Source organism: Ixodes scapularis, unplaced genomic scaffold (genome assembly GCF_016920785.2).
Source record: "Ixodes scapularis isolate PalLabHiFi unplaced genomic scaffold, ASM1692078v2 PGA_scaffold3__209_contigs__length_174095766, whole genome shotgun sequence".
Classification (NCBI taxonomy): Eukaryota; Metazoa; Arthropoda; class Arachnida; order Ixodida; family Ixodidae; genus Ixodes; species Ixodes scapularis.
Genome location: NW_024609868.1, coordinates 33,699,899 through 33,771,987, shown reverse-complemented (window position 1 = coordinate 33,771,987; position 72,089 = coordinate 33,699,899). Strand labels below are relative to the sequence as shown.

Here is a 72,089-nt window from a genome sequence, read left to right as displayed (position 1 = left end):
ACGTCGGGCCGCATATATATACGTGCGTCGTACCGATCCTGCCACGGAATTTACCTACAGGGGTACCACCCAAGCTGCGCTGTACCAGACCTCGAGATGGTGCAGTCTTCTTCACAGGAGACAACTCGCCTCCATCCGTCTGTTTTGTCTGCTTATGCAGCCCTCCTAATCCGATATCCCAGACCGCCGTCGTCTCAACCTGCGAACTGGTGCCGTTCAACCCGTCCTCGCTCGTACGCTCCGACACCGCGAGTCGTGCCTGCTATGTGCAGCCTCAGTGTGGCGAGGCCTACCCTCTTCAATGACTCACTCCCTGCCATCTAACCGTGAGGACATTAGAGCGCTCCAGAGTGAGGCAGCAAGATATGTGTAGCTGCATCAATGACTAACTGTATCAATAGTGTGTGTGTGTGTGATTTGTTATTATTTACTTATTTATTTATTTTGGGGTATGTAGGGTCAGTTCTGCGGGCACACATGTTGCATGGGCCCCCGCCTTTCCGCAGAACTCGCACGCCCTCCATACTCCTCTTCTTTTTAAGTGCAATGAAGTATAAAGTATGAAGTATGAAGTATCGAGATCTGCTAAAGATACAGCGAGAGAGGCATCTGTTTAAAACATGATATCAAAGCAGCTTCATGCCATTTTTATTTAGCAGGTTACGTGCATTGTAATGAAGGAGCAATAATTTTGACTCCAACATGATTAGCTCGAGACCCCAAATTTCGTCTGCGGGATCGTAATATAGGTGCGTGTTTCGTGCCTGCTCGCAACCGTCACACTGATCAAAACTCTTGCTGATTCTTCTGGTTTCAGTGAGACCCCAAATATCTAAGGAACCGAGTAAAAACATCAGGTAAATTTGCATCTGATGCGGGTAGTTCATTTGATAGCACAAATGTGCACTGAAGCAACTTCTGTGCGTTAGAACTCCTGGACACATATGCTGGCCTGCCCTTTGGCATTGACAAACTTACGTCGTCGTCGTACGTGATTAGGCTCCGCAGTTTTTCCAACCTTCTCATAAATGGCAGAAGCTTCCACTGGCCGGCGTTCGCGCGCTCGCGCGTCGATCAAAACGGTGCACGGCACTCTTCGCTTCCAAAATACCGCACGAAGTTCATCCCGAGAATAGAAGTTTGAAAGGTAGTGAAAGCGCACAATAAAGATGAATACGAAGACGAAGAGGCAAACAGGACAAACTCTGATTATCAACTGAATTTTTATTGGAAAGTAAAAACATCAAAATAATAACAACAAAAGCCACAAATATTGCAGAAATGTGACTAATCAGCAATGACTCGGCCACTACACGTGTCAATAAAATTCAAAATAGAAACAGCAAAAGCCACAAGTATTGCAGAAATGTGATTAGTTAGCAATGACTCGGCCACCCCAAACGTGTCAATAAAATACACTTATGAGGACATTCCTTCTTTATTATGTATGCTTCCAGTACCTCTCTCGCCACCTTTTCTTCACCCCTCCCAACGATTGTAGTGCCTTGAAAGTTGGGAATGCAACGGCGATCTCTGCAATGAATGTCTAAATGTGCTCCCGTTGTTGAACGCAGTGATAAATCACGTCCACGCAACTGTTCAGGTGGCGAGAGAGGTACTGGAAGCATGCATGATAGTATTCGTCTTTATGGTGCGCTTTCACTATTTTTCAACATGCATAACCAACTCGCCTGCACCGCAACGTTAGTTTAATAGAAGTTTCGTCGCTCGTCACTAACGTAATTCAACGCGGTCGCGTACTCCCTCAGTGAGGGACACCGAACCCGCGTAGTCAATCTGTCGTCTGCTAGCAAGACAAAACCGGTTGTAAAGCTTTATTACGGTTTTTTTATCGTCGCTTTATGGCACTGTGATGATAGAAAAAATCTTCATGGTTAGATATTGAGAAAATACAATGCTTGCGAAAAAAATATTCATTTTTTCTTAGACAAAATTTGCTCTCGCGCCGAGCTCCCATGCATTTGTTTATAACAACGGCCTTAGCAAAGGTTAGTTTGCAGCACAGCGCCATGCTGTGAGGTCATCGCTTAGGGGGTCAATTCTAGTGTCTGTCAGCCTCTGTTCATGCGCTCAAAATAAAATAAAATAAAATAAAATAAATAAACAAAAAATGTACACCCCCCGGCTTTAGCGTCATATCGAAACGCCTAAAATGCATTTGCAACTTTCACGGACTTAAGGAGGCGTACTAGTTCCAATAAAAATGGCTCTCATCTGGATAATCGGCGTAGAACATCGGTACGAGGTTGGAACTGCGACGCGTGAGTAATTCTCATTGTGTGAAATACGCGCGATATAAGAACCTTATTTGATACTTCCACGCCACGAGGGTGTCAGGAAGCACGTTTATTCTGAAGCCAATCATCTATGGAGCCAGGGAGCGCGATTCTCATACTGCGGTACCACCATCGCTGAAAGTTGCGAATTGTTTTTATCTGTCTTGTTCGTGTTTTTTTGTAACAATTTTAACAACGTGAGAAAGCGTAAAGCAGGAGTCACACTGATTATACATCCTACAAAGGACAGTCTGCACACAGATTTGAACCCGAGTCACCGCGAGATTCGTGCTTCGAATGCCGCATGGCAATTAGTTCGAGGAGAAACTTCAAACGCGGCATTTGAACCACGGATATTGCGGTGACTCGTGTTTGCAGACTGTCTTTTGTATGATGTATGGAGTAGTGTGACGCCGGCTTAAGAACGCGCAATGAAATCCCGACCTAGAGATAACTCCTTTTTGCTCGCGAGAGTCGCTGCTCAAAACGTGAGAGCTACAAGCTTACTGATACGGTACAGGAAACCTTTGAAGCCTGGTTGAAAGCCAAGAGGACGAGCTGTTTTTCGAAAGTCGATGAATATTCCTGCGTGCGCGCGTGTCACACGCGTGGTCTTGACCGGTCCTTGTGATAATATCACTTTCGTCGCGCGTCAGGCTCGGTGAGGCAAACTAATTTGCAAGGAGACCGCGTGATTTCTTCAGTTATTTTTAACACACCAGACGGAAAGTTTCTGTGTCTCGATGTCCGTTAGCATGGCTGGGATTGAGGAAGTTCATCCTATACATGCCTGCACGACAGAATATGGAACCTTTGGAACGCTACTACCTCTTCACTAATGAACACAATGTCCGTGAGGTTGATAGCTGGCTGAATCAATCCTTCCTGGTATATAAATCCCAGAGACGAAGTGTAACAAACAAATAAAAAAAAACATATGTACCTTCGGCCGTCTTTTACGTATGCACAAATGAATATGACATGGGGCGTGCCGATGTTTTTTTTAAATACGACAAAAGAATACTGCAATCACACCTTGGAATGAATGTCAGACAAACGCTTCGCTTCGTGTGGCAGTCAATCTATTAATTGCCCACTAAATGAAATGAAGAAGCATTTTAATATTTTTTGTTTGTTGATAAGCGTGTATTAATGCATCCACCAAATACGTTTCGGTGTGCAACTTTCCTTCTTATGTATATGAATATACGTGCATGAAGCGCACGTTTAAGGGCATGAAGATTAATTATGCCATCTTGACAGAAATACAAAACTGCATGCACTCAGATTTCCAAACTTATTTTGCATACCCTTCATAAAATTGTGTTCTAGCCACATTTACGTCTTTTATTGCTATAAATTCTCGCAAATATGTGCTGTATTCCATACAGTTTGGTGCGTCATCATCTGTATTCAAGTTTTGTGAAATCAGAGGGCACATGTTCATATTTCCAAATACCAGGAACCTAGAGAACCTTTATTATAGGTTTCTGGTATATCCCATTTTCAGAAAGGCCATTAAGCTATTTTGGGGCCTTTCTTGGCCTTCTGATCTTTATTAAGATACCGTGTGACGCCTCATCATGCTTACAATATACATTGACCATGACATATTTCGCATAGGTCATGCTAAATAGCTTTTGAATTGCAAAATACGCAAAGGGATAAAAAATAACCGTTATTACTTCACTTTGTCTGCTTCTGCCTCCAGATAATATCATGCATCCTGACAAAGTTACTAAAACACTATTTTTACCGAAGAAACTCTTATACACAAAACCAAGGAACACCGAATAGACCCTTTCCGGAATTCAGACTGGCAACTTTGATGACTATCATCATCAGGAAAATGGCAAAGGTGCTATACTAATGGCGGCCTTCTGTTTAATGATGAAAGAAGGAGTTGAAGATGCTCCTAAGCAGATGATTCGATGCATATACATTCCAGATGTTAGCGCGACGTGGAGCAGGAATCGGATGCAAGAGCTGCGTAAACGTTCATTTCTAACTCGGGTCCAGTCAATCCGTTAGTAGCCCACACTCGGCTTCAAAGCCCCTTGATGTATAGAATTTTATCAAGGCGTCTATGTGGGCTGGCGCTTCGTTCTGACTGGTTGCATCTTTTTCGCCATCGACACTGAAAGAGATATAAAAAGAACTGGTCAGTGACGCCCGCATTCTCATGTACTGTTGACTTGCTAAAGTGACAGTGCCCCATACATTACTGCAGACCATAGGTTCATCGCCGCCGCTAGTACGGTAAAAGTTAAACTGCCATTTGTGTCACCATATGGCACTGAATTCTGGAAAGGGTCTATTGGGCGCCAATGGCGGGCATTGTGTTAAATGAATGGCATCCGCATTGTACGGGGTACACTATGAACATATGAAATTGTCAACTCCTCAACAATTTATATGACTTAGTAAAATATTTTAGATTTCCCGATATTTCCAAAGGCACAAAAAGAAAGGGAGAGGGAGAGAGAATAAATTGTGATTTTGAAGAGATTCATAACAAAAGCAATAATGAAATGGCACGTAACTTCAATATTGTTATTTTTGTCGCCATTGAATGCTTCGAGCTGTATTCTTTTATTAAGTTATACTTCGCCGCCTGTTAATGAATTGCTGTTTCGAACCCCTATCGCGTGCAGATTTCATTCAATAAGTGATCGCCAATTTATCGGTAATTTGGCTTTATCTACTCAGTTCAGAGGCTTCGAATGTTGTGTAGAAGATTTCAAAAGCATTCGAATAATGTGCAAAGCGCCACTTTAGGTGATGATGTTGCTTATCAAATTGCTCAACAAGATGTATTGTCTCCTGAATTGTTTCGAGTTCTGGACGCTTCTGTAGATTTAATGTGATCTACCTAAATACTCTTTATTCAATTAAAAAAATTTAAATGGTATTTTGTTTTCGACACTTTTTGGTGTCCTCCAGTTGCGAAGAGGCAACGACAACAACCACAACAAACACGAAGATCCACAGGAATGGTTATTTCCTATCAAAAACAATGGAAAAAAATAAAAAAACGAATGCTTATAGAGTTTAATATTTCTACCCTAGGAATTTCTAACCCAAGCGCACCCTATTGTTTGACAGGTACGGATATCTGGAGAGTCTACTACGTATATCATCAAGCAGACCCTCCAGATTTTCGTGGACATGCGTCAACGCTAAACCCTACTAGCCCACTTGAACGCCACCCGCGCAGATGTCGACCACAGCAACTCAAATAGTGCCTTCGCTGACGTTCTCGACTCCTCTTATGTCTGGACGCACACACGCTTTGTCGTCGGAAGAGAGACGGGCCGTCGATCGTAAGACACCACGAAGGAAAAAAACCTTCCTCATTCTTCGCCAGTGCCCTTCAAGATTAACGTCGGAATGAGACCTTGGCCCACCTCAAGTTGAATTCGTAACCTTGAGGAAACTCGAGAGGTCTTCTCGATTGACCCTTTCAGGCTGCTTCTTGTTAAGGACACACAATTTGCATTCGTTTGGAACAGCCAGCGTGCGAGAAACTTCGCCGTTTTCGCATTGTTCATACTTTGTGTCTCAAAACTGCTCATAAGTCAAGAGCTTGCTGCACTGCTGTCTATGTATTACGCTCTATCGTATTGGCCAGCCTTGACGAATTTAATATAGTTAAGCTCCTTCTTTATAAAACTTCATTTTTGTACTAAAATTGAATATGCAGCTACAATCTGGGACCCCGGTATTGAACCTCTATATTATCCCCGCAGACCTAGCATTACCTCAACGAAAGCATCCTTATCCTTGCCGAATCTTTCCCTCCGTCGGAAAACATATCGCTTACGTTTGTTTTACAACATTAATTACTCTAAGTCAACGCGTTGCCGAATGCTATTTCCGGAACCGTTTTACGATTCATCGTACACTAATCATCAACCAAAATGTTAGCGTCCTCCGTTGCAGCGCATCTACTTCTAATGCCTCCTTCTTGCCATTCATTGATTGGAATCGCCTTCCCGCAGCCGTGGTTATAATTACTAATACCGCTGATTTTAGAATGGCGATTACTAATTTGTTAAAATGCGTTTCGCAGTAAATTTGTATTTTGGTCTCGTCCTTCTTTTTACTTGTATGTGTGGCCCATTTCTCTTTACGACGCATTCGGGTCATGAGAGAAAAATTAATAAAACGGAATGAAATGAATGCGAATTTTGTACACGAGTTTGTTCCTAAAATCATCACCGAAGGGAACTGATTAATTAAACAAGAGGAAGATATATAGAAAGGGCCGGGGGACAGACAACATAGAAAGGGCCGTCTCCCGGCCCTTTTTATGGATATTCCTCATGTTTAATTACTGTTACCAACACGCTTGTTTTTTTACTTAAGGGAACTGAGTTGGCGTCTTTTTCGAATACACTAGAACCTATAGAACTATTTGCCTGCTGCACCGTTATTTATGCTTCTCTTTGATATATTGTATTATATTGCCTTCACAAATTTGTGGGGCTCATTCATTCCTGGAATTATTACCCGAAGGAACTGAGTTCTTCCTTTCATTTCTTTCATTGTTACCCTGGAAGCTATACGACTTAACCTTAAAACTTGTACACATCAAAAAGTTTTTCGATGCTAAAATATTCATTAAACAAGTATTGCAAGAAACTGAGTCGCCGTTTTTTGATGGTTGCACTCGAAGATATTAAATCGATTTGTTCTTGCTTAGAAACATCTTTTAAAAGTCTTTGTTTTGTCTCTTCATGCGATTTCGCGTTGTTAATCAAAATGAAATTACCCTAATTTCTCTTTTATAGACTAAGTTGAAGAAACAAGCCTTATATGTCAGTATGTACTTCGCGTCTGTGCTTGTTTGACCTGCATACACCGAAAAATAAATAAAGAAACTTTACTATAGAGGTTTCTTTTTCGTTATCGTCGATTGTTTTTGACTTATTAAAACCAAAAGAAAAACAATGGAAAACTGGTGTTTACAAACTTCGAGCACTTTTTATTCTGCTAAGATGTATCTTGTCATCCACAGTGTATAGATATTACAGAAGCACCCGTATTCACCAGGCGCGGCTAACTAGCGGTGTTTTAAGGTTAGTAGCACGACTAAGTAGTTGCGAGCTAAACAAGAAATCCGCGACTAACGAGCGATTATGTTCTGCGGTATTCACGAGCGCGAAGCGAGCGGGTGACTATCTAGTCAGAACTAAGAAGCGGAAGTGACACAAAAAGATAGGTCACGGGCACGCGAACTTCAACGCCGCTGCGTAAATGGGTATTTTATCCTATAAAAACTAATATTTAAATGTTTATCAGGAAAAAAAAGTTACAATGAGAGACATATTGTCTTAGACAGAGTTTTACAACGAAAAATTTCAAAACAACCCCAGGGAGAAACACGGAAGCCGCATTGCCAGCGACATAAACAAATATGGAAGCGCCCGTAAATGCGTTTCTTCGCGCCGTCCACCGCCCTGCCGAGATCGCTTTAGCAATTGTGTCTCTGGCCGTTGAATATGGCTATTTAGTCAATATTTACTCCTCCGATTCTTTCTAGATATGTCCCCCAGCGTTCCGAGACAGTGAGTGCTTTGTTATAGCGCTGGCGGTCAGCGGTGATACGAGTCGGCCATGGCGCTAAGCCGCTAGTCGCCCGCTAAACACCGGCCAAACTAGCCCTACCCCATGACTAAGATTTGTTAGTCGACTCCTTAGTCGCACGGGGCGACTAGGCCCTAAACACGACCGGTGAATACCAAGCGCTCACTTAGCGGCGACTATCGCTTGCCACGTGATCATTTTAGTCGATGACGCCGCTAGTCAGTGGTTAAACAGGCACTACTCGCGCCTGGTGAATACGGGTGAATATGTTTACTGAAACTTTGAGAACCCTCACAAGTACACAAAGATTAACGTTCAGAACTTTCATCGTATTACAACAAGCAGTGCTCAAAACACAAAATATTTAGTAAAGAGAAAGCAGCACAGGTTAATGGGCGGTGGAGAAAAGCTCACCGGAGAAAAGCTCACCAGAGAAAAGCTCACCGGAGATAAGCTCACCGGAGAAAAGCTCACCTCAAAACCGGCAGGTGCGGAGAAAAGCTCACCGGCCTTTGAGCGGATCCGGAGAAAAGCTCACCGATTTCTTTTAACTTAGCGGATTCTGCGTCAAACGTGGTAATTTAACACAATTCGCATTCGTCACTTCATTAAAAATGTGTCCTCTTTTTTGTGATATTCTTGAACTTCATTGGGCATATTTACTAAATCATCAAAAATTAGTAATCACCCATTTTGTATATTATGAAGCCGCAAGTATAAAATCAGAACATCGTACACCCATAAAAAGCACAAGAATTTATTGACAACTGACAGTGCGCCGTCGGTAGCTCGGTCAAACAAAGAAGTTTGTTCTTTGCGAGCTAATATGAATAACGGTCTATAAACCGCTTCAGCTACAAATATTGTGTTGTGCCTAATAGATAAGTAGGTGTTGATGTAATCAGTGTCAGCTAAGCTATTTTCTTTCTGTTAATTTCATTAACGAAACTTCAGTTGCGAGAACAGCTTCGTCCTGTCGCGTTTGTTGTCCTCACGCCGTCGTCGTCGTGTGAGCGGTTTTCATAATGTATAACGTTTACCTACTCGCCCTATTCGCTACCTTACAGAAGACTAATTCTTATATAGGTCACGAGTAACAACGGTGACAGTGTGCAGCGTGAAGGTCGTGGGTGACTCGCCGCAGAGAGGCACTATCACACAAAAGCAACATGTGGAAACACCAACACGAACGGCTAGAAAACGTGCATGTTCGTGTAAGAAAGAAGCCTCGATATCCTACTGACTGTTTTATCCTGTTTTCAAAGGTTAACAAAAGCTTCAAAGAGAATTTCAGGCACCGCGTTGTTGCGCATGCACTTTCGGATTTTCGGCATTTACAGTTTTGATTTTTAGGTCTTAGGCAGACATTATTAAGTTTTCGAACTTTTTCCTGTTCTTCAAGTTCAAAAAGTTTTCAGTTAGGCTTTCGTTGCCTGGAGAGTAAGCCACAGAAAACACTCGCCCGCATTTATTAATTTGGTAGCAATATACCCAATAAGCTTGACAAATAACACAAAAAATGAGTTTCTTTTTTACAAAGCTGAGGATTTTTAATGATAATATATTGATATATGTTACGCATAATCCAACAGCCTTCAATAAAAAGAAAAAAAAATCGGTGAGCTTTTCTCCGCATACGCTTAATGGACGGTGAGCTTTTCTCCGCAAATGCCGGTTTTGCGGTGAATTTTTCTCCAGTGAGCTTTTCTCCGGTGAGCTTTTCTCGAGTGAGCTTTTCTCCGGGATTCCAGGTTTATAGTTCTTGCATGCTAACTGCTTAGGAATCTTTCCAACTTAGATGAAAACGCTCCCACCTGGAAGACTGAGAAATATTATTAAACATCATGTACTCGCGATTATTTATTATAAGACATTGCCTATTTGATTCAATGCCGTTCGCTCATTTTATACTTATGCCATCGAAAACTATCAAGACAGCATAAAGCAAGAGTGTGGAGCCTTATACAGGCTTCGTGGCGCTGTCTTTTTTCCCCCCGTTACCTGATAGATTTAATTGACGGCACGTGCATGACATCATCCGATGGCTTGACGCATACCAAAAATAACCAATATTGAAACGCGTCATTTAGTCCCGACTACAGTGCAACAGGAAAACTTTCGTAGTAAGAATATGCAGGAACGGAGGAGGTTGTCGTAAAGCTGCATTGCAAAACAGAATGCAGCTTGGTCGGTCTACATCAACACAGCCGTTGCATCATAATTTATTGGTGCACGCCTTTCAAGGACGCTCCATGGTTAAGGAAACAACGAACGAACCAGATGACCACAGCCCTCCATTAGGAGGCGACAAGGAAATCCTTGGGAGCAAAGCACAATCAATGCCTTTCTTACGTGGTCCCCCATTTTTGCAAGTAAAATGAACACCACGCGACAGCATCCTGTCTCCGCGCATCGCCTCATTCTAGAACGAGAACTCCTCTTCTTGTCCTCCTGCTGGACCGTTGCGAAGTGTTGCGAGTAGTATAGCCAATCATGCGTCATGAAAGGCTTTACGTCACTTCGCTTGTCTTGGAGACTAACCAATCAGCTGTTCGAGAATGTGCTGCGTCGATGCAACCTTCAGTCAGTTGGCCCTAACGGCAGGCGATCAAGCGGCACGACATCACATTCTGAGAGTGTGGGTTTTGCGCCTATCTTTGTTTCGGTTCCACTTCTAAGAAAAAAAATTCCGCATGGGGCAAAAAAAAAAAAAAAAAAGAGACAAGACGACGACGACAAGCACATGGCTATAGAAAGACGTCAGCGACGGCTGGACCCCGTCGTCATGGCATGACTTGTCGACACGGTCTGTCTATATAATGTCATTCTCTTGTAATTAGGGGGAGGGAGAGGGGGGGGGGGCTTCGATTATCGTTTATAATTTCCTGACCAGCTGGCGCATAAGGTTTAATTGCTAATGGCAGCCGGCGCTGACGTCATTTGGTCACCGTGATCTTTCGATCACGGTGGTGATCGAAAGTTTTTTATGAAGCACGTGGATGCAGAATGACCCTGAAGTTCATACGGGACGTAGGAAAAATGGAGGCGCATCGGGTTGGATCATTACCGTGCTGCGGGGTGGCTTGGGGATAAAGACGCGCCGCACTGAACCAGAACATTCGACGGAACTATGGACAACTTTCCGTGGTTATGTATCTTATGACGCAATCAAAGGTACGGTAGAGAGCGCGCGCGCTCGCGCTCCTTGAAGGGTGATTAAAGCTGCGCACGCGCTCCTCCTCTCCACGGAGAGGCCGTAGAAACTTGAAAACAACATTAACTGTTCCTCTCTGACGTCGTCACGTGCTATTTATGACGTAATCGCGATACCAAAACAGATTGGTGAAAACGAAGGAGAATCAAAATCAGCTTTTTGCTTTTTTTCAGTTGAGAATATGCTGTTTGAAGAGAACCGAAAAGTAGCACGCATTTGTATGCCGCATAAGCGTTCGTCTCCGTTCCCTGCAAAGCGCGTGGAGATCCAATCAGCAGGATTACCCTTACGAACGACGAGGTTAGGAGAACCCCTTGACCCAGAAATGCCACCTCCGTTTGGCACCGAGCACACTATCTTTGCATGGAGTAATCTTTGACGTCGTCGATTTTGTATTTTGCTATAAGTCTTTTTTTTTTTTTTTTTAAGAAGAAAGCTTTGCAGGTTATTTACTAGGTTATTTACAAATATAGTCGCGTGCAAATCTGCAAGGATTGGATTGCGATACACAGAAATTTGTGAAAAGCAGTAACAAAATATACGCAAATGCAACTGCACAAACAATTACAAAAATCATGAATGCTAACAGATGGAAAAGTAGGTTGTACAAAAATAAACCAATGTTCCCGTGAGAGCTCACTAAAGTTCGGGTCCAATTCCAGGGCACACTATCACTTGACTGAAAATGCAACTGCAGCGAACAATTGTAGAAATACTCTTTTAGAAGGCTGACAGGAGTCAAAATTCCAAACTGCCAGCGATAAAAAAAATTAAAAAAGACGCGGCGTTGATACGAGGCACAAAAATACAAACATTACATTTCATGAAGTGCGTTTGTCATGTGGCGAGGACAAGTCAGTTGAACGTATCGCAGATATCTTGGGCCACATAAATTGAGTATTACTATATACCAACTCATGTTTACAAACAAACCGGAGCGCCCCTGGCGGACGCCACCGGCGCCGCGCTTGCGCGGCGCCGACGACGGTGGGCAAGAAGCCCGCCGTCGCCCATAAACAAACCATTGCATTGCGTTGTTTTCGGCGTCGGTGGGAGTCCCCGTGCTCTTTTTCGCCTTTTAATTTTTGATTTTACGTCTTCCTAACAATGTATGACTACTTGAGCGGCTTCAGCAAAATTAACGAGGCAAAACTTTGCGTGAATAATGTGACTTGCGGCGATTCATTTCACGTGGACGCCGCAGAATGGGCGCTAAAGCCTGACTCCCACGAAGAGATTCTGCTCGCTATTTTCAGTCGCGACGTCGCTCGGGCTGCAAAAGCGTGGACCGTAGCTGAGATTGTGGACGTCGATACTTAAAACCGCAAGTAGAATCGGGCATTACAAATCGGTGATGGCCACTGGTAACAATGATCAACATCTTGTATCCACTGTTTACACTTAGCTATACTTAACTCAACCAACCTTCAAAAATGTTTTGGGGCCTGCACTTAGTTCGTATCACAATTCCCGGGTCAACGTTTGGTTTACGGGCCGCTATTGTTTGAACGCGCTGACGACAAAAAACAGACAAGTTTGAAAGAGCAGACGACAGTTCGAACGCGTGCGAAATGGGGTGCGGGCAAGAAGCACCACGTCCCGCGTCCACAAACCTTTGGGATGTCACGCTGTCTGCGTCTGTGTGAGTCTGCATACTCTTTTTCGCGTTGGAATTGTCGAAACTACGTCCCCATAGCAATGTCTTACCACTTAAATCGCCTGAGCGAAACTATCAAGGCTCGTTACACCGCTAAACTTTGCGTAAAACATTTTGACATGCTACGATTCATTCGCGTGAACGCCACAGAATTTACCAAAACCACGATGAGAATCTTCTAGATATTTTCGGTCGCGACGTCACTCGTGCTGCAAAAGTGTAGAAGGTAGCGGCGATAATCGACGTCGATACTGAAATTCGGTAGCGGAAACATACCAAGCGTAACAAGTCGGTGATGGCCACTGGTACTAATGATCAACATCTTGTATGTACTGTTTACACCGAGCCTACTTAAATCGTTTGAGGCTTGCAATTAGTTCTTATTGCAATCACCGGGTCAATGTTTGGTCTACGAGCCGTTTTTGTTTGAACGAGCAGACGACAAAAAGCAGACAAGTTCGAAAGAGCAGACGAAAGTTCGAACGATCAGGCGGCCGTGTGAATTTGAAGACCCACTGAACCCGCGGGGGGCCCGGACAACTTGGCGGTTTTCTCTCGTTCATGTTGGAACAAAACAAATACATCTGGCGACCACAAAGTGTTGCCCGCACAAGCAATCGTAGTTTGACAGCGTCCGGTTTACCCTTTTCACGGCTATTATCCACGTACTCGGACGAACGGAGCGGGCAGAAACACATGAAAACTGATCTCAAACCTTTCCAGACTTTTTTGACACAACCCCTGTCGCAGCATTTTGACGAGAACGGAGGTTTTTTTGTCTGGTTTCTCCGAAAAGAACACAAGAATGCATGTCTTGCACGGCGACTTCTGCCCACCGCCCCAGACCGAAATGTGCGTCCAACGCGCCACCACCGCGGCGTGACGTAGAAGAGTTGAGTTGGTGTATAGCTTGTGAAGTAACATGTCGTGCGATAACCCAAATTAAAAGAAAATCTATAGATTTTACTCTTCAACAGGAGTTTATTCCTGACAGCATGACCGAAAAAAAAATTGTTGGATCTTTAGATGGTTGAGCGTGTTGGTTTCTAATTTACGATAAGGAAAGAGGGACATTGAAGACAAACAGACGATACTGACTTTCGAAACCTGTCTTGTCTGCTTGTCTTCAATGTCCTTCTTTCCTTATCGTAAATTGTTGAATTTGTTTTGAAGATAACGTAATAAGGCAGGCGAGCTGGTTAAAGTTAAGCATTTCAAAGACCCAAGGCGGAGGTTACAAAGAGAGGACAAAAACAAGACGTCTCAAACACAGCTGCTAAAATTTTATTCAGGACAGTTCTTTTATACCCGGCATCTCCACACCGCCCTCCAATCGCACACGGCCAGAAGGTTTGCTACTGTTCACACCGGACTACAAAAGAGAGTCATAGGGTTCAGAGGACACACAAAGACCACGTCCTCATTACATATACACAATGGCCAAGGTCACATCCAACCACTGACAAAACCTCCCAACACGCTTAAAAAAAATTGCAGATTGCAATTGCGAAAACTTCTTTTTTACACAATATATTTCCAAAGAAGCCTGGCTTATACAGTTTCTAACAGAAGCTATCCTAATTGTCTCCTTGAGGACTCTTTTCATGCAATTGTTTTCTTTGAATAACATGGCTGTACCATCCCACTGAACCACACAATTTCCACTCTCTTCAAGATGTTTAGCTCTTTCGGAGTTGAACGAATTATTTTTTACTGCTTTCTTGTGCTCGCTCAACCAATCATTCACACCCCTATCTACGAAAAACCGCATGTCATCTGAATACCATAAACAACGCCTTCGTGGCAGTCGACTGAAGCATCTCTGTGCTTTTCTGACAACCTAATTCTCCTCCAAAAGAGACGTCTTGTGTTTGTACCCTCTTTGCAGCCTCCGTCTTGGGTTTTAGAAATGTTTAAAGACGTTGAACACGGTTTTGACTATCACTGCAAAAAAACAAAACAAAAACAGAAAACAATGTGACTTGCAAAATCAGAAGGCGTCTCTTTTAGAACCGGTAATTTTGAAAAGAAACGCTCTTTCATCACATAAAACTATTTTTTTTTTAGGTTTACTTGCAATATGCTACCCTAATCTGGGATAGTCCTTAAAAAATTAACTACCCGCGCGCGCTATTTTTTTAGTCATCAACTTCTTCCGTCCAATTCATCAGAGCCGGATTAAAAACGACGCACCGAAATATTTTACACCCTTAAAAGTATAAGATGGGTGTCCCAGGGACTTACACTTCTTTCTATACCCTTTCAGCACCTTTTTTTACAGGTCTCAGTTCTTGTAGCAATAACTTTAATGTATTCTTGCATCGAACACCCTTCATTTTTCAAGGATGTAGAAACGATGTGGAGTGTCGCTTTGGTTCAGTGCGAAGATGCGACAATGTTTCTGTTGAAACAATGTCGCAAAGCTGTTTATTTTGAAACAGCTTTGGCGTAGGTAATTGCCTGCTTTAGGGCTTTTTACTCGTAGATAAACTTCTTGAACACAGATAAGTTGTTTCCTTGAGCGAAATATAAATTAAAGAAAGCAATATACCTGAAGGCCTGTTAATTACCGACGCGGTCACAAACAAAGAAGTATCTTCCAACTGTAGAGCAGTCAACAGGAACGCTTGGTGTAGTACTTGTTTTAATGCATTAAAGGGGCCCTGCAATCATATTTAAGCGTCTACCTTTTTTGCGGTTTTCACGCCTCTTGTTGTTCGGTCAAGCCAGCGGGCATGGAGAGAGCAACTAATTATCAGTGCTTCATATTTTAACCGGACGACGATGATACCTCCTCCAGCTATAGGGGCAACCCGCGGTGCCGAAAGCGCGTGATATGTGAAGTCTTTGGTCCTGGCCTTACTACTGGTCAGAGCCGCTAAAAGCTCCTTTTTAGTCGAAATACAAAATATGAATGGCGGGAACCGTTTTAATTTTTTATGAAAGTAGTTTTTGTTCTGTATTCGAGATCAGAAAGAAAACAAATGCAGCTTACAAAGTGCGGAAGCAAGAAATTACCCGTCGACATACCCGCCACCAATCGGTGAAAAAGGCGGCGCATAGTAAAAAGATGTAGTGGGATCTGGCCCCGACGAGCGGCGAGCGTAGAATGGTCCCGGATGTACGCGGCGACGCTGCAGTCGTATACGGGCTCGAGGATCCGACCGGTTCCGAGCGTTCAAACGGCCTTCGGCGAGCAGACTTGGCTTGCGGTTTGGCCGTTTGGCGCTATGGCAGCGCGAAGTGGCTCCCGTTCCGAACTGATCTCTACCCCGTGTTTGCTGCCGTTTGCGGCCAATGAAGTGTCATGCCGAATTAGTGTCTAATCGCGCAGCAAATGCAATGCGAGCCGCCCTGGCTTCCCGCTTCATACAGCCTAGCCAGAACATGCTTTAGTGGAGCCCTCTCGAGCCGTCGACACGGAGTGCGGCAGCCGTGAGCGCTCGCTGAGCTCACTACCTTCCCTCTAGTTCACGGCCACTCAAGCGACCAAGGACGTCATGGAGGAGGTTATTTTTTTGCTTGTTTTTGTAATTTTAATCTGCCTGTAACTTTTAAAATCAAGCGAAGTTTCAGAAAAGAAAATTTTCATTAAGTTACTACGATCTGTGCGCTCAGCTTCGGTGCAAATTAAAAACAAATAAAAAAGTCCTTGCAGGGCCCTTTTAACATAAAAGCGCTCGTTTTGACGAATAACCGGAATGCCTTTTGTTTGTCGGTGCCGGAAGAGAGGGAGAACGAGGGGGAGAGCGTGACGCGTGCGAAACTCCCGTTGGTCCGAAGCGCTGACGTCAGCACACGTCGACCTCTCCCTTTCTTCCCGGCGCTGACAAACCGACAGACACCGCCCGGTTTTCGTCAAAACGAGCCCTTTCGTTTTCGTCAAAGTTGCGCTCACAGCTGGCGCGGAGCCAGTAAGGAGGACGCGCCGCGTCTAAATCTTCCTAGATAAGAAAGCAGAAGTGCTGAGTTTTTCTGCGTCACTAAATACGGCCGCCATAGGCCACAGATTGTACATGACTACGGCGCTAGCGTCGGACCGGGACTTGGGTTCTCGCTGATTGGACACGTGTTCTGGCCGAACGCTGACGCAGCACCCGTGTCCAATAAGTGGCCTACGATGGCCTTGTTTATTGACGCAGTAAAATTCAGCACTTAGACTTTCTTAGCTAGGAGGTGTTGCCGCGGCGCGGTGGAATGCGGGCGTGCTCAGTTGTTTAGATGGAACAGCGCGGATATACAATCACACTCTCAGGCACTCAAGAAGGAAACAGACTCGCTGTGCTCAGTTGCCACTTTGTCGTCACCGGTTGTTCTTCGCTCGGGGTTTCCGTCTGGTATGATGTGTGTGTACAGTTAAAACGATGGATGCGGTTCACTCCACGAGTGTTATGGATTCGGTTCCTTCCAGGAGTGGTATGAATGTGGTCATTTACACGAGTAATATGGATGACTGTAACCAAGGGCGTACTCTGACAGGCAGAGTACAAAAAGGGGCGAAAAGAATTACAAAAAGATTCATTGGTGGATTCTTAGGGAGCGCGTTAGCATGACTCTTGGCAAACGCCACACACGTCCTCCTTTGGGACACGCTAACACTGACTCCATAACGAGGCCAAAAAGAGGCAGCGAAAAATAGAGGAAGCAAAATAGAAAGCTAGAACAGAAAAATGAAGGGATCAGCGTTAGCGATTCCCAAATGGGGACGTGTGTCGCGTTTCCCAGGGTCATGCTAACGCATCCCCTAGGAATCCACCAATGGATCTTCCTGTAATTGTTTTTTGTACACTTTACGTGGACGAATAATGTGCTGCCCCAGGGAGTCGCGAAATTACTCTAGGAAGCCACTAGGATCGCCTGGACACATTTTGAGGATTTTATTTAAACAAAATGGGCTAGTCCTGTGACAAAGTGATTTTGATTCATAAGGCTGTAAATGTTTGTTTAGTAAGCACCATATAGGCTGGAGTAAATTAATAGCTTGATATCTCCAAAGGCTTGTTTACACATACACCACAGCGCCACCTCAGCGCAGTTAGGCGGTGCTGATAAAAACGCTGATCTTTCTGATGCTACGCTGAATTTGCGCTTTATTAGTGATGCAGTGATGATACAGAGCTGCATCAGTGCTAGGTTACGTTCAAGTCGACGTTGCGTCAGCGTCGCTGTTCGTAGTGCCGATTAAGCGCTGCGAAGTATGTGTGAACCGGCCTTAACGGCGATACAAAGACACGTGCTTCGACCAACGTTGAAAACACGGCCTCGTCTTAATTTTTCTGTCCTTTCTTTTTTTTTTTTTTTTCAGAGTCATGGCGCCTTGCACGGAAACGGTGATGCAAAAGTCCGCTCTGGAGAACGTCGTGCTCAAGCAGTCGGAACCGTACGAGAGGATCTTCGTTTGGCGGAACGTCGTCAAGATCTCCCTGGTGCACCTCATGGCGCTGTACGGCTGCTACGAGTACTTCTACAGCATGTGGCAGACGCACATCTTCGGTATGGCACCGTCCACTGGATCATGGGTGTCAACCTGGACAACACGAAATATGCGAAAGGTTAAACGCGTCGCCCCATCTAATACTGCATAAGGAGAGCGCATCACGTTGCAAAAAAGCATCATAAAGAATTTCTGGAGTCGAGGCATTCTATACCTATCAGTGGAAGGGGTAAAGCAAAACTTGCAATTTATTAATACATCCATAGGCTGCCAAAAAAAAAAAGCGAGGAATATACTTGTTTTTTGGTGTGTTTTTTTTTTTTTTTGTGATAACGTCGTTTGTCAACCAGGACGTTATTTCCGAACTGGATGCACGATGCAATCTGGCGCCTATCGTGCCTTCAACTCTTGCTAAGATGGCCGCCCGTCGCAATCTAATGGCCAGCGCAACGTCACCTTGCGAGAGCGCCGTCTATACTCCAGCACTAACCAAAAACCTTCTTGAAAGTAGTAGGCCTAACACAAAATCACGTGCTACGACAGTGATGCTGCTTTGGCCCTTGAAATATCTGAACCTTCTTTTCTTACCTACTTGGGGGAAACGAGTAGATTTGCGACTCTAGTTTTTATTTGTAGTAGCCACAAAGAACACAGTTTCTTCTATATAGTCCCACACCATAGGGCTTTGGCAAAAAAAACGTGACAGATTTATAGGCTAAAAGACAACAAAATATTTCAATGTAGGCACAGTTTTGTTTTTAATGACTGTGTGAAGATGGTGATAGTGCCCTGATGCTAAAAACATGCATATGGGGCAGCAGGTGTAAATTAATAATATGCGAAGTGGACGCTTCTGCGCGCAATATAGTTATATAGACAAATAATATATACGACAAGGCCGAGATCTTACTAAGCAAACGTATAGTAAATAAAAATGAAGAAAAAAAGTAAGACGGAAACTGAAACTGGTATTAAAACGAGTCAAGATCTGCAGACTGTGTGATCGCTCAATTGTTGACTGCATTTTAAAACAACAGTGCACAAATGCCACAGCGTTGATACAACGCTGCACTAAAACAATAATGCGGAGGAAACTGGCAAACACCACTCTGCAGTGCAATGCTGCAAAAAGCTAGTCATTTTATTGTCATAGAAAAAAAAAAGACTTTTATGATAGTGACAAACCGTAGTGAAATAGGGTGGCTATGTCGGCTAGTTGGTTTATGATGGCACAAGGGCAAACAGCGCGCCAAAAACAGGGATGAAGTAAAAGAAGTGTGCAATTGACGAAGCGCTTGTCCTGTGTGCGCTCCTTTTACTTTGTTTCTGTGGTGTTTTTTTGTGTTTTTTTTTTGCGCGCTGTTTGCCCTTGTGTCATCTCAGTAAAAGTAGCAAAAATGTTCAATTAGAAAACGTGCCAGCTAGCTTGTGAATTAGCCGCGAATTAACATTAAGAGCGATTCAATCGAATTCTCGATTCCCCAGTTGACCTCAAGCTTAGAGAGGAGAAAGTACGGTAGCCGGAAACTTCAGAGATCTCGCACGTTCAATAGACAGAGCGGCTCTTCAATAAACACCTATAGTTAGCCAAATTGCTTTCTCCGGAGGGCTCAATACTATTTTTTGGTTACACAATTATGGCCGTACAGCATCGTCTATGTTCTCTATTGCCTACCATTAGCATTCAAAATAGCGGTTGGGGGCTCCGAAGGACGGAAGGCGAACATAAATGCTGTTGGTAACACGTGAAAGGGCCATGCAACCTGAGGCGCAGCCTCGACACAGCTTCGGCGAAGACGATTCCTCCTCACTAATCGAGGCCAATACGTCCTTCCAGACTGCGCAGCCTCGTCAAATACGCACAGAATACCGTAAGGGCTTCGACCAGCTCGAACAGGAACGCCGGCTCATGGTCAAGCTTGGAAGTATTACTCCGAAAGTAAGCGCGCACCGTCCGAACAGCAAACAGTATTGTCAGAAATACAAAAGGACCCAGGGACGTAAAACAGAAAATGAATGTTCAATTAGGCTAACTTGTGCCAATAGCAAACTAAATAGAAAGGTACCGCGCATCCTGCGTCGGCGACAGAAGCGGCGTGCTACCGCTGCCTTCGTACACGCGGTACTTTCAGGAATTTTCCAAATCTCGATCACTGCGGAGAATGGGTTGGAACATTACCGGATAAGCTAGCGCGAAATAGTTTGAAAAGCATATCCGGGCAAAGAAGGGTTCAGACACCTTTCCTTATTTAGCCAGCCGTGTTTGCTTCCAACACCGCCACGCACGCGGCAATGTATGGACGTTTTTTGTTTGTTTTTTTATTCGAACAAAGTATAAAAAAGGATGAACGCTGTGCCTCAAGGTACGTCGGACGTAGTCGTACTTCGCGCGAAACCGGGAGATGCGTCGAACGTAGAGGAAGGGTCGTACCACAGCGGGTCGTAGCGTGCCTTACTGAGACCGCACTGGCAATTTTCATTCCATCTTTCTTTCTCGTTGCTATCGTAATTAGTCCCTTCTAGGCACTGGAAATTTCTTTTCACACCCGCGATGTTAAAAGTGGGGGTGCTTAGATACGGGAGATGTTCCGAAATTACAAAGCTTGTGCTAGAAATATCAATTTATTAAAGAATATTCAAAAGATAAATGCCACAAAAGAAGTAAAACCAACCCTGGAGAGAATTAGCCTGCTCGCCGTCAATTCTCACCGCGCACCAAGGTCAACCAGTTTCTCCCGTTACGACTCGACGAGTCCTCGGTGGCCCCGTCCAGCTAGCGGCATTCAAACTCACGGATCTTCTTCTCGAGGTCCGGATGTCAACTTTTGGGCGGTCTCGTACACTTTTTACGGGTCGCGGCGCCCTTGAATACCTACTCCCGCTGTCTTCTCCACCGTATCACACGGTATCGCAGATGCTCTGCAGTGCCGTGGTTCCCGTTTTCTTTCGCGTACGTGATCACCGTTCGCTTTAACTTCACTGCGTACAAAGTCATTTTCGCAGTTATATGGACAGCATAGTTTTGAACGCCTGAACAAATGAACCGAACCACGTAAACAAAAAAGAGGCACACTTGCAAGCCACACGACGGAGTCGAACGAACGGCGACGAAACAGGAACAGAAGACAATACTCCTTACTTTGTGCCTATATTCTAACGCGCCTGCGTGGTAGCGCAAGTGCCGTTGTATGCCGCCATCTACCAAATGTTGACAAAACTGAGTGCCAGGGACCAAAAGGTGGTGTGCTGCCGGCACGTAAAGGTGGGCACAAAACTAAAAGCGTGAATGAGACGTGCAAAAAGAAGCGGAAAGGAAACAGGCGAGGTTTTGGACGCTCAGCCTTGATGAAGAGCAGACATCGCATGTCTCCGATCTCTAATTTTTTTTGTACAGAATTGTGGTGCTTACATTATGTCCGACGTATCTTTAGACTCGACGTTCCGGGTACGCCCGACGTTACCTTTAGACTCCGCGTTCCAGATACGTCCGACATACCTTTAAACGCAGCGAAAATTTAATTACCCTTATGTAAATTCCGCTGTCTCGGTATTTTTATTAGGCTCGGCAGGCATTAGATTGAGAAGGTGAATGGGAGGGGGGAGATAACCGGCCATCCATGGGCCCCGTTGTAAATTTAATTGGGAAGGCAATCATCAATATAGGCTAAACCGACCAATAAATTATTTTTTTTTTCATTCAACGGGTTTGAACATATTCCGTGATTAATTTTCGTGTACGTTTCTTACGAATTTAGACGCGGGATGAAGGAGGGGCGCCAGAAACAATGCCCAAAATAAGGCGCACAGGAGTGACGGGCATCTTGTCGCTATCTCAACAGCGTGCGGTCGGCGTTCCCACCAACTGCATGCTGCCAATATAACGCTTAGTGACCATCGCGGATACGTCGCTCCTCTACCCATCACTGTCGGAGAGAGCATACGGGTCTCTTTCTGCGTTCCATTTTAAGATCAGACGACAAGCCCACGTAAACCACGAATATCACAAAGCTTATTGACTTTCCGCAATCCGTATAAACTGATTTGGTCACTTATAAGGACTACATTTAAAATGACTATAAAATGACCCTTAAACCAATGACTATAATGTTGAGCAACACATTTCTGTTGATAAGCCGACCGATCAAGTGGATTCTCGCGTCATGTCGTGTTCGTCAATCCCGATAAACACGCTGTGGAGACGGTATCGATGTAATGGTCAGCCCGCATTTAAATAAAATTATGTTCGTATTAAAACAAAAGCTTTTCTGTTCTATCACGTAATAGAACAAACTAGAAAGAAGAGTTCGTTGAAATATCACCCAAGCAAATTTCAACAATCGTTTCGAGCAAAGAACACAACCTTCTCCTTGGGATTAATATCTCCCATAGGCTGGCGCGAGCGTGGAGTTCTTTTAGTGGATATTCTTAACCGGGAAAGTGATGTCTTAGCAATTTATGTGTTCCCGATTGTTGTTGTTGTTTTTGTTTTCTGCATCCAGGCACCATCATTCTCATCTTCTCTGGCATCAGCGTCACGGCTGGAGCCCACAGACTCTGGTGCCACAGGGCGTACAAAGCGAAGATGCCTTTGAGGATCTTCCTAATGATCTTTAACTGCATGGCAGCTCAGGTAAGTCTTAAAACCACGCGGCAGTTACTTAACTGTCTAGACGTCGTCTTTGAAGGGCGTGAATAGGACTGTGTACGTAGGTATTCGAAAATACAAAAAAACATGCCGAGCTGCAATTGACCAAGGGGCACGCAAAAGCAAACCTGGAATGTCTACTTACCTGTCCAGGGAAGTGTAGTGACAGATAAAATATGTCACCTGGTTGAAGTTCAGTATCTATAAGACAACGAACCAGACTGTATATTAGGGAAGTATCTTTAGGCCGGCTTTACGAAACCGAAAAGCAACTGAGATGGGCGATACCTCTTGGAATAACATGCCACCTCTTATTCTTAGTAGGAGCGCTTAATAGCACAAAAAACAGCAGCGGACTTCGCCCATGTTTAGTGTTGCCCCGACAACTTGCAAGCTTGAAAATACGTGTTTTTTTTTCTTTACCTTACTATTTTTAGCCAAATGAAGTTCTTGCGAACGCTTTATTTGCTTAAGGGTCGTAAGTATCCTCCATCAACGAAGGACACCACAATACCTATACATAATTCCAGTAGCTAACTGGCAACAACTGTGATTCAGGACAAAAAACCCACCATAACTTGGACACTAGAATGCCGCGTTTACATATGCGGGTTCGCGGGCGGATTCGTGCGGGCGGAAAGTGGATTTTGAAGCCGGGTGGCGAAATCTACATGTCGCTGGCGGAAAATCTGGACCAGACTGGGACCTATGTCCAGATTTTCCGCCAGCGACGAGTCGATTTCGCCACCCGGCTCCGAAATCCACTTTTTGCCTGCTCGAATCCGTTCGCGAATTTCTAAGTGTAAACACGACATAAATGTACAACCAACGAGGGGAATTTTAAGTTAGTTTTATTGCGGGACATTTCCTGAAGCGACAGGATAATGCTCAAAGAACATTGCGCGTAGGTAAATTCGTGACTGCCATTATACTGGACGGCACTCAGTTCTGCACTTAATCGCAGATAATGCTTGTCCTGTCTCAACATATCGTGACAGATTGCAGCTAAAAACATGTTTCGGAAACACTGCCTGCAAATCACAGTAATTTGATTTTACTGAGGGATTGACATATTGCAAGATATATTACAGAAATGTTTAAGCAGCGCAGCGTAAGCCTTTTGTATTTTTATTTTTCTTATTTAGTATAGGTGACATGTATTGTTTTCTGTAAAGGATGAAGGGATAGTGGCAGGGGTGGATTTATAGGTCAGGCTTGGGGCAGTGTGTGTGTGTGTGTGGGGCGGGGGGTGGGGGGGGGGGGGGGTATGCATTGTGATTTGATGTTACGGGCGCAGATGCGTTGAGCATATCTATTTTGTTGACCGAATATTTGACATTTCATCAAAAACTAATAATTTCTTGCTAAACATGACCTATGTATGCAGTTTCATTCGCAAAACGAATTTCCCTCGAGGGCTTCAAAACGCGCTTCCTTCTTCCCCGCTCCTTTATATCCACATCTGGCATGATGGAGTCGAATTCATTTTTTTTGCTGCAGCGAAGCTCAGAGGCGCCATAACTAAGAACCGAATTCACCGCCTTGTTTCACACCATATACATCAAGCAATTTTACTTCCGGACAGAAATATGGCCATCACATTGAGCCCTGACGTAGTCCCCCGCCCCTACTCGCAAATAGATTTCAAGAAAGCGTCCGTACTTATCAACCCTAAACATTCATAAATGTTTCAAAAATAAGCAAGATGTTCGCCATAAACATTACTTGATTATGACATTATGGTTCGATGCAACGCTTCACTTATTTGTCTCCTTCTTGACACTATAAATATTTTTATGTGCCATTTATGAAACTGAGTGACGGGCCCTCACTCTTAAACACCGCAGAATTTAATAAAATGTACTTCAGCTTAAACATCAGATATATGCTCTGCTTTTATTTATTTTTTTTTTTTTACATTATCAGGGGACAATGAGATGCGCGTGCTTTGGGGCGTTTACTGTCTTACTGCCAATGGGGAAGAGACAGGAGTGTGCAACTTCAGTTCTATATCCGCTATATTTGTTGTGAACTTCACTATAGCGGTTCCGTCACAAAATAACACTCACTGCCATGCCAGAACTGGGATGGGAAAGTGGAGAAAAAAAGTTTTAGCAAACCACCATATTGAGGCCCGTCCCCCCAGAGTCCGCCTTTTCTCCGTGTTTTTCTGCACACGAAAAAACGCGGATGGATCAGAGCTTGTAAAGATACCCTTTTAGAAGGCGATGTCGGTATTTTAAAGGCAGACGTAAAACCTCGGTTTTCTGCAGATAAGATAATCCTCTCAGCGCTCCGCTCTCCTAAGCTGCGAGGGGAGCCGAGTTGGTGCAAGGTAAAAAGGGGAGAGGATATAGAAAAGGAGGAGGCGGGTAAAAGTGGAAAACGCGAAGTCTACGTTGGGTTTTTAACATCGCGCTGCAAGATGGTTAGCGCAAAGATCTCCTTCGCGGTGCAATTCCCGTCACAGTTTCACGGTAGCGATAACGGTGCGACGATGACGCTATGCTAATACTTTCTATTCCTGATTATACCATATCGCTAACGTCAACCTAGGGCTTTTAGCATAAGTCGGTCACTTCGTAACTCTATCAAATCGCGTTAGCATAACGCCTGTCCAACATAACGCCTGTCTTCGGGAAAACGCGTTCGTTCCCCTGCAGGTGCGCTTTTCCGCAGCTCGCCTCTATTCGGGGTGAAGGAAGCTTCGAGTAAAGAGGGTCCGAATTTGCACGTACTACATACACACACTCCGCTTCTCCGCTACGAACCCCCTTGGCGAATCCAACGCTGCGAACATATCACGTGACAGTGAAAGGTCACCTGAAGGTCGTTCGGAGATCACGTGGCACATGCATTGGATTGGCTTCGAATGACTCGTAGCGTCGTCTCTGGCCCATCGTAAGGTGAAACGGGGCTTAAATTGTTTTCATTTATGTGCTAGGGAAGTTGAAGCAACAAAGCACGAGCATGTTGCCCCGAACGATGCCACTGTACCAGCATGCCTGTTTGCCAGGAACGCTGAAAGCATGGAGCTCGCCCCCGTAGCTTCCGCTACACTCGCACTGATTGTTAAACGAGGTGTACTAGTAGAAACTATGCACAACTGACGTTTTAACGTAGCACCAAGGCGGTAGAGCTAAATGTGGAACGAAACAAAAACAAATGCAATTTCTTTCAAAAACAAACACGGGTTTTCGCACAAACGTTTGGGGGGAAGCGCGCTTCACGGTTAACGGTGCATTTATGCGATATGGGGAAACGAAAAATGCAATCTCATGCGTCACACGCGTTTTCAGTATTTACTAAAAAAAATCGAAACATATATTCTTGTTGTTGCTGTAATTCTTGTGTTTGTTTTACCGAGAAACACCGAAATGAAAAACTTCAAATGCCAAAGACCGTCACTTCCGAGGATATTTTCGTCACTCAGCAGGGTCCCCGTTTCCAATTGAAATCACGTCAAACTCGCCCCAAAGCCCCGAGAGACAAGACTTGAAATTTTTTTTTCTCAATGGCGTTCCGATAAAATTAAAACTATTAAGCAATCAAGTGAGCCTCACCCGCTTCCTGCGATACGTTTCATTTTCGGTAGCGACACTTACTCGTCCGAAAGCTTTTTGTTATTTTAGTTCAAATAAAATAGAAGCGCGCGACTACGAAAACCAAAAATTAAAAAAAAATCATGCTTTGTTAAACAGTTGAGCCACAACGGGACATTCCAGCTGCTTGTCACGTACAAACAGAAGTTGGTTAAAAAACGGCACTTCAGCTTAGATCCTGTAGCACCGGATTCCGTCAACAGTATTTTGAATTCTTTCTGTCTCACAGCACACATTCCGAAGCTGTCTTTAAATTCAAAGCTTCCGTAAGACTTTGACTCGTACATATTTTTTCTTCTGCGTTTTTTCTTCCTTGTGCAAGCGTGCGGCCTTGAAAAATTATCGCGCGAGTGAACGTGGCCTGATTTAGAGAAGATAATCAATGTAACAACTTTCAAGAACCGTTGCTTGCCCAACTTCAGTGGAAGTCGTTTGGAGCGGTACTAAACATATCAGCTTTTTCAGCTTGAAAGTGCCAAGAGCAAGTTTTGTCAGTGAGGGACGAAAATCAGGGAACACACTTGTAAGTTTCACGTTTTTTAACCAGGTGCCAGGGAAACAAGTATTTTTAATCTATCTTGGTTTTAACGATGACACAAAAGGTCATACTTACAAATCTAATTTAAATACCAACTACAGATCTATATTTTCAATTTTCTAATTTTCATTACATAGTGAAGTATCTTTGCCATAGATGAATGCCGAAAAAATCAAGAGTGAAAAAAACATCTCGTCAAAATATACACAACAAACAAGTCCTAATAAGTATATGATATTAAACGGCGCTAACCACTCTCCGAATCTAAAAGCAAAACAAAACATTAACGACGGAAGCCCGGTCATAAAATATACTCACACTTTTTTTTCTCGAAGAGATTGAGTGATTTTAATTGATGATTAGTATTTTATATCTAAAAGAGATTGCGCTCAAATTGCTTTACCACCTTCTGAAGAGAGAAAGAGAGACAGAAAGAGTAAGAAACAGGAAGAGACGCAGTGTTCAGAACCTAAAAAAATGGAGGCTTCTTCTTTTTTTAAGATAAAATTTTGAGATTGAGGAAATACGAAGGACAACAGAGCACACATTTTGAGATTAAAAAAACACGAAGAACAGCATAGCCCACAAGTTTTAGAAATATTTATTTATTCTCGAGCCATTGTGTGTTGCGTCGTTCTTCGTTTTACCCTTTGCGGGGTTTTGTCATAAATTATGTTAAATTATCACCAACTAGTTTACGCCCTAACTTATTGTTCGGAAACTTTTTTTTTTTTTTTGCCATGGTTGACAGAAGTTTGAGGCTACCGCTACCCACACTATGGGACGCGCTCCCGTTCTACTGAATAATGAGAAACTCTTTTTTATAAAGTACGCGAAGAAAACGATCGACTCAATTTACAAATTAAGGATACTTATTTTACGGAGTACACTCTAAAAAGAGTCTGTGCGTCTACTTCCACGTACAACACCCGGAGAATCAATCAGCGCAACTTACGGAGGCAGCTCAGCGAATGACGATGCAGAAACATATGTTTAGACCATAAAACGCAGTCTGAGTTGTGACGTTAAGCAATGCAAAACGTCACGCTTGCATTGCTTAATGTCACAACTCAGACTGCGTTTTTTGGTCTAAACATATGTTTCGGCATCGTCATTCGCTGAGCTGCCTCCACAAGTCGCGCTGATTGGCTCTCCGACTGTTGTGTGTGAAAGTAGACGCACAGACTTTTTTTAGAGTGTAGGCGTTACCGAAAAAAAAAAGTTAGAAATACACGTTACTCGTCGCTTACAAATATTAGGAACGCGTCAACAACCTATGTTAGCTCAAAATAAAAGCAACGCGCCACCATCACCGTTATCGATCTAAAGAAACAAGCGTTACTTTTTTGTTTCTATTTATTTATGAATTGAAACATTTGACTGTTATAACGCGACAGCGTTAAGGAGCTTGTGTGGCAGAAAAGCCGATGTCGGTGGCGTGATATCTCGGGCGGGAATTTCAAACAACCCACAACACTCACATGAAACGCGACGTCACGCCTCGAATGAAAGTGGATAAAACATGACATGTAATGCGAATTAAAGGTCGCCGAATGTCTCAAATGATTTCATTTTACAAAATATTCATTCGTTTAAAAAATTATTTTAGACAGGATTAGGACCCAGGACCCTTCGGTTCCGGGCCAGACACGCTACTGATTAGGCCAAGTCCGCAGAGCTTCCTGCTTGCTGGCAGGCAGGGCATGAAAAGCGAATGAAAACGCGATGCGAGCGAGGCCCGATAACGCTATCGCGGTTCACTCTTAAAGACGAAGCTTAAGCATCCTTGAAGTTTTGACACCAAATATACATAAGCGACATATAAAGGAAAACATGGGCCAAACAATATGTCTATGCAGGAACAGAACATAACCTATGTGGGGTGGGTCTAAGAATTCATGCAATTGGCACTTAAAAACACAATTTTGTGTATTTTTTTAAGTTTTGGGAAGATGTAACAAGTAAAGTAACTACGTTAGCAGTTACTCTAAATGAGCAATGGAAGTTCGTTATCATTTGCTGTCTTCAAAATGTGACGAGTATGTTACTACGTTACCGAAAAGAATAACGCGTTAATTACCGCCAACTCTGAGCATAAACCTATGTTCTCCCTTTTCCAAACACTCGTCCAAAACAAAGCGGGTGTTCGCCCTCGGACATAAAGAATGACGTTTTTCGGGCGCGATGTTTCAGCCTGAATGGCACTTTTACGTCATGAAATCCGATTGATCGGAGCCTTAAGTTCATTATTTTTGTTTCATTTTTATTTGTTTTGCACTTGTTTTTAAAATCAAACGTCTCCCACACAGCGCGTCGTATACGCCCCGTTCCTCTCGCTACTTTCCCCCTAGGAAAATTATGGTTTCCCCAGATATAGCCTTGACCTCACAGTGACTTGTCTTTTGCCGACAATGAAGGAGGATAAGTTCAGGTTCGCTATATTGGCTGAGGTAAAATACCGCAGGTGAGGGTAACCCTATCAAGTCGAGTTTTTAAGCTCGTACAAGACGCGCCAGAAGCAGCAGATTCGCTGTACCAAAGAATAAAATAATTATGAAATCAAGTCATCAAGGTATTAGGCGTCTTCTCTTATCATACTCAACCGAACCCGCGGCGTCAAGCTTTTGTGTGGTTAAAGTGCCTCAACAGTTTGCCATGGAGCCGATATTCAAAGTCCGCACAGCTAAAGCCCCTTTTAACAATAATGTGTTTTTTGTTTATACAGCCGGAAGCTAGTCAGCCTCAATGGGCGTATGGTGTCTCAACAGTGGATGGGCAAATAAGCCAGGGCGGTACAAGCGCTAGCCTGGGGTCTTTAACGTGCACCACGCAGTAGTGATACACGACCTCACGCCGGTACTATTCTCATGTGGATCAAAACGTGCAGGGGGGGGGGGGGGGGGGGGGGATTTAATCTGCAAGATCCCTGGGTTTGCCAGAGCGAGCTTTCGCTCCATGTGCTCCGAGCTGGTATATGCTATAGACGATTTTAGTCAGCTATGGATGGGCACCGCCATAACCGACCTTCAGTTTTTGTTTCCTCTTTTTCTGTTCGCTTCGCTTCATCATTGCCACAGCAGGACAGGTTATTGGCAATTTAGTTGCTACTGTGTCCTTCTTCCCAGCGTAGGCCTTTGAGGAGACTCATCAACACGTTGAAGGTGGAGCCTCCAGTATCACCTTAAGGTTGAACGGAGTATACAGCCCCTTGATAAATATCTTTTTTTCTACAAGTACCGCCTACAACTGTTGTGGAAACGCTCAAGACACGTACCACGAGAAGGTGCTCCGCCGCCATTTGCTTCCAAGGAGCACTCGAGACACGTGCCTCGTGCATTGGCGCTTTTGACCAGAGCCTCCTTTATGCTCACAAAGCCTGGCAGTTCGAAGGCGGAGCCATATAGTGTGCCTGGTCGCAGATTTGGAGCGCGAGGATCTGGTTGCACAGAGCATTTCTCGGGGAACCTGGACGTCAGCGCATAACTTTTTGCAGCGGCGATGACCCGAAACATTGTTTTCAAACCCGGGAAAAGCGGTAGCGCGAGGAACCCGAGGACCACGAGCGGACATTCCATCGCTCGGGAGTAGTGTCTTTCGGCGTCTCGCGGCAGCGGGGCGCCCGTCACGTGGCTCTCCTCTCATCCGCTGTCTGCCAGGCTTTGTCATTTTAGAGGAGGCTTTGGTTTGACGCTACTTGCAAGACAAACGCAAACACATCGAGAGACTTTACGCACAGCGAAGACTGCCGCGCTTGGAACACGTGCCACATTAGTTTTGTTTCCCCCTAAACTTAGAACTGCGCAGGACTCGAACCGACATTGAGCACGTGAGCTAACCGCGAACCTACCGTAAATATGGTTCTAGTCCTGGGCAGTTTGACTCCCAGTGGCCAACGCACTCAGCGGCCACGCGCATGCTTTATGTCACACTCCGAGCGAAATGCTTCACTTTGCACTCTGGCCTCCGCTCAGAAAAAAATCACTCACCTGCCTTTGTTTAAGTCGGGTGCCGACGAAATTGGCGATGGAGGCGAGGCGCTGCCCAATTCGACGTTACTGTAGACGTCCGAAGTCCGCATTGTCCAAATCAATGTCACAATCCAGCGGTGCAATGTCCACACACACGCAAAGAACAACCGTTGTAATCAAAGAATGGTGAGATTGAATCGGGAAATCTAAAGAGTGGTGTACTAGTTATATGCAAAGTGTTTCTAAATTTTACCAATTTAAGAAAAAAAAATCAGTGATCGTTGCATAAATACCACACTTTTCTGTATGTTTACTGGGCCCCGAAGACATTACAGACCAGTGTGCGAAATACTAGTCCCAGCGATAAAAATCGGGAATAATAATCTGAAACGCAGACTCTTGTGAAGAAGGAAGTTGAGTATAAAACGATATTTGTGCTTTTCACAGCTCTTAAGGCATTGGTGTTGTTCTTAGAGCTTCGTGACTATGCACTTCTGACGTTCTTGTACTAGGATATGTGCGACTTTTCTAAAAACCAGATTCTCGTGAAAAGCGCTGGCCCCTACCTCGCCTCCCTCTCCCATCCCCCATTTACTGTATGGCGCCAGCATAAACAAACATGGCGCTGCTCATGGAACAGAGCAGACACTGGTCTATACTTCGTTTCATCATATATTCGAGCGCAGTTCAAGGCACGAATACATACTAAAAGCGAAAATTGCAGGGTCTCTTTATGTACAGGATTGGTTTCGCCTTGACAGAGCACGCAGGGAAACACGATGAACACAATCACGTTGACGGTGATAGTCCCTGGAGAAGGGAAACAAGGGGGACAAAGGACAACCAAAAATCTTTAAACACTGCTAGGTGATTGGTGCGCGACCAAAACAATTCGCCTGGTCCTGGTATCGAACCAGGAACCTCTCCTATCGTCATTTTTGTCCAGCTCATTTGCACATTTGCATTCATTGCTTATTACAATAACGCTGCACTTTTACTGCTATTTGATTGGTTCAAATGTGAATCTGTCCGTATGCAATGTGAATCGAACTATACAGCAGCAAGAGTTCTAAAATCCGTCTTTGGCGCATCAAAACACGAACAATGGTACGCCAATTAAAGGGCGACACAAATAAGGTGCAGATGACGCGCGATTACGATGCAGTGAGGCTCGCGCTATCATTGGTTGAAGTCAGAGAAAAAAATGAAAGCCGTTTACAACTCCCTGTAACGCCGAATTAGAGCGCAGCTCTTGAGGAGGGGGGGAAGGCGCGGAGGGGGGTCACGTGACTTGGGGGTCACGTGACCTCTGAGGGAGGTCACGTGGCCACGTGACCTCGGGGGGGATCACGGGACCTGGAGGGCCACGTGACCTTGGGGGTCACGTGGCCTGGGGGTCACGTGACCTCGGGGGGGGGGGGGGGGGTCACGTGACCTCGGGGGGGGGGGGGCACGTGGCCTAGGGGTCACGTGAGCTTGGGGGTGTCACGTGACATTGCGGTTACGCCGACGCCGACGCCGCTCAAGCCGGAAACGGGCGCCTAAAGGCCGGTTCACACATGCAGCGAAGCGCTAAGTTAGCGCTATACGTGAGCGCTCCAAGGAGCGCTCATGTGGCGCTTCCTAGCGCGTGATGTAGCGCTCGGTTAGCGCTTCAGTGGCGCTCGGTTAGCGCTTCAGTAGCGCTCTGTTAGTGCTTCAGAAGCGCTTTGTTCGCGCTTTGTTAGCGCTACAGAAGCGCTTTGTTAGCGCTGTCATGGTCCTTGTGCTGCGCTTGCTGCTGCGGAACAGCGCGTGCACGGCGATTCCTTTGTTGTTGTTTTTCCTTTGGTATTGAAAGAAGAGGAAGTAAAACAGCCGCTCTCCAATCAAGGGGTAGGGCAGGCGATTCAGAGTCATGAACTCTGAGCGACTAATTGGTTGGGTACGACCTCATCGCTTTCTATTCAATATGCGTGACCCTGGTTTCAAAGACACGCAGTTAAAAATAATCGCCTTCGAAAGAGCTCTGTGTCTCGGTCCCTCAGCCTATGAACAAGGTTCGCCGGGTACCCGTCGGTATCTCGGTGGCGAAAGATTTGCGCACCCAAAAGGCTCTTCTGGGCGTTAAGCCGTCCAAACATATATGCACTAACTGCGTATCTAAGAGCACTTGTCGCATTTCTATTTCAGCATGCCACATGTCCGCCATGGTGCTGCTGATGCACACCCAACCACAAGAACTGGAACCGCAGTGCACGCGCTAATCCGCAGCACCGCGGTACAAGAAGCGCTACTGAAGCGCTAACAAGGCGCTTCATGAAGCGCTAACAAGGCGCTACTGGTGCGCTAACAAGGTGCTACAGAAGCGCTAATCGAGCGCTATGTTCGAACAAAGTCACGCGCTAGGAAGCGCCACATCAGCGCTCCTTGGAGCGCTCACGTAGCGCTAACTTAGCGCTCCGCTGCATATGTGAACAGGCCTTTAGAGCCGCGCTCCAAAAAAAATTGAAAGCCGTTTACAATTCCCTGTAACGCCATTTAGAGCGCAGCTCTTGAGGAGGAAGATGGAAGCGGACTGAAGGATAAGTGCTCCCCGAGGTCACGTGACCTCAGGAGGGGTCGTGTGACGTCATGGGGGTCATGTGACCTCAGGAGGGTCACGTGACTTCGGGGGGTCACGTGGCCTCAGGGGGGTCAGGGGGGTCACGTGACCTCGGGGGGTCACGTTACTTTGGGGGGTCACGTGACCTGAGGGGGGTCAAGTGACCTCGGGGGTGGGGGTCACGTGACCTCGCGGTTACGCCGACGCCGACGGCGACGCCGCTCAATCCGGAAACGGGCCCCTAAGAGCTGCGCTCTAAAAAACGCAAGTGGGTGCATCTAGAGGGTAAACAAACGCACGAGGTGCCTTAAGAAGCAGACGAACTTCCACGCCGTATAGATAGGAGAGAAACCTTTGTGGACAGCACCCTAATGAACTAAAATCCGTTAACTAACTTTTTAAGTATTAGATGAAAGCGTCACCTTGTAACTGCAGTGTTGATGGTAACTACTATTAGATCGCTGAGCTGCTCGTCGATCAGTTCTCGTGTTCTATATTGATTCCGAAGCTCGGTGCGCAAACAGTACCGCCAGTTCTGTTCACGAAAAAGCGCAGAAGAGTGACGCACTGGCTACGGGCGTCCTCGCCTAAAGTTCTTTGATAAGAGCTTCCTACAAGCAGCGACATCTTGTGAAGTGCCAACTGCGTGACGGTGCAGACTTTAGGAAGCGAATGGCTGCACATAGCAGAAGACTGAACTGAATGACCCCATTTCGTCCCAGCGGAATGTGCTTTGGCATTTGTATTGAATGCCGTTAATTGCAAAAATAAGTATTAAGGGAATTAAGCGCCACCACTATCTTCACAGCGGGACGTAGAAGGAATCACTAAGGAGACGCTGCCGAGAAAGGCCTGGAGGTGCATGAAACAAAATACTGCGTCACGCTTCTACGTGTCACTGTAAATCGGTCTTCCAGCAAATTTTCTGTCAATTTTTGAAGGATGGCAACAAAAACGGTAAACCCGGTAGAAGAATATTTGAAGACACGCCGTTTTTTGTGAAGGTATTAAATGTATTTATCCTCAAATAGTGACTGACTTTAAAACAACAATGACTACGTGACTCATTTGTCAAGGAATTCACAATAAAACTAAAGGATTTATTTAATTAGTCTGGTAATCGTGACTTTTGGAGCAAAGACTAGGAACGTTCCGTTCTTTCTGCGTTCAATATTTATTTCTATTTACTAATTTATTTAGAAACCCGTCAAATCGCTATTGGCATTTTAGCAGGTATTGGGACAACAAAAAAAAAATACACAATATAAGAAGTCGGCGAGGAATTCGGCGACCGGCGTCCAGGTCAAGTGGGGCGCCGGCCAATCAGGGCCGCCGAATTCCTCGGCGACTTTTTTTTACCAAATGTTGAGATGAGAGCCCACGAATACCGCCCCAGATTAGAGCACCACCCCACCCAAAGCGTCTCATGTTGGTGCCGTTCCATGAGCTCACTCTTAGACAAAGCCGACAACACTTTCTCTGCAGCATGTGACGACAGGGCGTGCAGGTTGGTCAGCCGAGCTATGATTGGACAAGGTATATATCTTAAGCAATCTGCGCCTCGCTTGCGCCAAGCTGACAGCAAACAAACAACGTTATAAAATAGATTTGCCTTGACTTTGGTCAACGTCACTTATGTTCATGAACTGAGGTTTCAGCGCTTCCTCGCGCCAGAGCTCCGCATCACGCTATCTGCATCACGCCATCTGCCTCACGCCAACTGCTCGCGCATTCTGATATTTTTTTAATTATAATTTATGTGGCGGGCCGTTGGTGACTCGCAGACGCAGATGGAGACTCGATGACTTCGAGTTCCTTGTCTGCTGCAGCTATGAATGACGCAATCGTTTTTCGATTCGAAACAGATTCCTGCGCAGATTCCTGCGCTTTGTTTTTCTTAACGTTTCGTTGTCCGCGAGGGAAAGCTGACTCGGGCTCTGAATGCAGGACTTAAAACTTGGATCACGTAAAACAAAAAACTGTTACAGGCAAAAACATAAAAAAGAAAGAAGATGCACAGTTTTAATTTGTACGCATATGCGTTACACGTAATGTTCGTCCTCTCAGTGTTTTGTAAATTAAATCACAGAATAAATTTTTGTTATAATGCAGCATAGTTTGAAGAAGCAGTACTAGTGTTTGCTGTAACGCGTTACAAACAAGTAACGGCTTTAACAGCAACGCGTTAGTTTTTTTTTCTGTAAAACCGTTACGTAAATGGTGACGTACTTACGTTACTTATTTTAAGTAACGGGTAACGTAGTTAATTACTCGTCACATCGTCTTTCCAAAACCAGAAATAAGTGCACTTAAATGATGTCCGTGTTTCTATACTTCATATCGGCTTAAGTCCAGACGCAGCCAACGCTACGAGAGGGTGGAACCAATCAGACAGTGTCAAAAGGGCACCATCAGGGTGCTCGCCTTGTTGGTGTTCTGAACCAATCATGGCCCCTGCTGCGACAAAATTACTCGCCTATAAAACAATAGTTCGACCCAAACTTGAATACGCAAGCGTTGTGTGGAATCTACATCAAAATTGTCTCATGTCAAATTTAGAATCAATTTAATTAAGACGAAGCCACCCGGTTCATCCTAAACAATTATTGTCCAGAAAATAGTGTATCCGCTTTAAAGGCGAGACTTGATCTCGCTTCATTAGCCACACGACGCGAAATTAACCGCATGTGTTTCTTCCATGAAGTTTACCATAGTAATTCACAGTTCAGAACTCCTTCAATACCGATCCCATAATAACTCATTCATGTTTCTTCCTTAATATTGTAAATTACAGAATGGAATATATACTTGCCAGATCTTGCTGTAACCAACTTAAATGTTGCAGCGTTTCAAGAAGTGTGTGGGCTTTGGTTCAATGAGTAGGGAATGTCTGATTATGTCTATTTTTTTTTTTTTTTTGATAGACGAGATGTGGCTGCGTTAGTGTTCTTACTTTCTTTCTTTCTTTTTTTATTGTACATCCATTTATTGCCACCCCCCTTTATGTAATGCGTCCTGAAAAGACGCCGTTGAGGTAAATAAAGAAATGAAATGGAATGAAATGAAATAAGCAAGGCCCAAGGAATTGTGCTTTTCACTTTGCTTGACTGGTCCATTAGCGCGTAGCGTCGGCTGGGTCGGCACAGAAGTTTGCCTGTTTTTTCCCTTCTTAAAAAGTCCTACTTTAGAAAAACCCCAACGCCCGCGCTCTTTGTCCCAGTGCCGAAAAACGCTGTCGCCAAAAAAACTCTGTTACCGTGAATTTATAAATAAAAAGTAACGCAAAAATAACGAGCGTTTTTTTTTTTTTTATCGGTAATGGTAACGCGTTTTTTTTGTTTTTTTTTGCTTTGAGGTAACGTATATCGGTAGTGCGTTCCTTTTATTTGCAAGTAACGAGTAACGTATTCTGTTACTCGTTTTCGGTAACGCCTATAACACTGAGCAGTATCACCTCTACTAAATAGTTTCTAAAAAAAAAAAGGATCACCCTGGATTGTTTCGTGGTTAGGCATGGGGGTTCTGTTCACACAGTATTTTTCGAACCGAAACAAAACCACGGTTAGCTTACTCTGTGCGGCAACAGGCCAAAAAGTTACGTAAATCTTGCCGGAACAAGTAGCTTGTTTTGGACAGATGCGGTAGAATCATTGCAATAGGGAGACTGGTCGTGGATAAGGTTTCTTAGTCGCGACAACTTGCCGATAATGATAATTTTCTACACTCTAAAAAAAGTCCGTGCGTCTGCTTTCACGCACAACACTCGGAGAGCCAATCAGCGCAACTTACGGAGGCAGCTCAGCAAATGACGATGCCGAAACATCTGCTTAGACCAAAATACGCAGACTGAGTTGTGACATTAAGCAATGCATGCGTGACATTTTGCATTGCTTAATGTCGCAACTCAGACTGCGTTTTTGGTCTAAACATATGTTTCGGCATCGTCATTCGCTGAGCTGCCTCTGTAGGTTGCGCTGATTGGCTCTCCGAGTTGTGTACGTGAAAGTAAACGCACAGACGTTTCTTAGAGTGTATAAGAGTATACCAAACCAACCAAACCAACACGCCCAAAAAGTAAAAAAGAAGGATGAATAAATAGATAGATGTATAAGACTAAAGTGCTTGAATCAGGCGACGGATTGCGCTACCTAGGTTAAGCAAATGGTAACACTAACCGCCCTCTGTCGGCTCGTCCCGAAACTAAAATCCAACACGTCACTGTTCCGAGCCGCGTTCACCGGGGTTTACATAGAAAAGTCGAGCATTTCCAAGCAGAGTAAATCATGAACACTGCTTACGCGCATAGGAACACATAGCGAATATAGGACGAAAGCGGACGAACGTCACCGACATGCATTCCGGCGGAGATTTCAAGCCGGGAGCAGCGTTGCATCATGGTCTCGTCCAAGCATCCCATGCATTCTGAACGAGTTACGGAAGCAGAACGAATGTAACTGGATTACGATCACCGCAGCTATGCATGCGACGGCGTGAACTTTGTGACGACACCCTCGGTCGTCATAGCGATGGAACTTGTGCTGATTCCGATAGCCGCGATGCGGACCTTGTTCGGCTGCTTAGTTTCGTACACGAAGCTGCGTCGTAGCTCGGCGCCCGCTTTCTACAGCCGCGTCATTTCATAAATCTTTGCGGAAAGGACCTCCATCCTTCCCTCGCGTCGGAAAACAAACCGGCAGGCAATAAATTAAGCCACGTGCGGACCTCGACGACGGCACGCAGCTTAAATATGTTTATTTCATTAATAATCTAGAACCGGCTTCATTTCTATTTTTTTTTCTGCAGTACTCTTTACCAAAAGAAAAACAAGAACGTATTCATCCCCACCCCAGTATCCATGTCCCATATTACAATACAAAAGATTCATACGAAGATAAATCTGAAAATTAAGTAGTTTTATATACAGATTTCGAAAAGTTTCAAGTGGTTTGAAAAAATCTTGCGTAATGTATACACCCAAACAACATTAAAATTTTCTCGGTCGTATATGCCCCACATATATTCAATTTATATATCTCTAATTACACAATTATCCAAAACTGATGGAAGAAAACAATGCCGGTCATATGCCATCTAACAACTTAGAGGGATACCACAACAAAATTTTGGTGATTATTTCTTGGTCTACATGTGTTCAATGCAGCAGTATCGCATCGAACACACCAATCTCTTGTTAAAAAAGTCGCGAGAATGAATTTTAAAACGAATTAAACGATTACCAAAGAGCACCTGGTGGATGTCGCTAACGCCTCGTTTGTAATAGGAACCTTGAGAGGTAGTGACGGTAACTGTCTCGCCTCCGGCCACGACGCGAGAAGAGCTGAAAAGGAAACTTTCCCCTCCCCGAGACTGTCTTTTGTGTTTCACAGAATTCACTATTGTCCCTCTACAAGATTATAGACGATTAACGCGTCACTTAAAATTTGCACAAAAGCAGCCGCTTCGGTGGCTGGAACGACTAGGTACCATCCTCTCGACGTCAGCCTCGCCATTGCTTTGCTCGTCCCGAGACGAACTACGTCACGATTGCGTTGGATGTCCCGTGGTCTCCACAGGCTGTTCTCCGAGCGCTTGCCAGAGTGGGCCGTTTATAACAAAAAATACAGCCACCAGGCTCAAAATACAAACGTGCGATGGACATTTATGGATATTGTGGCTCATATTTAACCTATTTTTGAACACGACTGGTATATTTCAAATTTTGTTAAAGTATCCCTTTAAAGTGTGGTAGCTATAGCCATGGCCAAACATCGCAGTGAACTTTGCGTTCTTCACGGAGAAATGTCCATATATAATATGTCATATGGATTGTTCATACGGTATTAGGGGAGATGGGTTGCATGGATGCATATGGAATCATTTTTTTTAATAGGGCTCTGACGCGCAATTTGACAACTAGTCAACGTGGTGTATTCCCTCTCGGTAGTAATCATACTTTCGCATGTATAAGTGTTTATCGTCGTTGACAATGTCACATAACGCGTGACGAGTCCCCAGCATCTCATTAGCGGTACGCAGCCAATACGATTGCAGGTTTACCGGAGAAAAACACAGAGGAACCAATCACGAAGCAAGAAGTGCGCACATGATAAGCCACGCTTTGAATTTGTTTGCTTGTCAGTGATGAAATAGTGCCTGCCTTTTGAAGGGAACTCCCCACAAGTACAGAAGTTTCTCCGTCCGTCCGTTCGTCCGTCCGTCCTTTCATTTCCCGCTAAATGCAGAGGGGAAATTGATATCTCGCGTTACCTAAACACTAATTCAGCTTCCGCGCTATGTTTAGCTGGAAAATTGAAATCAAAGGGTCTATTTGGCACTTCATTTTTCCTACTAAATTAGGCGTGGATATTGATTTCAAATGATCTGAATCTTACGCCGCGAGACCTAGAACCGAATCAGTTTTTCCTCTAAATTTAGCGGTAAAATCGACGTAACGTGACGTGCCGTCAGGTGCCCTATACGCCAGATTAGACCCCCGCTAAATTCAGCGGAAAAACTGATGTCACGTGACTTTCGTACCATGAGAGTTTCTTGGCTAGATTTAGCATTTAAATCGTAAATAAAAATTTTCTTCACTACCCGAAATTACTGTTCAATGTCTACTTAACAAATTTAAACGATCGCTCCTTAATTAAATATTTCATTTAATGGAATGTAGCACTTTGGAGGAAAATGTCGCTGTTAATTTTTTTTTCCTCTCTCAGGAGTAGATCGTTATGTAAATCAACTACTTTTCGAGGTAATTATATGAATATCAATCTAACTTTCGGAGGCAGCCTAGACGTCTACTTAGGAGCATTTAATGCTAAAATAGTACTTACCTGGATTAAATAATTCCTTTGTTTGTACCAACATAAAGGCGACGGAGCAAGGGGAACGTCTCTGGTAAACAATTACTCAAATCCTGCAACTAAACTCCTAAGATTTCTGCTATTGTTTTTAATAAAGTGTCCATAGATAATAACATGGAAGAGGGGGGAAGGGGTAGGGCTTTATTTGGTGGGCAGTCGGGAACGTAACGGTGTTTTTGACGTTACTGTTCAATTCATTTCGAGTTCAAATAAACGAGGATTATACTTTTCTCGAATGCACTGCCGTCCGAAGTAATCTTAAACGTATTAGCCTTTTTTCCGGATAGCGTATTTAAGTGTCTGAAATATTTCATTATACATTTCTTTGAATATTGATTTCTATTGGGGCCTTCGACGCTACAGGTGTATTTGGTGCTGAACTAAGGAAGCTCGATAACAGCCGTTTTCGGACCATTTGCTGATAACCCCGACGGCTTTGCCTCCGCCTTGAGTCCAGGATTAAAGGGAAACTGAAGCGCTTCTGTGTTTGAGGAAAAACGCCTATATTGTCTTCAATTGGCCTCCAGGAATATGAATATTGAGATTATGTTTCAAAAATCATTTTCAAAGTACCACTGAAGCCCATAAAAGCGTCATAAAAGGAGTTTTCGGAACCTCCGCTTTCGCGCATCTTCAGCGCCTATCAACGCGAATTGCACACGAACTCTTGCAATTTTCAAAAAGGTAAAAAAAAAAAAAAAAAAAAAAAGGTCACGACTGGTGTTAGTGTGGGGGGAAAAACCTGGCACACGAGCGACACACGCATGGAGCCCCAGAAGTCCTAGGATGACGTCACGACCGGTTGGAGGTTTTTCGAGTTTTCTCGCGTTTAGTTACTTCATCGGGGAAAACGAGCGTGATATTCAGATTCAAAGGAATAAAAATACGCCAAAATAGACCCCTAACTCGTTTTTCTTCTTTTTTTCTTTTTTTAAGAAATGTTTAGGTCTTTAAATGCCAAACAAACAAACAACAGAAAAAAAAAGGAAAGAAGGGACCACGTATTATCAAGCATGTCAGTGAATACCACCTGATCGAGTTCATTACACCTACCAGCTGCATTTTACCGAGGCGGTCGTGTTTTCGATCGGCTCCAGCTGGAAAATACGGCGCACGCAGGCTTCCAGGAAAGCAACTTTCCGCGCGTGCCCGCAAAAATTAAAAAAAATATATAAATAAAAATGAGACTGATACGAGGGCATGCTTGAACGGAACCGAAAGCACAGGTTATATACTGAAATATAATACGTCAGCACGGAAGGGTTATCATTTCAGAGATACCGCAATATAATGGCGTTGCCGTGTAAGAGTGAGTGACTAGCATTCCGACTACCATAGTCAGACGAATATAGCATACCTCCTTACCATTTACACATTGTTGTTCTTGTTCAGGATGGTGAATATTAACCATGTTGAATTAACCTGAGACTGGGAGAAGAAAATCAAAACGTAGAAGAGACAAAACATAGACAGGAAAAGTCGTCGTGTATACTTTCTGTCTCTTCTACGTTTTGACAGTTGTGGACTATATAGTATTAATTGTAATACACGTGTAAGTCGTATGATGCGTGAAGATGTAGAGATTTTTTTTTGTTTATTTAGTTCAGGCGGATCCAACGCAAGGCCCCGAATTCACTACGCATGAGCTTGGCATTCATATGAACGCTTTTTAAAGGAAATTTAAAGTATAAAGCTTTGGAACTGCGGATGAAGGTAAAACTCCTCATTCGAGGCCGCCGCAAAAACTATGCAAAAAGTTGCGCCCCGAACAAAACAACGCTAAAATAGCCGAAAATGTTTATTTATTTTCTCACCTGGCAATAGAGGGCTGCATAAAACTAAAGAAGACCACACATGAACCCAGTCTGGAAGCAGCTGACAGTCTAGTAAGGCTATTAAACGAGCTTGCTTCAGAAAGCTGTCCAAGCACGGGTACGGAATTAGATTTTTCGCGTCCGCGTTTCCTCGGCGAACCGAAGCGTTCCGAGAACTTGGTCCATACGTCACGCACCTGACAACTGTGCGCGACCGTCGCCCTGCGGCATTCGAAGACATCTTCCAGCTTAAAGTTTACCTTGTGCGTGTCGCTGAGTCACCTGCTCACACACAGGCACAAACAAACGTAAGAAGTTGGAGCGAGGGGTGAGGAAACGCGTGATTTGTGCTTGCGGAGAAGAAGGCAGTGTCTTCTCCTTAGGCAAATATTTGAGGACACTGCGGTATTTCAAGCCGGCTCCCTCAACGCACGTCTCCAGACCGGTCTTGCCGTCAGTCGGCGAGTCAAGGTGATCAGTGTCTTCACCGCACACATGCCTAAACACTCATTTGTGATTAATGAAGGTGAGAAGGAGCACTAAGTCTTCAGCGCGCGACAAAAAAAAAAAAAAAAAAGCCGAGAAATCACGTTTGCTTCGGTTGCCAACGAGGCGCGCAGTTATCGAAACGCAACGAACTTTCTCCGTGACGACAGCTCTTCGCACGAACTTCGGAATAAAAAAATGGCGCGAAAGAAATCTTCCGCGTTGTCCAATTCGTTTTACCAACTGCCATGCGTAGTTGTTTGTGGGTTTCTCGTTTGTTTTTCCTGATGCTTCCTTCTGTCAGGCTTTCCATATAAATATAAATATATATATATATATATATATATATATATATATATATATATATATCTAGCGGGGAAATTTTTCCGCTAGATTTAGCGCGGAATTCTTTCCGCTAGATTTAGCGGAAAAAATTCCCCGCTAAGTCTAGCGGAAACATTTTCCCGTTAGATATATATATATATATATATATATATATATATATATATATTCCGAAAGATATTTGCCCTTAAGGAGATGGTCTTCCGAATCGAGGAGAGAGTCGCCAAAAGGTTGTGTGCGGATACGTTTTGAGCCCGGTAGGTTTGGCGGCTCTCTCCTCGATTCGGAAGACCATCTCCTTAAGGGCAAACATCTTTCGGAATATATTTCTCTCGAGTTCCTTCTTTTTACCCCAGGTGCTGGTCCTATATATATATATATATATATATATATATTTATATATGGGTGATTTCATCTAAATCGTGCAGGCAAAAAGAGTCGAATTTTTAATTTCGCTGCAAAAAATATATGTTATGGCGTCGTCTCTAAAAACGCAGTAGCCACAAACCGCAATTTCCTCGGATTTATTGTTCTCGACTTACAAATTTTAAAAGATGCCGCGGGGGAAACCAGTGTTTTTCGCATCCGTCGTGGGTCCGATGTTTCGCTCGATCTCCCGCCGTGGATTTTGAGTCCACACTATATTAACTTTTTTCAATTGCTCTCAGCTTTCATGTTAGAACCTGCGCTGCAAAGCACACCCCAAACAATACAAGCACAGGAGCAAATTTATGCCCAGAGACAAAGTGACAACAGGATACTGACACCCGCATGTTTGTATCAATGTGAATGTTGTAAGTTGAAAAACCAAGCCCCTGCCGACATTGTGAATATGTTGCACGTTGAATGAGTGTTGCTAAGGGAAACTCTCTACGCAGAACGACATTCACGAGTGGGTCCGCGACCACCGCGTGCACCACAAGTACTCGGAGACGGACGCGGACCCGCACAACGTGAACCGTGGCTTCTTCTTCGCCCACGTGGGCTGGCTGTTCCTTAGGAAGCACCCGCTAGTCACCAAAAAGGGCAAGGCCATAGACTGCAGCGACGTCCTGGCGGACCCCGTGGTCAGGTTTCAGATGAGGTACGTCGGAACGTAATTACAGAGAACCACGGGACTGAGGCAAGAGACGACAGCACAAGCACGAAGTCTGAAAGACTTCGTATTTAATCTGTCTCTCTCTCGCAGCTGTCTCGGGGTTCTGTGTAATTATGTTCGATTTACATATCAGCTCGTTCCATTCTTGCTTGTTGTTCATTAAAGCACGTCGTTTTTTTGTGTGTGTGTTTTTTTTTTTAGTTTTGAGTTTTTATTTATCGGAATCCTGTAGCTCGTGTTTCCGTTTTACACCCGTCGTGATTTTGTTTTTTGGTGTTCGAAGTTTAACATGTTAATATATTTTTCTATTTGAGGAAGCAAAAATATCGTTTCTTCACGCGACATTTTTTGTGTTTTGATGTTGTTTTTGTTTTTGTTTTTTTCTTTTAAATATGCTCCTTCCGTCAGCAGATCTTGAGGGGAAATATGCAAGAATTGGGTCAAGAAGCTCTAAAAAGACAGGAGACGTAAACTTGCGAGGCGTACCAACTGGCCCATATAAGTACCTTGTTATAGTGGGTATCTCCGAAACCCATCCAGAGCATTTTTTTATTTTCATTTTTTCTTTACATAACCCATTGTCTCAGTCAAGCTCAACTTTGGCTGTAGCAATATTATAGTAGAAACAAATTGAACGAAAGATTGGTTTCAGGAAAGGTAGTGGGAAATGCGTTGGGGGACAGGAATTGGTTTTCTGGCTGTCACAAAGATCTGGCTCCACCTTTCGGTGCCGTCGAGCGAGATATGTTTCATGAGGTCGACAGCTAAATCAGGGTATGTAAACTCGGCCACGCCTTAGTGATTACACAAACTAATTTGTTTAGTTTACGTGCCAAGCCGACGAAGGGCATCTATACTTTCCCCAGGCGCCGAGCGAAGGACAGAACATTCGTTCTGGAATAGAAAATAATCCTTTTAACGCGAAACTGTATCTTAAATAAACTTTAGCGAGTGCAAAAAAATAAATAAAATAAAATAAAGAAATAGGGTTTTTTCGGGGTCTGTTGTGGAAGCTTTCGGTCGACCAATTTGTTGCTTAATTACGCAATCAGGACGTGTACCGCGGCTACCGTCCCTACCACTTCGACAGTTTGGCGTATAGTCGTTGACAGATTAAAAAGAGGCGGGGGGCGTGGTTTATTATCCTTACGCTTCGTGATTGGTACTTCGACGTTCTTATTGGCTATTGGACTCATTGGCCGAGGAGCGATAATGAGATGCTCGAGAGTCGCCACGCTCTTAGTCTCCAGAGCTTTCAGTAACTGTAATTTACCGGGAGCGTTTTCGTCATAGGTACTACATGCTCCTGGTGACGCTGTTCTCCTTCTACTTGCCGACGGTGATACCTCACTACCTCTGGGGAGAGTCGTACTGGAACGCCTTCTTCACGGTCACCATGCTCAGACTGGTGCTCTCGCTCAACTTCACCTGGTCGGTAAACAGCTTCGCGCACCTCTGGGGCACCAAGCCCTTCGACAAGGACATCTCGCCCGTCGAAACGCCCTGGGTGTCCTTCTTCGCCGTCGGCGAAGGATTTCACAACTACCACCACACTTTTCCCATGGACTACTCGACAAGCGAGCTGGGATGGAAGTTCAACATGAGTACCATGTTCATCGACATCATGGCCGCGTGTGGACAGGCGTACGACCTCAAGTCTACCCCTAAGGAAATCATCGAGAGCAGGAAGCTGAGGACGGGAGACGGGAGTCGACTGCCCAACAAGGAATATGTGAAGGTGGTCTCCAAGCAACAGGGTTGAAATCGCCTTCGGGTTAGTCGTCTTCGGTTGTGCAGGGAAGGGACACAGTGGACGTGGAAAGCGTCGAGGAGTGATGGCTGCCGCTTTCAGCTTTCTGTGAGCTAAGGAGACGACTTTGTGGTCTTCGTTTTCTTTTTGCGTGTGTGTGTCTGCATATGGAAGTTGACTTTGGACCATGGACTTAGTGGTGTGTAAATTTTGAGGAGTTCCGAAGCCTGTGTAAAAGTCGATGATCGAACTTGATTGTTATTTCTGCATGAACGTGTTGACGCTGAACTGTTATCGAGGTTAAGTGATATATTAAGCCAGAACTGGTCTATTTGCGATATTATACTGTGACCGGTGCTTTGGCAAAATATGTTTTGCATCGACTTCTATAGTGCAGTCCTTCAGTCTCTGTTGTTTTGGAATAAAAGTCATTAATGTGAAGAAACGATACAATATTTGATTTTTGTACATTTATGCCTTGGTTAATGTCGTTTCGAGACTGACTTTTCATGTGTACGACATTATTCAACACGCAAACCTGCAAGCAACTCCTGACGTTACTGCAAAAATTTGGTTAATTACTCGGGGGCCACTTGCGTCTCATAAAATCTTTCCTTTGCTTAATTTTCTAACGCGATAAAAACAAAGTTGGCTTATTACATTGCCATTAACAAGCAGACAATTTGAATATTATTCTTATTACAACCCTTCCACTGTTCGCGTCAAGACCAAATTTAGTTTGACAAACATAGTGCGACCCCTGTTAAAAGACATGACACTTTACTCCTCAGAACACGTTACACGTTGTACCGTTGATATTGTATGCTCGCCGTGTATGACAAGGCCACCACAGGAACCTTCAAAAATTGTTGTTCTCTAATACTTGAAAGATTACGCCAATGCTCCACGGAGTTTTTATTTATTTATTTTTTTTTACTTTTCTTTAATTGATGCTTGTAACAAAGAAACTGAAACAAATATCCGGTTGCAGGTAAGAACTTCGCTGCTCTAGAACTCGAAGGTTCAAAACTATGACCCATTTGTCTCGAACGCTCTATGTCAAACTCGACAGCAAAGCGAAAACAAACAAGAAAATGTTTAAGAACTACAGATGACGCACGTACTTTGCGTACACCTCAATGCAAAAGACACGCTTGCAAGCATTCGTAGTTTTGTATACGTAGAGGAGCCGCGGAGCTCGTCAAACCAAATCACAATTTGCGTAGCTTCCTTCCCGTCAAGAGACGAGACGTAGCGTGCCGATCCTCGCTTAGATCTCAGCTACCCAACACACAATACAATTAGAATACAAAGAAGCATGCATGACGCACGTCCACTGTCGTGGATGCAAACGAATGCAAAAAGGCGCGAGCTCAAGCGTGCATTCTGTTGACTCAAGGTTAGGTTATAGGTATCGAATGGATGTCAACATGCGACGTGCACTAGAGAAAGGCAACGAAAGAAAGCGGCTTCCTTGACCGACTGTCAGTTGCATGTGAGTCCCGCGGAGACGTAAACGACAACTTAATTGGCTCGGCTGGCTGTCACCATGGACAAGCCAAATTTTGCCTTTGTTTCATTTCCCGCAAAAAAGGAAGAAACAAAAAAAGGAAAACAAACAAAAAAAAACAAAGGATCTTTGTAGTCATTCACAACTTAAGGAATACAGAGCATCATCATCGCTCCAAAATTTCAGAAACAGTCAGGTTCACGCATTAGCCGATATGAGGGCCAAAAATGATTCACAAAATAAGAAGCTTGGGCATGGTTAGTCACGCCCTACATATCTTATGCAATCGCGAAAATTCCTGTGAGTTCACTTCCCCGTAAAACACGGACACAGCCATGACACGACGAACACTAGAAGGATACAAACAAATGACGAAACTCAGAATCTGATTAGATCAACCGCAACAACGAAAAAATGCGTCATGCGCTCAACGCGTAATTAACCTTTTCTAATCGCAAGTACCTCATGCGCTGCGCCATAACTTGATGTAATTCCCCCTACTTGAAGACTAAGAATCCGCCGTCATCAGTTAATTATCGAATCTAAAAATGTGCAACAAACTTACAATTTCTAAATTCCTCCTCATTTGAGCCTATATTTTCTTCGTCACTCTACGTGCGAAACATTATTTCGTACGTATAGAACAGTGTCCGAAATCCTAACCCCCAGAATTAAAGATTGGAAAAAATAATCTCAAACGCAGGCTCTTGTGAACAGAAGGGCTGCGTATAAAGCAAGGTTTTTGCCTTTTACGGCGCTCTTGGCATCGGTGTGGTTCTTGGAGCTTCGTGATTATGCATTTCTGACTTTCTCGCTCTACGATATGTGCGAAGGTTTCTAAGAAACGGAGTGCCGCAAAAAGTGAACCATCCACTCTGTTATGGCGTCCGCATAAACAAACATGGCGGCGCCCATGGAACTGAGCAGACACTGGTCAATTCACTCTAAACACACTTTGGCTCTGAAACACAAAGGGAACGGGGCCAATGAATGCTAGGTGTTCATTATTTGTCTCTGTGAAAATTGTGTTTTTGGGTTTTCTTCGCTCTATCGTTCGTAGTTATTTGTGCCATGTGTGCTGTAAACATTGTAAACACCTCGTATCAGTCGTACTATGATGCCCGGAACATGTCTCCGACAAGTGTGTTGACCACGTCCACAAAAGTGGTGCCTCCATTTCCGCCTGGTGACGGCATAGAAATGTAACGTTGTCGACGACCGCGATCGTGGCGGTGTCACTGCAGCGGTAATGAATCCGGCAGACGCCTGCTTCGCAGCAGGTCGCTCTCCGGCTAGACAGTCCACGGAAACATCGGCAGCCAGGAGTTGCACGTCCCGACAGCGACACATCGCGTTCTCTCGGATTTCTTTTTCTCGAGAACTTCTCCGCCCAAACGCCAGGGTCGCGCAATCCGATGGCGCAACATTCCGACTTTTGTGACGTCATTTGTTGTCACTCCGGGACCACTTTCCATGCATCGGTGGAGTAGGACGCTAAACAGACCAGTCGGAAAGGCGTTCCAGCCTACAGTGGTACCGGATTTTTATATGCATATATAATGTTACGAAGATGTACGGTCGACAGCAAAGGACAATGACGCGTCCACTCAATGAGATAAAAAGGATTTTATGAAAACCGGGCGTGCGCGCGGAGCTTGGCTCGTGATGGTCAGGCACGCCACTGCCCCAGCGTCATCGTCTCTTCGCCCCATTTTCCCCTTTAACGAGGACGACACGGCCGATGCGTGAAAGAAACACGAGATTAAGCTGAAAACACCTACATAGCAGTGTTGCCAGATGGTCCCACCAAAAAACCGCCAAACGACTGGGAGGTATAGCCCAAATATAGCCAAAGCCGCCAAAAAATATAGCCCAATATAGCCAAGACTAAAAACAATGATTTTTAAGCCTTTTATTGACGATTTCTCACTCATACAATACACGTTACAATCTCTGTTTCAACCCCAAGATGCGCCTCCTTTTTAGTACATTATGTTACTTGTGAATTTTTCAAGAAAAGCTTCGATAGAATGAAAATCCGTACAAAACTGGGCCTTCCTTCGTAGGTTTTTAGAAGTACAAAACACACAGACAGCTTTATTGTGAAGCCCGGGAGATATGATCACACAGTAAAGGAACAAAATACAGACACAGAACAGTCAGAGCACTATGTATTTCAAACCAGAACCCCAATATCTGAGGTCCTTACTGATATCCCACCCGACTCTTTTTCGTTGTAAAGTATTATAGTTTCACCCATTCATGTTCACGCTATTTTTGATTGTGTTGTCCTTTCTTGGGGTGGACAACGACTGGAAGGTAGTCAATTGTTTCGCGGTAAGACTGCGGACTTCTCATTTTTACAAACTTGGGTGCATATATCTATTCTCCCAATGGGCACCAAAGCAGCATTTGGACAGTTCAGTCTACGTCCGGGCAGAGCCATATGCGTCCCGGTAGAAGGCACGCTACCGGGCCTGAGGTTAGTGCAATCTGTTTGGTTTGCTCCACTGCACTGTAGGGAGACCGCATGAACTCTGCAAGCATTGCTTCACTGCGCATTGTGAAAACCCCCAAGTTTGTAGAAGTTTGAAACCTTTCTCGCTCCTCTCTTTCCTCTCGACTAGCCGAAAGAGAAACCTTTTTTTTTCGAAACTGATCAAAAGTTTGAAAATTAACTAGCCGAACCACAAAGTTCGACGTCGAACTTGAGGTTCAACAAAAGTTCGCCGCATTCTTAGAAATAGCCCAAAATAGCCACATAGCCAACTACAAAGTTTTGACGCACAATAGAGAAAAATGTAGCCCAATTTGGTTATATATAGCCCAATCTGGCAACACTGCTACAAGGACATAGAAGACAAATGCGAAGACACATGGCTGGACGAATAACTGCTGTCGGCCTCGTAGAGTAAAAATGTTGCTGAACCTTCAGTTTCTCTCGGCAGCAATGCCGACCTCTGTGCCAGCCACTGTCCCACAACGTCACGATCCGGGCTGGGGAATTCGTCTGACCGCCATCAACACAGACGGAGCTGGAGGCAGGGCAAAGAAGAATAAGCTCGCGTCTGTCTCTCAATTTCGTCCATAGTTCATCTTGTTCAGGGCGCTCTTCATAGAAATCCTCGTAGCTCACATTCTTTGAATTTCTGTCTCACATATATATTGTAAGTCAAAAGGGGAGACAGTGATTATTAAATATATTGCCGAAGAGTTAGGGAAGGGAGCGGAAAAGAGAGATGGCGAAAAATTGGGACAGAAGTGGGGATCAAACCCGCAACCTTCGCCAATGCGGGGCGAGGCCTTAACCGATTAGACCATCCCGGACACTGGTTTTGGCGGACTATATTTTTGTCCAGCACTTTGTGCACTGTTAGTTTCAAATTCGCTTAACGGGGTAAACGACAGCCGTTGCTGAGTAAAGAGCCATGCTAGTGCCGAGTTGCAGCAATGACGTAGCACGTCATTTCAAGTTGTAAATGTCAGAAAGGGTCCGTCTTTCAAGGTATTTATGGAGTATTTCCGTATATATGTATATATATATCAAGAAGGATGATATGTATCAGAAACATGCACTCTTCCCCATACGGCCGATTCACACGACGGAGTGATCCGCGGACGGATTGATCACGTGACGACATGCCCGCGGTTCGTCCGTCTCCCAAGCGCATCCACACGAGGGAAACGACGAGCAGACGGCAGCGAGGACGGACCAAACCTGTTCCCCACCCCAGAGTGCCGCGAAACTCCAAGATTGCACCGTGGCTCCAATGCCTAAGAGGGAAATCTACGCTTGCTATAACGCGATAAAAAAATCGGACTGTACGCCGCCGTAACGCACAGATCGAGACAGAATACCGCGATAGGGTTCGCGCAAAGCGACACTAGCTTTACTAACCCAAGGCATGACGGCGACATAGAGGCATGGTCCTGCTCGAGAAGGCTTCGGCGGAGAAGCTACGAAGTTCTGAGTTCGCGGAGGAGCATTTGGACATGCCTTCACGCACTCCGCGCTCGTGCGCAACACTCAAGCACACCTACTACTACTAAGTGTTCTTATGTTTGAAAAGAATAAAAGGGGGGGGGGGGGGGGGAGGAGAGGGCCAATTGTGGATGCGCACCAGGCGCGTTTGTCACTGGCTCTCGGGGGGAGGGGGGCGTGGGAGAAAAGTTGGGGGGGGGGGGGGGAGATAGAGATAGAGATAGTTTAATGAAGGGGAGGGAGTGGGCTAAGCCGGAGGAGCGCAAGGGTATTAATTTAGCTGTATCGGGTATCGAATCGACTGTCGGATGTCGGACACCACAGCCACAAGAAAGGTCTGGATTGGTGAAAGGCTGACGGAAGCTTCTTCACACGGACACGGAAGTATACCGGAACCAGCGTCGCGTCACCCGGACAAAGTTTCTGCAGTTTCTTTCACGCGTGAAACCAAGCATATCGCGACAATATGAACGAGCGAACGCACAAAACACAACGATGCGTCATTTTGGTTTTATTCGTTGGAAAACAGAAAACCAAGAAAACATTGAACCGTTGCCAGACTAAACACTTTTCGGGCAGATCTCTCGTCAAAAATCCGCGAGTGAAAAGGCGCTCGACTTCGTCAGTCCGCGCGCCCGCGGACGAGGTGCAGTTTGCAGGCATCGGGGACGTGCCGGTCACGTGGTACACGGTCCGCGGACGAAAATCGCGATTCGGTCCGTCGTGTGAATCGGCTAGTAGGGACGGGCTACACCGTATATAGACATAAAAACAACTCTACAAAATTCTCTCATATTTATTTGAAGCCCTTATCCGGTCTCAATGATAAGGGGCAAGAACATATGTTGTTGTTTTTTTTTCTTTTTAAGTTTTTTTATTAAGCAGGGGATTTCGTACAGTGAATTCTCAAATAGCGACGGTGGAGGAGCTGGAACGAAGCTCAGCACAGAATTTCATTAATGATACAAAACCTGTATTTTACGGGGAGAGAATTATTAGGGAGGAAAGCTTGTAGTGAACATCATGAACATTTGCCATGAACCACTGCATTTTAATTGTGACCACAGCCGATACGACAGAAATTTAAAGAACCAAGTAAATTTTCGCTGCCGCCGGCTCAGTGGGAAACGGTGCCAGGTGGGACTTTTGTGGAAAAACGCGCGGGGATTTAGCGATCGTAACCTACAGCGGTGACAAACTCCTAGCCACAGGTGCGTAATTTTGTCTCGGAAAAAAAGACAGAAAAAAAAACCCTAGTAGTTTGCAATAGAGAGTGTGATTGGAATTTCCATCGTACACAGCGAAGCGATGCACTGCGTTTGGCTGACAACGATCGCCGTGTTTGGGGATCACAATGTTGTCTTGTTTGTTTTTTTTTCTTCTTTTTTTTTTTTGGGGAGGGGGGGGGGGGGAGTACGTGCATACACCAGCTCAACTCTCTGACGTCACGGCACTGCGCATGCGCAGACTCGTCCCTGCACGCGAATCTGGTGTCTGCTTGCATGTGACGTCATTTCCGATGCCCTCCAGAGAAAAGGGGAAGAAGGAGCTCCCCTCTTATCAGGATCCTCCTTTGTGCCCCCTGAGTTGCACAGGCGTCGCTATTCTCCTCCCAGAAGATTATAGGAGATTAACCTGTCATTCAAAATTCTTACAAAAGCAGCTTCCCTCTCCTCCTTTTACATGGTGTTCAAAAATGTGCGATGTGACGTCAGTGCAAGGAGCCTATTCGTGCCGTGCCCACACCGGATGTGGGCCATCGCGGGTTAGTGTGTAAACAGCGTGCTGGTGTATAAGGGCACCTGTGTTGGAACACCGTGCGGGGTTTGTTCGTTCGTTTTATTTTGTCCGCAACTGTGCTTCCGCCCCCTGCCGATGCCGGGCGATGGGACCAATCAGAGCGCGTCAAAATGCGCACCATTATGGCGTTGGTCATGTTTCTGTACGTGTTCTATCATTGCTGAACCAATCATAAACAGAAAAAGGCCTAGCGACTTGTGCTTTGGACCCTGCTTAATTTGTCCCATTACCTCGTAGTGTCGGCTGTGTCTGGACCTAAGCTGAAGCGAAGTATAGTTGAATTTTCTCAAAATAGACCCATTTCAAAAGTTAGTCTGGCATAGTCACTATCATCATCTCAGTATATGGCACTCGTGCCAAACTAATGACCACCTTCTTGATGCTGATGATAGGAGAAATCGAAGCCTACTACTCAGCACAAAATAAATGAGGTCTGTATGCCTGAGACGTCGGTACAACACGATCGCACGAATTAAAAACGACTGCGTGGCCGTTTATTATGGAGTGTGCTCCAATCAACCTTTTAGCACGAGTTTGACTGGAAAGCCTTTTTATGACGGTAATTTAATCGAGAGCCTTACGGGTTATGGTACTGGTTATTTCTTACGCTCACTCTACCGACACTAAAACAAATCAAGAAAGAATTAAGAAGGGATCGAAGATCCAATTTTCATCAGCCGTTAACGTACGAACGTGACTGTGCTTGATGAAATAGAGCTTTATGTTCGCAATTCATTTAGAGCCACCATGTAGCACTGAATTTAGAAAAGTGTCTATTGTGCGCATAAAACTACTATTCAGGAAACACTAACCTTTGTTTCTTATAGCGCGTGGTGGAAAGAACAATAGTAACTATTCGAGCGAAAAAAAAAAAAAAATACGGCTCATTTATGCGCGTCACGGCAATTAAATCATCGATAATTCAAGAGGAAAGATCTTAGCGGTCACGTAAAACTAAAATAGCAACATGGACACATATTTCAACACGTGTATCACCCTCTCTCAATCCAACACCCACGCCACGCACGTATGCCGCACACACGCCACTCATGTACACACACAGATGCGAGCGCATATACAGACACGCATGCACAAACACATGCGCGCGAACACACAGATTAACACACACACACATATGCGTGCACGATCATACTTTTAGCCCATACTCGTTCATACCAAACAAAACAAATAAGCCAAATATATTTTTCTATTGTTTTAGTCGAACCCGCGGAAAGCAGGAACGCGAAATCCACAGCGCCGTGACGACACGACACAATGCTCCAACTTCTGTCCAGCACGTGGCGGATGTTGGAAGGTTACCAGCGCTCGCATACTTCGACTCCAGCTTAAACGATCAAAGCAATAAAAGTTCGTACCAAAAACAATCGTCAGTAAGGACGCGCGCGCACAAGCACGCATGTACGAAAAAGAGCGATGCAAAAAATACAAAAGCAAAAAAAAAAAAATAGTGAAGAGGGACAAGCGCTGATGAGCTTGGGATGTCCGCGAAGCAGTTGCCAATGATGTCACTGTGACTATACGCGTCTCGAAGTACGGCCCGCGAGTGCCGCCATCTTGCCTATGGCGTGTGTAGAACGTCCGACAGTCAAGCATAGCTCCGGTTGGTAAGGCTGGGCCACGATCCTAATGGTTGCACCCTTCATAACGGGTGGTATTTTGCGGCACCTGGCGTGGAAAAATATACTTCTTTTTTTTTATTTTATGGTGGCTAAAGTAGCCTTTTGATGCGTGGCTCCGTGCAAGCGTCTCTAAAACCGAGGAGAAAGTTGTAAAACCAGCAACCAGGTGTTGTAGAAGCATTTCATGTTGGGAGTTCCGTTTTTGCCCTGCGATCCGATATCGATGTGAGCGACAGCCTCAGAGTCGCAGATTCGTGTAATCTTGATACTGTGGCGCAACGTACTGTTAAAGCGGTTAGCGGGCGTATTGAACTGGCCAGCCAAGGTTCCTAGATAAATAGCTCATCTCGTGCTCATTTTTTCCGAAACGCCGACTGTAGGACGGTGCACGATGTGGGAAGTGAACGTCGGCGCACAGCAACAGAATAAAATAAAGATGCCAGTATAAAATGAAATATTGAGAAACATCATATTAAACTGGGGTATATTAGCAACGCCTCCCAAATAATCAAACCGTGGTGCTAATTTTTTTCGGAACGCCTTCATTAAAGAAACGGAAAAAAAAAAAGAAGAAAACATGGACGTCAAAAATTAAAAACAGTAAAATAAAACTAAAGTGGTATTGTTGTCGTTGAGTTCATATAACGCATGTGACAGTTTTCGAGAGCCGCGCGGTCTCAAATAATTATAACTGAATTCTCGTGCATGATGCTCGAGTAAGGCTCAGGCTGAATGTATTGCGGAAAAAATATCTTTTCCGCGTCACTGTCTTATAGCTTTGTGCTGGCTCTATGTTAGGGGTGGCCAGATGAACAGATTAAAAGAGCCATAAAAAGGAAGCTTTTTCAGTGAAAAGCCGCAATAAAAATAGGGGCGTGACACTATTTTTTAACAATGTTTACTTCTGAGTTCGTTATCTAGCAAATTCCTTTCATAAAGCGATTGCTCAAGGTATTTTCTGATTGGTCCGATGTGCGTATGACGGCACAAAGTAAGCTGACAAAACGCAAGCTGCCATTTGTCTACATGCCTCACATTTTCATTATATATATTATATTTATTTATTTATTTTCAGAGGGGGGAGGTGTGTTAATAAGGAGCATGCGAGTAGCACTTGGGATCCCAAAGAGCCACATGAAGATCGCGAGCCGAGGAGGCTGGCAAGAAAGCGTAGTAGGTGGCGACACTGTCGCTTTGTGAATAACACATCCACACCCAAGTGTTCATTTTTCGATAGACCAATATCAACTCTCTGACGTCACACCACTGCGGTGGCGCTGCTGTGGGTACTGGGCATGCGAAGATGCTTCGTCTCGCGCGAATCTGGTTTCTGCACCCGCGCAGTGCCCACACCCGGTATGGGCAAACGCGCTCTTGTTCGTAAACAATGTGTTGGTCGATACTAGTCTAGATAAATGGCAAACGTACAGCAAAGGCATAAACCGCAGTAGATGCTACGAGCCAGTCCTGCCAATCCAGCGCAGTGAACGTGTCACTCACTACGCTCTCCGCATGACACTGCGCCACTCCCGAAGATCATGTGATACGCGGCATTCGATCAGATTCGGCGACTCGTAAGGTCCCTCGCGGTCCGTCGTAAGTTGAGAGGAGTTATAATTTGTAGCGACCACGCGCGTGCTGGATTAATGTAAGGCTAGGTGGCGCAAGTTACCGCTCTTTATAAAGAGTACAGCCGTTAGCATGGATCCATCCATCGATGTAGGCGCCCGAAATGAGTCACCACAAGCTGAGTAGAACTGGCAGAGACGGCCCGCCGTTGGCGTCCCACCCAATGAAAGGCCTCGTGGCGGGTATCCCCTAGCGCCAATGAGGCTTACGTCACAAGGCCGTTAACGCGCGCCGAAGGCGATCCCTTTCCTCGTTCGAAGCGGCGGTGAGCCGCCCGAACGCAGGAACCTCTGCACGTGCTCGCCGCCGACGTCTTCGGCCGTTCGCACGCAGGCAGGCGGCCGTTGTTTTTTTCTCTTCTGGGCGGTTCAGCCTTCGGTAATCGTGGCGGCGAGACCTTCGACTCGCACGACGCTTTGCCCCGCACGCACGCACACTCGCGCAGCGCTGCTTCCTTCACGCGTGCGCGTGCCCGGCGGCTGCTCAGGCGGCCCAGGCCGCTCTTTCTCAACCTCTCTTCACCTGCCTTACACGTGTCGCTCCCGTTCTGGTACAACACATTCCTCTTTTTCTGTTTGTAAACATTTGCCGCGTTTTTGGTACGCGTGGGCATCGCAGAGTGAACATTGATATGCGTAGACCCTCTCGATGCCACGAGAAAGTGAGGGATATACGCCGAGCTCGGGTTGGTGTGATTAGGGGGTAGACCTAGAGCTAGCAGCCTTTCTCTGCACAGTACTCGCCGAACGCGTTAAAATGCAGACCGCAGGCATCCGGCGATTGGCTATCGCATTCGAACGCGTTCAACGAGTGCTCTGCAGACAAAGGCTGCTAGCTTTAGTTCTCCCCACTAATCATTCGAATCAGAACTCGGCGTTCTGACTTCCCGCGCCCTCTCATATTCTCCCCTCCCTCAGTTTATAGCCAGCCGGCAACGGCGAGGCGGCGCCATCAGAGTGAGAGCCCACGGTTATTCACCTTCTTTTGTTTGGCAACAAAATTAGTGGCGCCACCTACTAAATAGCGCTGGCACACTTCCTGTTCAGGTATATTTCCAAATCTTTTACTCATAATTCTGTTATCGCAAGAGCGAATTAAGTCTGGCTATGCTATAAGTGGCCATTTCCAGAAGATAGCGTGTATATTTGATTTCGCAAATGCTGCGAAACCTGCCGTCTAGTTTAGAACTGAGAATGGCTGGGGGCTATTCGCACACTGGCGCCACCACACTTTTAACTTGCGCGAGAAACAGCGAATAAATGCTTATCGGGCCACTTGCGGCCGCCATGACAGGGAGCAGGAAACACCTCCGGTTCGGGTATCATTTGAAAGCTTTTAAAGGTGAACATCACCGCTGTGTTTCGTGTGTTCCGCAAAAAAGACTCTTTTCTTTTTATACATGTCTTGTGCGTCCACTGGCTTATTGAAGTGCCGCAATGCTTTGCGATTGACTGGGCAACTTTGCTGTGACAGATCTACGCGAAATGAAGGATGTTGCGACATGCGGTCGTCGAGTGGGGACAGTCTATGTCACACGCGCGTTGATTTCACGCTCAGCGTTAGGTACGCATCATCGCTTAATTTTGAAATCAAAGATGGACACTATTAACTCTTCCGGACAGCGAAGAAGCTTGATCGAATGAATCGCACGTATTATGCAAATAAAGATTGATTGAAATATCAATTAATGTTCGCCACTTTCGGGTGTCGTCGAAAAATATAACTTTATATTTCAGCCTGAATTCAGGTCTTCATACCACAGACTAACTTGGTGCTGCATAAAATATTGAATAATTAAAATAATAGGTTCGATTGTTTTTTTTTTATTGGCTGGCGTTATTTTTGCGATTGTTGACGTTAATTGTTTTTCTGCATGTGAGCTTGTGAACAGACGGTTTATGTGAGCGCCTTGGACAAACTCCAGCAAAAACCCACAAACAATCTAAGAAGAAATAAAATCCCGTAAATTTAGGGAGTTAGTGGAGGACTTCTGACGGGACGAAATCTTTTCATGTGAAACCGAACCTGGGGTTCGTTTCCACGTCAACATCAGACACGTCCGTTTCAATGTTCGAGAGTCAGTTTTTCTTTTCAGCATCCAATAAAGCGTCTGTTCGTGACACGATTTAAGCAAGACGTGAAATATAGCATAAAATCACTACCATCCCCTCAATTTTATTACTCGCCCACGTCGTCAAACACACTCGGCGTTGTGTGTACCTAAAACAGAACATTACGAACTAATGGGATTTGTCCCCAGGAGTGTCACGTGATCACGACAAGTCCGGATGCGAAGCTAGTTTTTTTACCTTATCGCCTGGGTTCTAGAATATAAAAGAGCCTTTTGACATCAGCGTCTGCAACTACAGCCACGTGAATAGCATTTGCAGGATTGCCGCGGTAGGTCGACGTTGTCACAATCACGATGTCTCCACTCATCGTCAAAAACACGCCGCCTAGCTGTGTGTGTGTGTGTGTGTGTGTGTGTGTGTGTGTGTGTGTGTGTGCGTGTGTGCGTGCGCGTGTGCGTGTGCGTGTGCGTGTGCGTGTGCGTGTGCGTGTGCGTGTGCGTGTGTGTGTGTGTGTGTGTGCGTGTGTGTGCGTGCGTGTGCGTGTGTGTGCGTGCGTGCGTGCGTGCGTGCGTGCGTGTGCGTGTGTGTGTGTGTGTGTGTGTGTGTTTTCTTTTTTTTTTTTCGAGGAACGAGCGGCGAGGTCGTGCGCACTGCGACGGCTTTGTCTCGATCACGATATCTATACTCGTCGTCGAAAACCGCACAGCTCGCTTTTCCCCTGGCAAAATCGAGCACCAGGGGCACAAACACTACACGGCGACGACGCGCAGTTGACAAAGCGATGTTGTGTTCGCACACGCTCTCCCGTGTACAAAAAATGATTTCTGGACGTCGAACTTCGTTGAATGTCTCACGTGTATACACAAGTTTCCACTGGGTCGCCAGGTACGGCCACGTAACTTTCGTCACGGAGGTTCGAATAAAACGAGATGCGGTGCCTTTCAGACTCTCGGTTTTGTGGCTCCACCCGCCCCACTATGTCGGCTTTGGCAAAACACTACCCTCGTCCTTTTCACAATTTTCTCTTCTATCATCTGTCAATCCACTAAACCCCGCCCCTACCTAACGATGACCGTTCGGCCTCTGGCTGTAACTCCCACGTTAGTATTTTTAACTTTTGCAAGTCATCTCTCTCTGTCTCGGCACCTAAATGATGGCTCACACCTTGCGTGAGTCCGACCAAGTACGACTGCAACGGCTTGCGACGTACTGGTTGCTAGGGCAACAGCTGAGTCGCCTTCAACAAAACGGAGTACAGACCGGTTTTGCTGCAGCCGACGCAGCTGTTTCGGTACCAGCTCGTACGTCGCAAGCCGTTGCAGGTGCACTCGGCCAGACTCGACGGAAGTGTGTGAGCCGCCATTTAGGGTTTAGAAACACATATCGATTTATCTTAAGCCCGGTTTTCGACATACCTTTCCTGATTTTCCGCCGAGAAAAACTTAAAAGACGCGCTGCTCATTCTTGCATGATTAAAAGATACACACGTAGCTGATCAACCGGAAGTATTCCAGTACACCGGAGGCTCCGCCATCGTCTTTTTATGTTTACTGTAGAGTAACATGTACACCCTGTCTCCTTTAACTTGGCAAAGGGTGAACGCTACTCCCTACATTGCGTTCCGACGGCTTTGATATGCACTACGTATACGAGCGCAACACACATACACATATTGGGGTATGACGCAGCGAAAACCCTGACACTTCGCAGTAAAAGAATAATACTCCGGCAATACGTAGTCACGTGCCTCACTCCGTTGTTCCGAGTGGCCCATAAGGGCCGTGGCTTACGCCTTACTGGTATGTTATACGGCCACGGCTTCCTGGCCTACCCAGTATTTCTTGCTTCAGACAAAAGCGACGCCTCCAAACCAATAGTTCACGTTTGAACAACGCAGCCGCGCCACTTCCAGACATACCCGATGTTTCTTGCAAGTCCGGCTTCAGGACGCCACCATCCTAGTCGGTCGGAATGCGTTTGAACGCGTCATAATTTGACTACTAAGCCTTGAAAAGGCGTCATAATCGGATTATGGCCACATCCAAGCGCACCCCAAGTGAGCAAGACGGAGACGGCCGGAGGCCGTACTTGCATTCTGCGAGCTGCCATCTTTAGTCCACCATCTGCCAAATATCTGCTGACACCTAGACACGCGACTGGGTTTGAGACCAAGTGGCTAGAAAACAACGCGCGCGCAAGGCCTCTCACTTGTTCGACACCCCGAACGTCCACTCCATCCTGTTTGCCCGTTGAGCCGCTGTGAGCTACATACGGCTAAAGTCCCTCGATACGCCTTTTCGAAAATAACGAAAATCGATACAAATGACAAAGGACATTGCTCTGGAGCAAAATGGCGTCATTCAGTTCAGCCTTTTGCTGTGCGTCGCCATTCACTTCCAAAAACCTGCACCGTCACGGAGTCGGCACTTCAAAGAATGTTGCAACTTGCAGGAAGGTCTTACCTAGGAGCTTTAGATGCGGCTTCCCCCAAACTCACGGCTGTCCTGATCGTGGGTCATCTTCTGCCCCAAAATCAATACAAAAAAAAAAAAAAAAACATTTCTTTTTTTTTTTTTTTTTTGCTTAGCCGAAGTAAGAGAGAGAGAGGGAACCAGATCAATTTACTCTCGAACCGATATTTTTGCAAGAGGTCCATTGTCTATTGAGCAGTAGGCGCGTTCTGAGAACGTGCAACTGCTTTTCTGTGATATATCAGACGGCGCGCATGCGTCCGCGGCCCGGTGACTCGTCAGTTGTCGCTGGGTGATAAGGGTGATAAGCACTGGTAAGGTGCTTATCACCCTTCTCCCGTCACGGCGCTCGACAACGAGTGCCGTGGAGGTGCACTTCTTGCGCTGCTTGATCGACAACGGCGAATCATTGCGTCGGCTGAGCTCGAACTTATTTTCATCGCGTGTTTTTGAACCTGCTTTCACGGCTTCGTGTTTTGACCGCCAGGCGCTGCGGATATCTGATTCGCTTGAAGAGGCTGGAGGGCGAACCTTTCGCCCCAGATTTTTCTTCTAGCCGCTGAGTGCCGTCGAATTTGCCAGAATTGCCCGTATAGTCTGTCGTTTTGGATGAAGTGAAGAGTGCGGGTACGCAGCGTTTATCGGCGCTCAAGATAACGCGAGCGCATGGGGTCATGACCGCGACCGCCAGGATCGCGACATCCAACAGGATGACATTTAAGCTCCTGTGACGTCATTTGTTGCCACTTTGGGTCCCCTTTTTATGGTCGAGATAGGACGCTAAACACCAGACAAAGACGTATTCCACGCACTGTAGTCAAACGCAGCTCTGTGAACGGGCCTTTAGACAGACGGACTGCCATAAACCAGCCATTGTGATAACGGCCCAAAATTTCAATGGAAGTAACACAACGTGGGAAGCGCCCCCCGTTCTCTGGACAGGTGTTTTCACTTCAACTAAAATAAAATGCAATAGCAAAAAAAAAAAAAAAAAGAAAGAAAAAAAAATTAGCTGTTGCTTTTTTTTTTTTTTTCAGTTCGGATACACTTTTGTGTGTTGGCAGTGTACCAGTATTGACATGAATTCTAGGATTTTCACCTCACTGCCTCTATACTCTCCGAAGAGCAGAAACGATCTAGACCACCTGCATCCGTTCGGAAAAAGACATTGTAAATCATTTTTATTTAAATAACCCAGCTACAAAAAAAAAAGTGTTGAATCAGGTTGCTAGCGAGAACTTTAGAGTCGACATTATAGCTAACGAAGACTACGCTGTCAGCGCATTAAACCACTGCAATATAATACTTGGAGAAGCCACCCACCACGTTGCCAACAAAGGTACGAAAATTCATACGACCAATCAACTTGAAGGAGCCGGTCGCGTAGGACGAACATAGCGAGCAAAAAAGGCGGGTGTATAAAAACAATTTAGTTAAACTTGAGGAAGAAAACGAGAAAGGACGGACAAACATAAGCTTGGAAGTTTGTGTTTGTCCGTCCTTTCTCGTTTTCTTCCTCAAGTTTAACTATCCATACCCGACCCGCTCGTTCTGTCCCTATAAAAACAAATATCTAGGTGTTTGCGTGTTGGCTTGCCACCCCGTTCATCCAAACTTTCATCTTAACTTTTGTGTGTGCGTGTGTGTGTAAGCTGCGTGCTCCCATGGTTTCCCTTTATTCCTGTAGTTTAGAAATTTGATAGATATATACCTCAGAGATACATTGTTGCCATTTGTAATGTATAAGCCGCAACGCGAATCGGCAACTGGAAACCGTGCGTACGCGGCCGCTTGCATTCTCATAATTCCGGATATGTAGATAGATTGTCGCGAAGGGTAATTTGAACCGTCACCAGGGGCCCTAAACTCGTGAAGCACGAAGTTGGGGCCGAAGTTGAGGGAGCGCACCGATTGGACTATCACGACGATGACTCGGCGTTTTTGTCGCCAACATCCAATCGGCGCGCTCCGCCAACTTTCGGCTCCAACTTTGTGTTTCACGAGTTTAGGGCCCCTGTTAGATTTTCCGCTGGTGCTGAGTCAACGCTCGTCTGCAATTCGTGTCCTGGCCGATTGGATGCGACTAGAGTTCCTTGATACTTCTTTTACATGTAACGAAACCAAGACAAATGACAAAGCACATACCTATGGAACAAAATGGAGGCATACAGACCTCTGCTGTGCGCCGCCATTCGCTTCCTAAACTCTGCACCGTCATGCAGTCGGCGCTTCAAAAAATGTCGCTACTTGTATGAGGCTCTTATCTAGGGACTTTAGATACGACCCCTAACCGAATGCTGAAGCTGCACTCGGGTTCAATCTGCCCCTCCGCGCTGGCGTCCGTTAGGTGACTCGCAAAATTCATTACTATGACGAATTGTTATCTACCAGGCGTTGCTTGTACTCATGTCGGTCTGAGGATCGCGCCCCCTAGATCTTGTATGATCGGTTTAACAATGAAGGTGCTTGAGTACACCTTCCTAACGTGGAAGTATGGAGTACGGCTTTATATCGCTTGTATTCACCGCGGAGCAAGAATTACCCGTCCCTGACCAAACTTCGCAATATAGTGTTTTACCGCGATCATCCAGACGACAGCCATTTTCATAGGCAGCACTATGCCATTTATAGGTGGTGAAAGTTTTGAATAAGGAACATGGTAATTATCCTGTTAAACTATACAACATGGGATTGGCACTATTTTATTTTTTATTTTGTAACTTCTGTATATTACATATACCCTCTGATACAGAAGAAAGCCAGATATTTCAGCAATTTTATGCCGAACGCTGTGGCACTGCGAAGTACGACGTCATCGTTGTTTTGGCAGAGTCCGACAGCGGCAATTTTGCCAGAACATCGTGTTACGTTTGGTAGCGCGTCGCGAACGTGTCGATTAGGACATCCCAGATTAATACCGACAACTTCTAAAACGCGAAAACAACTTATTACGAAGGAAAAATACACGAAACAGCCTCGAGGCAGAGCAGCTAGATTAATACTTTTGTTACGAACAGATGGAAATCAAATGCGGTGTTGCCCTGTCTACGCACATCTACACCGAACGCAGAACGAAACACCCGGCCGCCCATTCGTGCAACTGGGTAGTGGGTGATTTTTTTTTTTTTTGTAGAGCAATGTTTTTTATATAAAATGTAACTAGAAAACAACAAAGCAGCAGTATGCAAATAAGCCTTTTTTGTGCCAATGTGAAAAAAAAAACGATGTTGTGACGGTTTATGACGTTTGATTTAATAGAAAAAACAAAGTGGGTGAAGAAACTACTTCAGACTTTGCTCTACTTTCCTGTTTTTCCCAATAAAACGCTCCAATAGCCCACAAAAACGTTTTTTCACTTTTATTCTAAAAAGGCTTAACTGCGCACGTGAGCCACACATTTTGTTTTGTTTCTTTGTTGTAACTATCGCTTAAACAAAAACTGCTTTGTTATAAAAAAAAATAAAAAACAAGCAGTTTTTATTTAACCAGAGTTTTGTACTATATTGCAGTGTCGGAGCACGCGACACTTTTCCTTTGCAATGGGAGCTAGTCTCTCGCCGGACCAATCAACCGCATCCCTTTCATCACCTGACCCAGCTGTGCGTAAGGATGTGAGAGAGAGCGTGATCACGTGACGAAGGATTGACGTATGACTGGCCCAACGCGCTCGTAGCTTCCACCGCAGTCGCAGCGTAGGGGTGAAGGGAGTGTAGGCTGTTTTCAAGCACCATATCTGGACGTAAAAAAAAAAAAGAAATCGTATAAAGAAGTTACGAAATTCAGCGCAATTAACTCTTCATAAAAATGTCCTTGGGTAGTGAATATTACTCAACTTTTGTAAGTGCAAATAAAAATTTTTTTTTTTTTTACGAAAACGGGAAAAAAAATTGTCCGGTTGTTGCTGCTACTCACATATATGGCCGCACATGGTACAAAAGCTTGTAAGCTTCTAGAGATGAACACACTAAAGCAGCTCCAGCAAATCCTAGCGTGTGTGGTATGGAGCAGTTCCAGCCAGACGGTTTTCTTTCGTTTTCCTTACGCGCGCATATGAAAAAAAAAAAAAAAAAGTCGTTTTTCTTTTCTTGCAGTTTTTTTAGAAAACCCTGCACTCAAAACATTTTGGTACCATAAATGCATCAAATAAAAACATCTTTAGTGAAAAGTTAAGTTGCAGTCAGTTCAGTGTTGTTGTTGTTGTTGTTGTTTTGTTTTGTTTTTACACGGTGTTCTGACGACCGAAAAGCGAGTCGGGAACACCCTGTAAAGTAGAATAATGCTCCCCAAACGGCCGGTTGCGACGCCAAGGGGGGTCCCGGCAGAAACAGCGGGGCGTCGCAAAAAGGCTCCGTAACTTTTATAAAATACAAAAAGAAATATACAAACTCGAGCTTTTTGCGGTGGCGTCAGTGGAAACAAAGTGTACAGGTTGCAGCTCCACATCCCGCCGGAAGGAGTCCAAGCTCCGCCCTCGTTTTCAGAAACTGCACCCTAACATACAAGCTCAATTTAGTGATTCACGACAGTCATTCCTGTTGGGAAGCGCTTTTTGTTCTCTTTTTGCGATGGCTTCCGGTTTGCTGATTCCCTCCGACTATATAAAATGTCAAATGAAACTTCACCAGAGTCAATATGGTCTAGTACTGTCACGTACTTGAATCAAAACGTTAGTAAAAAATCGAAAAGTTCGGTCTCAGTTTAGTAAAGTTTGAGAAGCACGTACTGCTGAAAAGTGTTTTAGATACGAACGTATCCGGCGTTTCTCGCATGTTACCGCTCTGCCGGGGTTACGTTAAAAGCAGTTTGTCGATATCGAGGCGTCGCTGCAGGGATAAACAAGTCTGGGACGCTGTGTCCCTCGAATAATCGCTTCTGGGTTTCTTCGACGGACATGTCTTTCATTATGGGTAAGCTATTTTCGTCCAACAAAAGGGACAGAAGCAGAGTTCTGCCGCTTTTTTAGGTAATAATTTAAAACTGTTAGACAGAAAAAAAAAAAGAGACGAAGACGGATATCCGAAAGAAATGATGGAAATAATTGCACGGTCAGGCGGATCAATCTGACGTGACTGAACCGCTAGGATGGTTGAGAACAAAGCTCTCGGAAATTACGTCGTCCTATCGTCTTGAGGCGACTGGAGGAAAAGCCGTGCTTATTTTTAGGCGACAATGCTTTAGCGGGGCACGCCTGGTGTGCACAACCTCTTATTTCGTTTATCCTAAAACGCACTTGACTAAAAATTAAAAAAAAAAAAAAAATAGCACACCCAATTTATTCGCGCGTTTCTCAATATTGGTACTGTCCGCGTCGCAAGTTCGCAACCGTTGCGGTTTGTTTTGGCGCAGTGGAAAAGGATGGCAGAGCTTAGATTTTATTCGATGTGTACCCGCTGATCTCTGTATCCTGATTCACAGGCGTAGCACGACAACGTAATACTAAAGTTGTTGTAGAAGATATGGGCTAGAATCCTAATCGTGATTCCAACCTTGCGCATTTAATTCTCTTACTTCTGCTTCGTGTTTCGACCGCCAGACCGCGCCAGTTCTTGTTGCACACCCTGGATAGGTGGTGGCAAGGTAGCAGCACCGGCTGCAGTCCTCTAAGTCTTTTCCGCTGGGCGGCGTCGCCTTCCTTGGAGGTGCAAATGGGCTTTGTAAGGCCCTATCTGAATTTTATTTATTGTGTTCAGTGATTAGACACCAACGTGCTTCTTACAAACAAACCCGCTTTTGTCCACACCAGGCGTTGGCACTGTGCGAGCTCAGAAATAAATAAATACTGGCTAGGTAGCGCCAGCCGCGCGCCCGATTAAAAAGGTTCAGCCTTATCCATCCATCCGTCCATCCAACCAGATTCAATTGAAATAAATCTTCTGCGCATGCGCGGTGCCGACAGTAGCGCCGCCGCAGTGGTGTGACGTCAGAAAACGGCGGCGCAACAATGGACAAGACAAAAAGTAAATAAATTACTAATGCACGTGTTCTTTTTTCTTTTCTTTTGCATCTTAAAATACAGTTTAGTTGTTCTCAAATCGGGGTCTGGGGACCTTTTGGGGTCCGCGAAGGAATTCAGGGGTCTGCGAAGGCCTGCCTCATCAGACAAGCCCAATAATAAAAGTTTTTTTTTTTTTTTTTTGCAGATTGTGAAGAAGTTTTTTTTTTTTTTTTAAATTTTGGGTGAGTTTTCTTGTGTGTATGCCAATGAGAGAAGTCTACTTCACACTATCCCTTAGTTATATTCATTTATTAAATCAGTAACGGGGTCCTCCATCATCTCCGCCGACCCAAAAGCGCGGTCCGCGAAACATCTATGGTTGAAAATCACTGATACAACCAATCTTTGACAACTAACGAAAAGGTCATAAATGTAAAAGAAGCATTAAATATGTACTTTCTTTTAAAAGTATTTTGAAGTTGCATAGCCTATACTGGTGGTTAAGGCACTCTTTATTCTTAGAAAAGAAAAAAGAAATGAAAAAAATGACTAGAATACATTTTTTTTCTGGAGATGTGACCTACAAGGGAAGTTCTAGCAAAGCCCACAGCACCCATATGCTTTCCATGCTGTTTTCAATTAATGTGATGCAAAGCTTTAATTCATAAATCACTCAACTATCATGTGTTCGCATCCATACAGTAAGTATCCCCCCCCCAAATCTAAGAAAAAAAATAAAAAAAAAAACAGCAGTTACTGTGGATTTGACGCGGTCTGGTAACCTGCCCTCTTGGAAACAGCGAAACGTACTCGCAATCACAACTCAACCCACACACACACACGCGCGGACACACACACACGCACACACACACACACAAAACCGTTTTATTTGACGCAAATTTTTTTCTTTTTCTTTTTTTTTTGGGGGGTAGGCGCATTGCTTACGACTGGTGTGGGAAAACGCAGGTGTGTTTTAAACAGCTTGTGTGTTTATACACGATGCAGGCGACCTGTTTGCAATCGGTCTCTTATGATGTCTCCATTGTAGACTCTCCGTACGCGTATAGACCTTTTCCACAAGGGTGCCGCCATCTTGAATTGTCGCCACTTCCAGTATGGGCGAAAACATTACTTTGCCGTCGCCACGCCAATAGAAGACATTTGGACTATAAGCCTAATTGTCACACATTCTCGTTTTGGCTCCACTCTATTTTTTTACTGGTTACAAGTTGAAACGTTTTACTATTTTGTCGTCGCCCATACTGGAAGTGACGACAATTCAAGATGGCGGCGCCCTTGTGGAAAATGTCTATACTATAGGAACACTAACCGGAGGTCCCTTAACTAGCAAACACAAAAGTGGCTGCACGACAGAACGCCGGTAGAAAGCACCGAATAATGTCAACAACTGGCAGAAGGGGATATTCGTCAATACGAAAGCAGTACAGGCATGGCCGATCTCTGGATTTGCTATCGCAACTAGAACACTCACCAAACCTTATTAGCACCGTAGCGATGCGCTCGTCTAAGGGAAAAACCGAGGCGTTGTGCTCGCGGCCATTTAGCCGACCTGCGTATATCTCAGACAGAACAAATATGCGGAGTATTTTGATGCGAACTAGAATTCCGCGCGGAAATACGTCAATTTATCGGAAAAGGTACGGAACGGGTAGCGTCGCCGTTGAAAGTATAAAAGGGTGAATCCCCCTGGAGTTCGTGGGTTGTCTAGGATTTCCCTTTCTAAAACGAGCAGCACGGAAGTAAGCAGAACGTGCATAGACTAATTAACCACGACGCTAGAAACTAAAAACAATTCGGAGCCGTCTCGATTCAATTCTCCCAACAGAGCATAGAACGACAAAAAGGCAAGAGGTCAACAATAAAAAAAGCAGACGGCGAGAAAAACAAAAAAACAAAAAAGTCGCGTACCGAAAAAAAAAAATTAAAAAACCCCTTTGGCGTATTTTCTTGCGCGTCGATGAATGGGTCAAACCGTTGAACCGGTTACAAACTTCAGCAAGGACGATGAATGCCTCATAAACAAGGGTCTGCCGCTGGACATCGCCCCCAGACTTCTGCTCCCCGGCGTTTTCGCATTTTTTACGCCAAATGAAACAAAACAAAAGGATGAAGAAGAACGGACATCTCAGTCTCTCACGTAGCGCACATTGTGTTAATAGGTCATCATTACGTGCGTTTTTATTTTCTCCGTCCCTTTCTCTCTCTTTGTTACCGCCTCTTTTGGCACGCACTCCAAAGCTTTGGTGGAGACAGCGTTCATCTTTCGCAATCCCCAAGGTCATGAACCTATCTGATATAAGAATTCCGTAGACCTCTTGGAAGAACGGAATCATCGCTGGAAAGTACCCGCCACCAGCGCGAACGGCACCCTCGCGCTCGCAGACAAATGGTCCCGATCGGCACTTCATAGGGAAGGGGGGAGCGGGATGAAAAGGTAGTGACACTGGCCGCAGGCTGTACACTAACATGTAAACCTTTACGGCTGACCGTTTCTTTGGAGGTCTACGAAAGACATTGGTATTTTTCACCCTCCAAGCTTCAAAGCTGACAGTGCGCTGGAAGCTACGTGCTCGATGGACCAGTCATAAATAGATCTTACGTGACGTGGACATGTTGGAAGCGAGACGGGGGGGGGGGGGGGGGGGGGGGGGGGGCGGCGGCGATTACGTGTTGAAAACGACGTGGTTGATTGGTTTGGTGGAGCGCGTAGCTCCCATTGCACTACCAGCTTAGGTGTGAAGGAAGAAAAGTTTGTGAAAGACGCATGGCTGCAGCGGTGCGTACTGTAGCCTGAATAGCCGAAGGGCGTATTTATTACGCCATTCGGCTTTATTCAATCAATTCATTCCTCAAATTTATTCAATCAATTCCGTAGAACGGCGAGGATCTTGCCACGCCTGGTGGGTGTTCATCTTTCGGCACCCGTAGCAAATTAGATCCGTTTGACCTGCATCCGCGATCGTGAAAAGGTCTGTTTTCATCGGCTTGCACGCGCTGCAGCGACCAAAAATAAAAACGCGAAATATAACTTGCATAAATAGAGGAAAGAGGCGCGACATGTAGCCGTACACGAGTTGAAACTCCGTAGGTGACCGACAAGACAGCCCTGTCAAAGCGCCGTCGGATGGCGTCATAGAGCGCGCTCTCTCGTCATCGTGAGGCGACGCGGAATTTCGAAACGTGACCAAGGCGAATTCTTCCCTGCCACACCCCGTTCACCCCTAGGTGACAGTGCGGCGGGAGCTCCGCGCTCGGTGTATCAGTCACACGGGGGTCGCCTGACCCACGCTCAGAGAGCGGGCTGAGGCGATGCAAGGGACTGGGTTGATTTGTCCAGCGAGCGGGCAGCTTTCACAGCGCTATCAGCTCAGCGTGTGAAAGGAGGAAGGAAATCAAGTTCCTTCCAACGGAGTTCCGGAAACCAACCGAATTACGGTGAGCTCCACGTAAGCCTGGCCAAGTAAAGCCCTCTACTCCTTTCAAAAATGGAAGTGCCCTGTTTTAAACGCTGCAAACTAAACCTCGCAAAGCCGAGACCTTGCCAGTTCGAATCAGGCGGAAATCCCCACACACTGCTCCCTCAACGAGCATCGACGTCCTTGCATTTGGCTCTAGAAGTATTTTGAGACGGATTCCCTCTGTTTTGACAGCGAATCTGGGTTGAGGCTTATCAGGAGGAGGGGCTAAACTATTCTTCGGAAATGAGCACAGAAAAAATTGACCAAAAGAAAAAAAAATATTTTGTAAACGCGGATGACGCAGCGCTCCAGGATGTGTCCGCGTCGCGTGTTTTTTTTTTTTTTTTTTTTTTTTTCGACAGCCACAGGCACAAAAAGATACGCCAGGTTTTCTTTTTCTTTTTTTTTTTTTTGTGTGTGTGTTTCTCTTGTGGAATCCACGCAGACCGATCGTTCGTCTGCTCGTCGAAGAAGCATCGCCGGTTCTTGGAACGCACGCTCGAGGTAAGCATTTTCGCGAGCGGGACGTGTGTTTACGCATACGAGTCCTCCGGCTGTGTAGTTACGTAAATCGAAACTCGTTTGTACTTTCCATTCGGACATCGTCGCGTATCTGCCTTTAGAGCGCGTGTCGGGGAAAATGTTACAAATTCCTGTTGAAAGTGAGCGTTGTCTCGAGTATCGGTGTGTCATTCTGCCGTCTTTTGAATTCACTTTCAAAACTCCTTTCGTCACTTAACTTCTATAGTTTATTTCTTTTCTTTTCATTCTTGGCGTCGCATTTTATAGCGAACCGATGAGGCACTGGAAATGGAAAGTGTGCGGACCTGCATAAGCATTTCTTGCGGAGTGTTCCAGCGACTCGACGAAGGTATTTTCGCCGCTTACCCTGCTTCGAGAAAGTTTTAACCGTGGTCACGACCCGAAATTCAAGAAGTTCGGTCACAACGCCAGTCGCAACATCTTGAAATTGATAACGATTATTCTGGGTAGTGAATCGAACTCGCATAAATACACAAGAGCGCCACGTCGGGCTCACCACTGCCAGACCGACGTGAGCGGTTGTCTGCTCTCGAGTTACACTCATTCGATGTATAGGTGGATACCGACGTGAGCGGACAACCGCTCACGTCGGTCTGGCAGTGGATCGTGTGCTGCGGAAAGCGGTTCCGGCGGGTCCGTGCTCAATCCATGCTTCGAAGTGACCGCACGAGCTCTCGCTAGCGAAGCGGAGATCTAGCGTACGGCTATTAGCGGGTTTTAGTAAATCGTACGCTGCGGATTGCGAGCCTGGCGGGCACGAGCTCGATCCACTCGTCGAAATGACGGCACGAGCTCCCGCTAGCAATGCAAAGCTCTCGCGTCTGCGCTCTGCTAGAAGTAGCTCGTTTCTGGCATCAAATCTGCTCGTAGGTTATTTAATTCTGGTAGTAGCCTTCTGTCTCTCCTTGGCTGGTCTGAGACAGCTGTCGCGTCCACGGGCAGTCAACCTTCAGATGTCCTCCCCCCCTTCTGAAACGCTCTTTCACGTCTGTGGCTGCCCTCTCCCATTTTTCCGATCGCCTTTCCTTCGTTCGTTTTTGTTTTTGCTTTCGGATCCCAACTCTCTTTCCCACTTCGCCCCCTCCCCTGTTGGTTTTCACCTGTTCGTGCTCTCTCTTTCACCGCTCTTTCGCTTTCTCG

General features: G+C 45.2%; 1 protein-coding gene across 1 annotated transcript; it reads left to right on the top strand.

Moving 5' to 3' along the window:
* The first annotated feature begins 18,066 nt into the window (after positions 1 to 18,066).
* Positions 18,067 to 45,900, top strand: LOC8036647 (stearoyl-CoA desaturase 5). The gene is made up of 4 exons (XM_002411944.5): positions 18,067 to 18,250; positions 22,691 to 22,821; positions 43,918 to 44,123; positions 45,432 to 45,900. The coding sequence occupies exons 1-4, from the start codon at positions 18,067 to 18,069 to the stop codon at positions 45,898 to 45,900; spliced, it is 990 nt and encodes a 329-aa protein (XP_002411989.3).
* The last annotated feature ends 26,189 nt before the right edge of the window (positions 45,901 to 72,089 follow it).

Bases quoted from the DNA above. Each gene is read 5' to 3' on its own strand.
- LOC8036647 (XM_002411944.5), top strand. From the start codon at position 18,067: ATGGCGCCTTGCACGGAAACGGTGATGCAAAAGTCCGCTCTGGAGAAC. The intron at 18,251-22,690 runs GTATGGCACCGT...TTCTGCATCCAG, and splicing joins GTGGCAGACGCACATCTTCG to GCACCATCATTCTCATCTTC. The intron at 22,822-43,917 runs GTAAGTCTTAAA...CTCTCTACGCAG, and splicing joins TTAACTGCATGGCAGCTCAG to AACGACATTCACGAGTGGGT.